The sequence below is a fragment of the Diospyros lotus genome, chromosome 7 (assembly GCF_014633365.1).
Source record: "Diospyros lotus cultivar Yz01 chromosome 7, ASM1463336v1, whole genome shotgun sequence".
Lineage (NCBI taxonomy): Eukaryota > Viridiplantae > Streptophyta > Magnoliopsida > Ericales > Ebenaceae > Diospyros > Diospyros lotus.
In genome coordinates this window covers 31188452-31260540 of record NC_068344.1, presented here as the reverse complement: position 1 = coordinate 31260540, position 72089 = coordinate 31188452, and the positions used below count along the sequence as shown (strand labels likewise).

The 72089-nt window shown below is 36.1% G+C and overlaps 5 protein-coding genes across 11 annotated transcripts in view; 3 read left to right on the top strand and 2 right to left on the bottom strand.

The window, feature by feature from the left end:
- LOC127805983 (receptor-like protein 9a) overlaps positions 1–3985 on the top strand; it is an 8073-nt gene extending 4088 nt beyond the window's left edge. For all 4 annotated transcript variants that reach the window (XM_052342893.1, XM_052342891.1, XM_052342892.1 and 1 more), the window contains 3 exons: positions 967–1122; positions 1487–1636; positions 1783–3985. In XM_052342893.1, coding sequence (XP_052198853.1) covers positions 967–1122; positions 1487–1636; positions 1783–3947 — 2471 coding nt within the window. In that variant the 3' untranslated portion in view covers positions 3948–3985. The remainder of the gene's footprint in view (positions 1–966; positions 1123–1486; positions 1637–1782) is intronic.
- A 20147-nt stretch (positions 3986–24132) lies between these two features.
- LOC127805729 (uncharacterized) lies at positions 24133–29871 on the top strand. 4 transcript variants are annotated; one of them, XM_052342480.1, is made up of 5 exons: positions 24133–24739; positions 26001–26037; positions 26239–26475; positions 26560–26607; positions 29177–29871. In XM_052342480.1, exons 1-5 carry the CDS (start codon positions 24441–24443, stop codon positions 29435–29437), a joined length of 882 nt encoding a protein of 293 aa, XP_052198440.1. In that variant the 5' UTR covers positions 24133–24440; the 3' UTR covers positions 29438–29871. The 4 variants fall into 4 exon arrangements, with proteins under 4 accessions (XP_052198440.1, XP_052198441.1, XP_052198442.1 ...); XM_052342481.1 differs by having other exon boundaries at positions 29113–29340; XM_052342482.1 differs by having other exon boundaries at positions 28414–29249.
- Positions 29872–41026: 11155 nt separating this feature from the next.
- Positions 41027–48346, top strand: LOC127805828 (two-component response regulator ARR12). Its single transcript, XM_052342612.1, has 6 exons — positions 41027–41545; positions 42450–42602; positions 42766–43158; positions 43248–43324; positions 44218–45510; positions 47313–48346. The coding sequence occupies exons 1-6, from the start codon at positions 41407–41409 to the stop codon at positions 47382–47384; spliced, it is 2127 nt and encodes a 708-aa protein (XP_052198572.1). The 5' UTR covers positions 41027–41406; the 3' UTR covers positions 47385–48346.
- On the bottom strand, positions 48233–54061 carry LOC127805829 (calmodulin-binding protein 60 E-like). Its single transcript, XM_052342614.1, has 7 exons — positions 53656–54061; positions 51799–51874; positions 51348–51406; positions 50681–51174; positions 49813–49973; positions 49483–49686; positions 48233–49153 (listed from the first exon to the last, which is right to left on the bottom strand). Exons 1-7 carry the CDS (start codon positions 53766–53768, stop codon positions 48440–48442), a joined length of 1821 nt encoding a protein of 606 aa, XP_052198574.1. The 5' UTR covers positions 53769–54061; the 3' UTR covers positions 48233–48439.
- Positions 54062–55583: 1522 nt separating this feature from the next.
- On the bottom strand, positions 55584–65017 carry LOC127805827 (uncharacterized). Its single transcript, XM_052342611.1, has 3 exons — positions 64639–65017; positions 63831–63854; positions 55584–56248 (listed from the first exon to the last, which is right to left on the bottom strand). Exons 1-3 carry the CDS (start codon positions 64829–64831, stop codon positions 55932–55934), a joined length of 534 nt encoding a protein of 177 aa, XP_052198571.1. The 5' UTR covers positions 64832–65017; the 3' UTR covers positions 55584–55931.
- Positions 65018–72089: the final 7072 nt, after the last annotated feature.

The window sequence follows — 72089 nt, the reverse complement described above, 5'->3', positions numbered from 1 at the left end:
AATTTTTTATAATATTAGAATTCCTTAAGAAAGAGAGTTATGAGCTTTAATTTAATTATTAAATAAAATACCAATTCCAGCGCCACTATTTAGGGAACCCATTGATTGTAACAATACCATAAAGACATCATTTTTACTAGAAACATCAAACATACCATTAACCTCTACAAGCACTCCACCAACTCCTGATAGATTCGTACTAATACCATATATATGACAATCCTTGACCTGCTGACTATGAGGAAAAATTTAAGATCTCTATAATACTTGTTGCAATTTAACAAGATATAAACAAAAGTAAACAAAAATCAGACTTATAAAAAAAATAATTAAAAAATATATAATATAATTAAAGATTTTATTGTGGACAACTACAAGTTATACCCTAATATGTTTAAATTTTTGAGAAAGATAATATGTTCATATGTGGCATTGAGTTTTGAGATAAGTATAATTTAATTTTGAAATAAATGTAAATGTTTGTAATACATATATAATAGGATAAATATTTTGAATTGTGAATATAAAATGTTGTGTAAATGTATATAAAACAACTATTTATTCAATTTTTTCCTTTTCTCTGTCCACTCCATTGGGCATATATATATATGTGTGTGTGTGTGTGTACTATGCAAACAGAGATATTTTTTTATATTTAATTAATATCTCACAAAAACATATATATATTTGTGAAATGAGGCTTTACAAATTATAATCTTTGTGCATAATAATTTTAAATTTATAAATTATGCCTCCACTGTACAAAATTTCTGAATTTGTCACTGTCCATGCCATCATTCAAAAATATAAAAGAATCCATGTATGCATGTATACATGCACGTAGGGAATATATATGTTTATTTGAAATTGGCATTCTTCAAAATTGTATTCTCATCTTTGTTCTTACTTGAAGATTTCAAGGTTATTTCTCAATTTTAATTTCAAATTTGACAATGAATTGAACAGATTTGAATCAGGAATCAAAATTGGCGAATCTAGAAGTTCTTAATTTAGCTGGTAATTCGATAACCAACATCATATGGTCTTCTTTAATGGGATTTCCTTCGTTAAAAATATTGGATTTGAGATGGAACTATATAAACGAAAGTATTTCTAACCAAGGTACGTAGCTCTTTCTATTAAAATATAATAGTAAAATCATTATCATTGTATATCACGTGGCTAAAATAATGAAAATGCAATTACATTCTCTAATGTTATGCTACAAACCATCCTTTAATGAGCTTGTAATAAAAATACTGTTCAATTCATCTCTTGAGTTAAACCATTCTTTAACAATTGCTTGGCGCAATTTAGGGATCAATACAAATGGTCATGCATTTGATATATTAATAAAAATAAAAATAAAATTTTAATTACTAGAAATTTTGAATAGTGTGGCTCTTTCGCCTAAAACATATATAATTCTAACTTATAAAATTTTAATCACACATTTGTTCAATGTTTTCCACATGTCATCTTACAGGCTTTGAAAACGTGACGCACTTGGAAGAATTGTACTTGGACAATGCTAACTTACCCATTGACTTTCTTTCAAACATTGGTGCCATGACATCACTTCAATGTTTGTCATTGAGTAGCTCAGGACTCAATGGGACCCTGCCCTCTCATCAAGGTAAAGAAGAAAAAAGATAATTTTTTTTACTTAGCAAATTAGTAATTTGACATAAATATATAGTCTTGTCTTTCCATTCAAAGATAGAAAGAGATGTTTATATATTGTTCTTGATAAATGTCTAACTCATTTTTCCTTTTTTCAAGGTTTGTGTGAATTGAAGACTCTTCAAGAGATTGACTTGAGTTATAATGGACTAAGGGGTCACTTGCCTTGGTGCTTGGCAAACTTGACATCTCTTAGGTTTTTGGATATCTTTGGCAACCAATTTTCTGGGAATATTGCATTGTCTCCTCTTCCTAATCTCATATCATTGGAATATCTTAGGCTTTCAAGTAACAATTTTCTAGTCCCAATATCATTCAAGTCATTTTATAACCTCTCTAAACTGACGATGCTGGAAAGTGTTGACAACAAATTTTTGGAAGAAGAGGACATTCTTGGTTCAGTCCCAAGTTTTCAATTGATTCAAATCCATCTTTCTAATTCTGAACATGGTAGAAACACTTTCATGCCTCTACCCAACTTTTTTTACTATCAAACTCAACTCAAAATGGTTGAGCTCTCTGGATTTGATTTTGGTAGAACATCCCCAGCGTGGTTGTTGGAGAACAATACTGGACTACAAGCATTTTTCCTGATAAAGAATTTGTTTTTTGAACCTTTCCAATTGCCCTCGTCTCCAATGACACAACTTCTTGCATTAGATATCTCCAACAATAATTTCTATGGTGTCATCCCATACAAGATTGGCAGTTCTTTCCCCAAGTTAAAATTGCTAAACATGTCTAGAAATAAATTTGAAGGCATGATTCCATCTTCATTAGGTAACATGACTTCTCTATATGTTCTGGACCTGTCAAATAACCAATTATCCGGTATAATTCCTACACAATTGGCAATGGGTTGTAGCTTCTTGGAAGTGCTGAAACTATCAAACAATTACTTGACAGGCCCTATAGTACCCCATGAAAATGCCTTGACAAACTTAAAGTGGTTGCATCTGGACAAAAATAAGTTCACAGAAATCCCACACAACTTATTCAATAGTACTGTCTTGCAATTGTTGAATCTTAGCCATAATCATCTTGAAGGTGAGTTTCCTGTTAAGTTTTGCCAATTTGATGGACTACAACTATTGGATCTTTCTGACAACAATTTTACTGGGACAATACCATCTTGCTTCAATGTCGAATACCTAGAGCAAATTCAATTATCCAATAATAGCCTAAATGGACCATTTCCAGAGGTGTTTCATCGATTAAAGAATCATATAAAAATGATAGATCTTTCAAATAACCATTTTAATGGCAGCATTCCAAATTGGATCGATAGCTTTTCCTCGCTAAGTATTCTTATATTGAAAAATAACCACTTTGAAAGTAATATCCCATATCAGATTTGCCACTTGTCTAACTTAACCTTAATCGATCTTTCTTCCAATAAGTTGTCAGGTAGCATTCCTCGTTGCTTCAATAACATCACATTTGATTCAGAAAACGAAATAGGAGAAAATTATTCTATTTCAACTAGCTACTGCATCGAAGGACCCGTGTTCCCTAACCTAAAAATTCTTAGTCATCCAAGTTTCAAAGGTTGTTTCAATAATGAAGATGCCATCATGTTCACGCAGAAAGGAGTTTCCTCATTACAAGTGGAGTTCACAAACAAAGGAATGCCCTTGTCTTACACAGGAGTGCCTCTGCTCCTTTTTTCGGCAATCGATCTCTCCAACAACAAATTAACTGGCCACATACCTCTTGAAATTGGCAACCTTACCAAAATCAAAGCACTGAACCTATCCCACAACAACTTGACTGGAGGAATCCCCCCAACTCTTTCCAAGTTAGAGAACATAGAGAGTTTGGATCTTTCTCACAACAACTTAAATGGGAATATCCCCTCTCAACTTACTAATCTATACTTACTGGGAACGTTCAATGTGTCTTACAACAACTTAAGTGGGAGGATACCTCAGGCAACAAATCAATTTGGAACTTTTGACTCAAGTAGTTATATTGAGAATCCATTTCTTTGTGGAGAGCCATTACCAAATAATTGCATAGATTCACCTCCATCAGTCAATAAAAATGCAAGTGTGGTATCCAACTTTATCGATCTGGACACTTTTTATATGAGCTTTGCAGGGTCTTACACAATTGCTTTACTAGCTATTGCAGGAATTTTGTATATAAATCCACATTGGAGACGGGCATGGTTCCATGTAATTGAGGTTTTCATCACCTTCAACTACAACTTTGTTGTGGATAATATGTGGAGAATCAAAATTAGTTTCCTTTGTAGATATTGATAATTACTCCAGTGAAATAATAATGTTGTTGTATGTATTTCCTGCTAAACTTCTTTCTTAAGTAGTTGTTTGCATTAAATAAAAATCTCTCTTGGCTTTCTTTAGGGGAATTTTCTTCTAAACAATTTGTTATTTAGAAATAAATTATTCTCTTATTTTATTCTTTTGACCATAAAAGGTTTATATATAACACCAAAAATCCCTAATCTATGGGATTTTCATGAAGTCAAATATATAATTAGGAAATAGAATATTAAGAACAATTAGGAAACTAAATATTTGATGAGAAAATTACTCAATTTATAAAATTGGAGTTTAGGAAACTAAATATGTGATATGCCAATAGTTTACTTTTTGGTCATTTTAGCTGTTTTGATAGTTTTAGCTGTTTTGATAGTTTATAAACTTTTGTTTTACCATGTAAATAAATAATTCACATGTTAAAACATATTTTATTCAAATACCTTAAAAGCTTATTACTAAATATATAAGTTTTTTTTTAATCTCTCTGGGTAGCTCGAGCGATTGCCCACACAGAATCTAAGTGTTGGTAGCCAAGTCGCGTGTTCGATTTTTGGGTAGTGCAACATTGTATTGTTGCGTTACACAAAGGGCCACAAGCACGGGTCTTTAACTCAAATTTATCCGGCTCGGCCTGACTGCCCGATTGGATTGAGTCCACTAGTTATAGGAGAATGGGTGATGGTTGCTGCTGAAGGCTTCAAATGTCGGTGTTTCCTCCTATTGGCTTAGATTAATATTATAGAAACTTTTAAACTAAACATAAGTTTAATTGAATTGATATAAACATAAGTTGTGGACTTTTCTAGTTTGATTGTCAAATTTGGTCCATTTTTTACAGTACTGATCAAAAGCGAATTGAGAATTTCCATTTTCCTTTGAAACCAAAATATGTTAAAAATTTGCTCCATTCATGTTCACTGCTAATAGGGAACTAATTGGGAGAAAAAAAATATTACAATAACGATCTAAGCAGGGGATATTTTGATAAATGATGGGAACACCAGGGTCCATATGGATGCCAATGAATCATCTCCAAAAACCGTAAACTTGGAAGGCAAAAGATATCACACAGCTCATCAATACTATAAACACGACTCTTCCATCTCTCTCACCCATTTCTCCCTCCCTCCCTCCCTCCAAAAACCAGAGGTAAGAGTGTCAAACCCATTGTTGCTTTTCTTTTTATTCCTCTGCCCAGCCTCGCTAATTTCCTTCTCTCATGGATCTTCTCTTGATCCCCCAACATTCCCCTCTTCCAGGCATCATCCCCACCTGTTTCTCTTTTCTCGGTTTCCATTTCAACCTTCTAAACCAATCAATGTTAGCTTCACTACGACATGAAGAGCCGCAAGCGTCTCACTTTATGGTGGCCAGGGCAAGTTTCTAACCAGCAGGACCAATTTAACCGATTATCTTCTGAAACAGACTGACATGGTGATCAAAAACCTCGGCAATGTGATTAATTATCCGTTTGATGCTAAGAACATTGCGGTGGGGAAGGTGGCATTGCCTCAAGATTTTCCGTCAATCTTATCATCAACAATTTCAAGAATGTGACTCAGAACACAGCGAATAACATGTCATTTCTAGGTTTGTAAGACTTTGGAGAGGAACATAGATGCCTGCATGTAAATATCTTTCCGACTCTCTGTCTTATGTATATATGTTGGGAATATCCTCTTTTCTAATTCAAGAGGTTCCACGGTTTATAAATAAAGAGTAAGAATATATAGAGACAAAACATGTGACCGTAACCCTAATATTTTTGACCCATTATACTAAAATGTTTGTTTAAGAGAGCTTGTTTTTATTGCTTTATCTTTATTAATATCAACGTTGCATAAATATGGACACAGTGACACTAACAGGACACGACCAAAAAAAAAAAACTAAGATAAGAGAATACAACAATATATACATAGGACACCATTAAATTTATTATATATATTAAGTATCATTAACACGATCTACATGCCCTAATTATTTTGTTGTTAAGGTAATATTATACAAACATAATCATTATACGGAATTATATTATTTATTAATATCAACCCCTATTGTGATTTATACTTATAATATTTGAAATAATACCCTAGGTCACCGTAAATAAAAATCATAATTTTAAGCCCTAGAGAATTATTAAAATTTTAGTGGGTATGTATAAATTTAGTAATTAACTTTATTTATGTTTTAATTAAATCATTTAAGGTATATAGTAAAAATATCATAATTTTGTATTACTGTATGTATATTTAGTCCCGTGTGTAAGTATGTATTTATATCATATATATATATATATGTATGTATAAGTATATCTATATAATAAGGGAGAATAGTTTTTGAATTATCTCAAATATATAGATATTTGATGGTTGAGATTAGTTTCAGATAGATTGATGGCTGGGATTAAAAAAAATTTCAACAGTAACCATTAAAAATCTCTCTCTCTCTCTGTCTTTCTCTCTCTCCCTCCCACCCATCCCCGTCTCCAGGCCCCCTCTCTCTTTCTCTCTCTCTTCCTCCACTCACCCATCCCTCTTTCATACACACAGGCAGACTCCCTCTGTCTATCTCTATATAAATACAGTACAGAGAGCAATGGAGCCTGAAGCATGCAGCGAGCTGGATGCGGCAGTCAGAGGCACAACCAATGGCGATCAGATGCGGCGAACAGCGATGGCGGTCTATACGTGCAAGCAGAGGCGCGGGAGATGCCCCGCGGCGGCGAACGGCTGGTGGCGGCAGTGGGGTGTTGGCCGCGGAGGCCAAGCCAGTGGGCGGTGGCCGTGTGTTGCAAGAAGAAAAAGTGGGAGGAAGAAGATGAAGGGAGAAGGAGAAAAAAATAAAAGGAAAGAAAAGAAATGCTTTGCTGAAAATACTTAATAGAACGAACTTAGTTGATTATAATTTCCAGTTAATGTGCTGAAAATTCTGTTGGAAGCTTCAGAATTTGGTCAATGTCTCATTGAAAAGAGAGAATGAAAGATCCTGAAATGAAAAGTTGGTTTGTGGTTTATGTATGTATTTGTTGTAAATTTGGGTTTGGGTCTAATTGAATGGTTGATCCATGGAGGCTTCAGTATTCATTCATCCTTTGGGTTTAGGTTGCATTTTGTTGTAGGGAAATGAGCCCGCTGCATATCAATGCATTCTGAAGTCATTCCTCTCAAAGATGGAATTGAAATTTTTTTGGGTTTTTGATTTTTAAAAGCAATGTTGGTATTGCAGCAAGCAAGCACACGTGATCACTCAATATGATAGTTAAAATTTATATAATTGATTATAATGGAAGAATTGAAGAGTTAAAATTTTTTATTTTAAAGACATAATTAAGTTATTAAGAGTAATTATATGTATTTTCATTTTTTTGCTCATTCATTATTTTTATATTTTAAATAAGTCTTCACTAAAGTATAAAAATGCATAAATTCATTTTATATAGAATTTGGGTGGTAGTAAATATTATATTGGATAAATGTATTATATATAAATTTTTTAGAATTTTATTTTCAAAATAAAGATAAATGATGTCTTTTCTTAGAATTATATTTTTATTAAATTCAAAATAAAGATAAATATAGTTATAATAACTTATTTTTATATATATATATATATATACTAGCGTATACCCTTACCTAAAGACATAGTGTAAATAATATTAACGGTGGGGGAGGCGGCCATCAACAGCGGGCGAGAGGGGAGGGGCGTTGGTGGCTACCCATGATGGCCGTTGGGTTCGGGGAATGTTGATGGGCGAGGGGGGGTTGGTGGTGGCCATCAACGACTGACAAGCGGGGGGAAGGGGCGTTGGCGACCGCCCATGGCGGACGCTGGGTTTGGGGAATCCTGAAAGTCATGTAGGACGATTGTAAACAACTAAAAATAGTCTTATTTTTTTATTTATGTAAGATGATTTCTTATTTTAAAATGTCACTATATTCTATGAAATTTTCTGTAATTATCTATCCTCATATACTTTAAAAACTTCAAGTCCAAAACCAAGCAAATCATTTACCTAGAATATGTTAGTGATAAAGCAAAGAAAATAAGTATGGCACTGAGTTCAGTTATGATTTGTTGTTTAATAAAAAATTAAATTTATCATATAGGACAATTGTAAATAACTAAAAACAGTCTTTTCATATAATAAAGATAAAATTAAATAAAAAAAACCCTTATAATTTATCTAGGACGATTTCTCTATTTTTTGATTTCTTATTCCAAAATTATTAAAATTATTATTATAATTATCATCAATATAATAAAGTAGGAGAATATTTAAAAATATGTAAAGTAGTGCAGAGACACATTTTAATAGTTGAAATGAATTTTAAATATATATTAATGGTTGAAATTGGCTGAGATGAATGATGTTTCCACCCATTCACTCCCTCACTCACTACCTCTCTCTCTCTCCCTTTGTCTTTTCCTCTCTCACAGATCCACCCATCCACCCCTCACTTACTGTCTCTCTTTATCCCTCTCTCTTTCTCTCTCTCACAAACCCATCCACCCATGCCATTAGCAGGTGCAACAACGGTGAGGGGAAGGGAGGGCCGACTGTGGGTGAGGGGCCGACGGGTATGACAACCACTCACTCCCTCACTCATTGCCTCTCTCTCTCCCTCTTTCTTTCTCTTTCTCATAGACCTACCTACCTATGCCATCGGCAGGTGCGACAGCAGTGGGGAAATGGAGGGTCGACAACAGGTGGGGGGCGAGCAGGTGCGATGGCAGTGAGAGGGGTGGGAGGGATGACGGCAAGTGGGAGGCCTACGGGTGCAACGACCACTCACTCACTGCTTCTCTCTCCCCTTCTATTGCATCATTTCTCCCCACTCCCTCACTCATTACCTCTATCTCTCTCTCTCACATACCCACTCACCCACGCCATCAATAGGTGCGATAGCGTAAGGGGGGAAAAAAGGGTCGACGACGGGTGAGAGGGCATGCGGATGGGGGCAAGGCGTTGCGAGGGTTGACAGGGGCGCGATGGCGGTCCGAGATGACTTGTAGGCCCCCAACAGACCGCTATCAGGGGCTCCGAAAGTCCCCGACGATCGACGATGGCTGGCATGTGTTGTTTAATATTTAATTTTTAATTTAATTTGTTCAGTAGAGCACTTACTGATGTGTTTTATTATATAGATTTAATAATTTTTTTATTATAAAATATTAATAATTATATAATAATTTTAATTTCTATTTTTTGTTCAATGTTTATAATTTTTTTTATAATATTAATAAATATTATTATATTTTAATCTTAATATTATTTACACCGTGCCTTTAGGCACTGGTATATTCTAATATATATATATATATTAAAAAAAATCAGAAGATCTGAAAATCGGAACAGGCGCGCGCCATGCTCTGACTGCATGGCGCCCGCCTGCAACAAGCAAATTAGGGAGATTGGGGCATTTAATGAAGAATGGCCATCGGGAATGGCTTCTAGGATGCCTGGCATTCGTGATAGGACAAGACAATATACCTAGCCGCATGGCTTCTAGCCGCGATCAAGCAGCCCCATTCATCCGAAATTTTTACTTCATAGATCAGTCGATTGGGGGAGTGTTTGAGAGATTTGAGAGTGGGGTTCTGATCCTTGCTTCGTGGGCAACATTTCTGGAGCGTTTGGTGGCCAATGGAGCAACAGAGAAGGAGATCCAAGCCTCACCAAAAAATCGCAGCTTTGCCAGAGCTGAGGCTTCATCGCACAAATTGAGGTATTTTTGCTACTTTTTTCTCGTTTTTAAGGCTGTTTTTTGGATCAGAAGGTCAAATATAGGGGCGAGGCAAGCTTCTTTTGAAGCTTTAGATTCGGGCAGCGTCACCGACGATGAGAAGGCCGCCGGAGAAGACGATTTAGTCAGGCGCGTGGGAAGAAGACGCATGCCTTCCACGCGCCCGCAAGAAAAAAATAAAGAAAAGAAAAGTAGAATAAAATAAAATAGGAAAAAGTTTTGAAAAAGTTGTTTATGACTTATTTTGTGAAAAAATTCTGGGAAATGCTAAATTAATTATTTATTTAAATAGTTTTGCTATTATGGAAATAAGGAAAAAATAGAAATTTAATTTAGAAAATTCCAAGAAAATTCCAGAATGCTAAAAATATTATTTAAGGAATATTAGTAAAGAGAAATTGGATTATATGAAAGTCTAGATAATTATTATGTAATTTTGAAGAAATGAGGCTTAGAAATAAAGAGAAATTGTAGAAATCATGAAAAAAATTAGTAAAGTAATGTTCTGAAAATAAATTTAATGTTTTAGGAGTCCTTGGGGGCAAGAGGATTGGGGAATAGCCGGCTAAACACGATTTTCGAGGCTGACACGCTTCTCGAGGCAACTTAGTAGTAAGTGTACCGTTTCAAACTTAGTACGATTATAAATATTTATCTTCAAGAATGCTTTCATTATATTGACATACTCTAATATGTACCCATCACATCAAAGGGTGCCCCTAGACACCCCGGCTTCGAAAGAAGTGGCCGTAAGAACGATAGGTAGCATGAGAGGGTACGGTTGACACCTACGATGAAGGACATTGCATACACACATGATATAGCATTATATACCCTTACTTAGATGGTTCATCATCTAACTTGGGTTTCGCCCCTAGAACATTCAAAGTTCTAATCGGGATTCACAGTGATGACACAGAGGTTAAAGATGTGTAGTGACGCGAGACGTCAAGAAACGAGTAAATGTGCCATGTTATGTTGAAATATGAATAGTTCAAGAATTATGTGCGTTTTAATTTATCTTCAGAATCTTATGTATCAACTTTGTAATAAATGTCATATTCAGTTATTTATGTATGTAATGCCATGAGAAGGTTCGATTCAACTTCCGCTTTATACGATTATACTTAACTCTAGTGTGCAAATATTTCGTCAAGCACTAGATAGGTCTTAGGAAATTTCGAGAATAATGTAAAAAAAAAAAAATAAGAGCCAAATTTCCTAAGGCATAACACGCCCTGAGTATGTGGGCTGTTACAGTTGATATCAGAGCTCAACTAAGTAGAGTACCTAGGAAGGAAAACTTAGACTAAACCTAGCACTTATCTAAGAAGGTTGGAAGCATCAACTCGAGGATAGTTAGGGGTACTAACGGAAGTTGTGATGTCAGGATGGTAGGAAACTTCTCAAAGTAGGTCTTAGTCGATCATTGGGCACATCGTCTGGAGAACCAGAACCCGGAACCAAATGAGGGTATCATGGAACATCTAGTCCAAATGGAAGAATTTATCGACGACGTACCCCTGAGTTACCGACTCTGGCTTGACCTGGTCCAGTTCCAGATAAATATGATGGTTAGCGTTTTGGAAGGCGGTCTGCAGGACTTCGCAGATTGGGTTCGATAAGGCGAGCAATTTCCCAAATTCCATTTTTATTGCGCACGAATTCGTGAGCTACTGGTGGAGCTATATGAGCCGGTGCTAGTAGAGGAGCTGGACAAAGAAATGATCGAGGAAGAAGATGAAGAAATATGAGACCTGATCGAGGCAGGAGAAGAAGAAGATATGAGAGATCCGATTGAAGCAGAAGAGAAAGACAATATACCTATATTCTGGGTCGAAGATAACCCTCTCGAGTTCGAGGACACCTATTCCGAGGACGAGGAAGAGATCGAAGAACTAATAGACGATCCCGAGGGACCACCGTACGAGTCCGAAGACGAGAAGAACGTCTGGATATGGAGGTCGTCCGGACCAAACTAGATCTAGCAAGAAATGTTCTAACTATCTACGTAGTGTGTTGCCTATGATTTACGTGACTTATGTAGTGTGTACCTATGACATTTTGCAGTCAGATGTATAATATTTGTAGAATTAACGATGCATTAACCTTATCGAATGGTAAGACCTTGTTATCTAATCCAGAATGCTACTTTCTTTTCAGATGGTGAACACTCAAAGGAGGTTAACAGTAGGACCTAGGACGCTTAATCAACAAGCTAACAATATAGAGGGGAACGCAAGTGGCCTCCCGAAAGGCGACTCTAGCCAGGAGACTAGGAGCAGTCGACTGGATCAAATGGAACGAATATTGGGGAGCATGGTGGGATTTATGCAAAGGACTCACTCCTAGGACGGCCATACAGTTAACATGTTCCACCTCTACTGTCGACAGAACCCTCCGTCTTTCAAGGGAAACTTAGCGCAGACCCCAGCGAAGGGGAATTCTAGATTGAACAAACAGAAAAGCTGCTAGACCACCTACATTGTGGAGAAGAAGAGAAAGTCAACTATGCTGCCTTCATGCTTCAAGATGAAGCAAACAGATGGTGGAAATGAGTCAAAAGGGCAATGACCCCTCGAGCTAGGGCACCCTACATTACTTGGGAGCGATTCAAGGAACTCTTCAATGAAAATTACTTTCCCCTAAATCTAAGAATGAAAAAGAAGAGAGAATTTATGGAGTTGAAGCAAATCAGGGACATGACCGTCACCTAGTACGAGGATGCTTTTAGCCGATTGATCAAGTGCATGCCCATCTGTGAAGGGGATGAAAGGATTAAAGCTCAGAAATTCTTGGGGGGGCTGAATCTGAGACTTCAGAGGGCCTTGAGCAGTATAAGTACTTAGTCTTATACAGAAGTGATGTTGCAAACCTTTACCACTGAGGCTAACTTAAGCCGGATCGAAGCTATCTAAGGGGAAAGTCAGCAAGTGAACGGTCATAAAGCAGGCAAGAAGCTGGATCTCAAGAGGCCAAAGTTCAAGCCTAGTACTTCATGCACCAAATGCCAGAAGCAACACCCTGGGAGGCTGTGTAGGCTTAGAACAAAAGGTTGCTACAACTGCGAAAAAGAGGGACATCTCAACCAGAACTGCCCTAAGAGAGGAATCACTTGTTTCAACTGCCAGTAGACAGGTCATTTTGCAAAGGACTGTCCCAAGTTGCGGTTGATGAGTCAACCTCAGGGGACATCAGGAAATGCCAGAGTGCAGCAGGGAAGAGTGTTTCACCTAACTCGGCAAAATGCGGCAGAAGACCCAGCAGTAATCGAAGGTACCATGTCTATATTCGGTATTCCTATGCATGTTTTGATACATTCAGGAGCAAGTCATTCATTCATTTCACATGCATGTGCTGAAGAACTAGGAGAAAAATCGAAAAACTTGAACTGTCATATGATTGTGGCAACCCTGTTAGAACAGTAGGTTCTATGGCACACACCAAGAGGGGGGTGAATTGGATATTTTAAAAAAAAAACTTGATAGAACTTTGAAATCCTTTTGATGAAAAATTCGATGCAAGTGAGGATTATTGAATTGCTTGAAATAATAAATGAAATAAAACTATAAGCACAAGAGAAGAACACAAAGGATTTATAGTGGTTCGGCTTAACTCAAGCCTAATCCACTACCTTAGCTCCTCACTAAGGATTTTTCAAACCATCCACTAAAACCCCCTACTTAAACCAAGTAGGTCCTCTAGTCCAAGATTAGGAAAATACAAAACCTCCCACTCAAATGGGCCCTCTAGCTACACAAGCTAGGAAGAATAAGAAATATAGAATATGAGAGAATCTAAGAGATGAATCTCTTAGTTACAATGTCTCTCAAGATTAAACAAGACTTAAATGAATGTATTAACAATAATAGAATGAAGCCTTGGAGAGAAAAGTATAACAATGAAGGCACAGAGCACTGTAAATACAAACGAAGATAAACTGTAAGCTCAAATCAATTCATTTCCATCCATTAGCCCTTTCTTGATCTTGTTTGAGTTGTATTTATAGGCTTCCATAAAGATTAAAGAAGAAACTAGCCGTTGGGATTTGAAAAAATAGCCGTTGGAAGTTTTCTGCGAAACACATAGTCGATAGAGAAAATAGGTTAGTCGACTATTTCTTCAAATAAAAACCAAACATAGTCGACAGACAGAAAGTGATAGTCGACTATTTCTAACACAAAAATCTCATAGTCGACAGATACAAAAGCATAGTCAACTATTGTAAAAATGTGAAGAAAATTTTGAATTTTATGAACAAAAATAGTCGACAGATGAAAAGCCATAGTCGACTATCCTTACATGATAGTTGACAGATCCAAAAATAGTCGACAGATGCCATAAATAGTCGACAGATCAAAAACAGCATAGTCGACTATCCTCATGCATAGTCGACTATCCTTAACATCATAGTCGACTATTCTTAGGCATAGTCAACAGAATGAAATACATAGTCGACTATCCATTTTGAAAAAATGAAAACTTAACAAATCCTCATTTCGATTCTTTTGAAAACAAGTTGAGATTATTAAAAACATATTTATTTTGAATCTAAACACACTCAACCACACTTCAACATTTCTCCTATATAAATTTTCATAACTTTGCTTCAAGGAGATTTAAAGATTGCTTTTTTACATTCATGTAAATTGATTAAAAATAAATTTATCCATAAAGATTTACTCATAAAGATTTAGAGAATGATTTTCATATAGTCATTATCAAAACCACTATTTTATTATCCAAGAGTAAAATATCAAACCCCAATGGGAAAGTCTCTAGAAACCTCTTCAGGATACAAAAATAGAAAAATTCAGATAGGAGAAGTTGAGTTCCTGGTGGATCCGATCCTTCTGGAATTTCAAGATTTTGACGTGATTCTAGGAATTGACTTCCTAACCAAATACAACGCTACATTGGATTGTAAAGCTAAGACAGTCTGTCTCAAGAACGGAAACTCGAATGTTAAGTTTCGAGGACAAAAGAGGGTAAGTGAACAGAAATGGATCTCGGCTCTAAAGGCTGAGAAACTATTACATCAAGGGGCACAGGGATACTTGGCTTGTGTCCAAGGGAAAAGCGAGGAACCGTTAAAAATCAAAGAAGTGCGAATCGTTAGAGAGTTCGGAGATGTGTTTCCCGAAGAATTGCCAGGATTGCCACCCCAGAGAGATATCGAGTTTTCGATAAAAATTGTGCTGGGGGCAGGTCCGATTTCTATACTCCCGTATAAAATGACCCCTGCAGAATTAAGAAAATTAAAGACTCAACTTCAAGAGTTGTTAGACAAAGGGTTCATCAGACCAAACATGTCGTCATGGGGTGCACCAGTACTCTTTGTTAAGAAAAATGATGGGAGTCTGAGGATATGTATAGACTATCGGCAACTGAACAAGATAACTGTCAAGAATAAGTACCCACTCCCCAGAATAGAGGAGTTGTTTGACCAGTTACAAGGAGCTAAGGTCTTCTCAAAAATCAACTTGAGATCAGGATATTACCAATTGAGGATTAAGGCAGAAGATGTGCCCAAGATAGCTTTTCGTTCTCGATATGGGCACTATGAATTTTTGGTGATGCCGTTCGGACTAACCAATGTCCCAGCAGCTTTTATGAATACTATGAATCAAGCCTTCAAGTAATTTTTGGAAAAGTTCGTGATCGTGTTTATAGACGACATACTGATATACTTTCCCTCGGAAGAAGAGCACGAGTCGCATTTGAGAGTGGTCTTACAAACGTTATAGAAACATAAGCTGTATGCCAAATTCTCAAAATGTGAATTTTGATTATACCAAGTGGCATTTTTAGGGCATGTTATATCGGCCAAAGGAATATCGGTCGACCCGGCCAAGAAAACAGCTATGAAGAATTGGAAGCAACCTTAGTTTGTTACCGAAATTAAGAGTTTCTTGGGATTAGCAGGGTATTATAGAACGTTCGTGGAAGGATTTTCCAGGATTGCCACACCTCTCACCAAGTAAACTCAAAATGGGGTAAAGTTTGATTGGAACGAACGGTGTAAAGAAAGTTTTCAGACACTTAAAGATAAGCTGACAACCGCTCCAATACTGGCTATACCAAATGAATCGGGAGGATTTGTGGTATACACTGAAGCCTCAAGAAATGGATTAGGGTGTGTGCTAATGCAGCATGGTAGAGTCATTGCCTATGGATCCCGACAGCTCAAGAACCACGAGCGAAATTACCCAACTCACGATTTGGAATTGGCTGCGGTGGTGTTTGCTTTAAAGATTTGGAGACATTATTTATATGGCGAGAAGTTCAAAATTTTTGCTGATCATAAGAGTCTACAATACGTGTTCTCGCAAAAAGAGTTAAACATGAGGCAACGAAGATGGATGGAGCTATTAAAAGATTACGACTGCACTATCCAATACCATTCGGGTAAAGCTAACGTTGTACCTGATGCTCTAAGTAGGAAATAAACCACTTATATAGCTAGAATTATAGTATCTGAGTGGAAACTAGTGGAGGCTTTTAGTTTGATGACGGTAGGAGTAGTTTCCCAAGGAAACTCTGCCTACGCAGCTAATCTCACGCTGCAACCAGAATTAATGAATCAGATACGACAGGCTTACTCAGAAGGCTCCCGAATTAAAATATGGATTGACGAGTATGGGCGAGCAAAGAGACCGGAATTTGAGGTAAGAGAAAACATCCTTCGGTTTCAAGGAAGAATATATGTACCTCGCGTAAGGGAATTGCGATAGGCAATTTTGGGAGAAGCTCACCGATCCAGGTACTTGATACACTCTAGTGCCACCAAGATGTACCAAGACTTGAAGGCTGTGTATTAGTGGTCCGGAATAAAGAAAAGCGTGGCAAGATACGTTAGTCAATGTGACATGTGTCAGAGAATCAAGATTGAAAGTCAAAAACCAGGTGGAAGTTTGCAGCCGTTAGAGATCCCGGAATGGAAATGGGAACATATCATGATGGATTTCGTGACGAGATTGCCAAGAAGTCCTAAAGGAAACGATGCTATTTGGCTGATAGTTGACAGATTGTTTAAGTCTACCCATTTTCTGACTATGAAAGTCAGCCAACCGATCAGCAAGTTAGCTCAGCAGTATTTGAACGAGATTGTCAAATTACATGGAGTGCCTGTAAGTGTTGTATCAGACCGCGACCCGAGGTTCACTTATAAGTTTTGGGGAAGTCTGCAAAAGAGTTTAGGTACTTAACTTAGGCTAAGTACAGCCTATCATCCCCAGACTAATGGCTAATCAGAAAGGACCATTTGTAGTGCCCCACTTTCTCAGGCGCGTTATAAATTGGGACAATTCCGGGACAATAAAATTTTTCTTTTCAAACTTAATTCTAAATCACATCATACCTCGAATCCGTCCCAAAATTCCCAATCATTTTTCTCAAGAGAGAATCATTATACACATCAAATGCGAAAGCAAAGATCGAAACCCGATATCTTAACATTAATCGTAAATAAATTCAACATTCCTCAAAACGTTCAGAATCTAAAGTAGCAGAACTTAAATACATGGACTGTACAACATACATTTCACTCTTCATACACTCTCTGTGCCAAGTGCCGTTTCATGCCTCATTTATCCTCGAATCTGCTACAATCTCCACCTGGAACGTTTGAATATTCCAGGGGCAAAACCCAAGTTAGATGATAAATCATCTAAGTAAAGGTACATAATGCTATATCATGTGTGTATGCAATGTCTTACCTCGTAAGTGTCAATTGCACCCTCATGCTACCTACCATTTTAGCGGCCACCTCTATTGAAGCCAGGGTATAGGTGCACCCTTGGTAAGGCAGCGGTGCTAGTTCATACTCCCTACGGCCTCATATGCGTGTGATCAACGACATCAACGTGTATTTATGCATTTCATAGTCATATCATGTATGCAGTCTAGATGATGGATACATATCAGGACATATCAATATGATGAAAACATTTTCGAGGAACATAAACCACTTACAAACCAAGCATTTTCCATAAACTAACTTTAATTGAGGAGTACCACGTACTTTCTCAATCTTATCGGGCTACCTCGATATCCGTGCATCACCTCGATTTGCGTGCCAACCTCAAAATTTGCACCAGTTACTTCAACTTAAACCTCAAGCATCCTAATCACCATAGGTATTTAAATAAATATTAAAACCTATCTTTCCATAATTTCTAGTATTTTCTATAATTTTCTCTCTATTTCTTCCTATTTTTCCTTAATAATTTCAAATCAAATATTTCTAAAAATATTTTCTCAAATATTTCATTACGAAAATTCATAAAATAATATTCTGGAATTTTTGAAATTTTCTAAGAAATTTTACTTACCTTGACTTAGCATTTCCAATTTCCTCGATATTCGTGCTCTATCCTTGAAACGCGTGCCCGGGCCATTTTTCTAGCCAAAATCTCCGGAATATTACCAAAATATAATTTCTTATTTTTCTAGAATTTTTCCCATCATTTTCCTATTTTCTTTTCTTTTCTTTCTCTTTTTTTCTTTTCTTTTCTTTTCTTTTTCTTTAATTTCTTCATCTTCTTCCTTGCTGCACCCCGCGTCTTCTTCCTCCATGGCTTGCGCGAACCAGCCGTCCCAACCGCCGCCTAGCCCAGCTTCGTCGCACGTCGCCACCCCGGCCAGCCACTGCTGTGGCCATCGACGTCGGGCGCCCCCGCCCATGCGACCACCCCCCGCGGCCGCTGCCTGTGAAAGCCTCCCCTGCTCGTGTCGACCTGCTGGTGCTCGCGGCCATGGTAGCCATGGCCGTGATCGCTTCGTCCGGCCGCTCCCCAAGCCTCCAATGACTCCGCTGACCGCCGCGCCACGACTAGCAAGCCGCCCCTCGCCGCGAACCACCGCGACCCACTCCCCTGCCTTACTCGAACTTGCAGCCATGGCCGCTTGAAGCTTGCGGCTATGGCCGCTTGTTGCTACCGATCGCCTCTCCCTCTTGCAATCTCATTCTCTCTCTCTTTCTCTCAGCTTTCTTCTTCATGTTTCTCCATCGGCCAACTCCCCATGCCTATTTATAGGCAGCGATTGCATGCTCTCCACGAACGTGCATATATAAATGTATATACATCACATTAATTGCTCAACTGGCTTAAATTTTGCTGCATATCCCCCTTAAATCCCGCTGCCATTCTTTTCCTCAATTCTTGCTGCCATAATCTCCCTATTTTGCAGCCGAAATCTCGGCTATTAAAGCTTCACAGAAGCTGGCCACTGCCCATTCGCGCCCACTGCCCACACGCACACACACATATGGCTATATATATAATTATATATTACACTAATATTTATAAGAAACTATTCCATTAAATTCCAATTTTCATCTTATATCACTTGGGCAACTTTCTTATTACAATCATGCCTCAAACATAGATTAAATTTGCATTTTAATACCGAAAATTCACAATTAATAATCTAAATCTTAGTTGAAAAGGACGATTTCACTCCAATGTCCTCACCGAAGTATTGTTTCATCCCGAAACCACTGAAGGGTTACTTATTACGTAAAATCGGAGCCTCCCTAGGGTTCTGTTAATTTTTCGGGAGTCTCCTACAACGATTCGGTTTTACAGCCTAAATAACAACTGTATTTTAGCTATACCGAAAATTGTTCCTGATCCGATTTCTTTTGATACCATAAATCCTATCTTGATACGCTCGTCGAGATCATATAATTTTCCTTAGATAATTTCACTCTGAGGCATTCCCTGCAGTTGATTCGGTACTTATAAGTGCTATCAATCCAATTTTTCTATATCCTAAACCCATCGAAATTACGTGGCAGCTCACACGAACATGGGGTATTACACCATTCAAACCCTAGAAGATATGTTGCGAGCCTGTGCTGTTGACTTTCCAGGTAGCTAGGAAGAGCACTTACCATTGGTAGAGTTCGCTTACAATAACAGCTACCATAGTAACATTGGAATGGCTTCCTATAAAGCCCTGTACGGACGAAAATGTAGATCCCCGATATGCTAGACTGAGGTAGGTGAACGTCAAATCTTGGGACCCGAGATAGTTCAGGAGACAACCGAAAAGATAAAGATCATTCAAGAAAGAATCAAGGAAGCTCAGCATCGTCAGAAATCCTGCGCGGATGCAAGAAGAAGGAATTTAGAGTTCCAATTTGGTGATAAAGTGTACCTAAAGATATCTCCACTAAGAATGGTGACTCGAAGCAACAAGAAAAATGGTAAGTTAAGCCCCAGGTATATAGGTCCGTATGATATAATGGAAAGAATTGGACCAGTCGTTTATCAACTTGCTCTACCCTTGGCTCTATCGAACCTCCATAATGTATTTCATGTATCGCAACTCCGTAAGCATGAGCTAGATCCCTCTCAAGTAATGCCAACTGAAGCTGTTGAGGTTCAAGAAAATATTTCGTACGTTTAGAAATCGATCAAAATTTTGGATCGTAGGGATCAAGTCCTAAGGAACAAGACAATTCCCCTTGTGCAAGTTCTGTGGAAAACCCGGTAAGTGAGAAGATAACTTGAGAGTGAGAAGAAGACATGAAGCTCAATTTTCCATACCTTTTTGAAGACCCTATGAGTGATGAATGATCAAATTTCGAGAACAAAATTTTTGTAAGGAGGGGAGAATGTAAAACCCTAAGTCACCATAAATAAAAATCATAATTTTAAGCCCTAGAGAATTATTAAAATTTTAGTGGGTATGTATAAATTTAGTAGTTAACTTTATTTATGTTTTAATTAAATAATTTAAGATATATAGTAAAAATATCATAATTTTGTATTACTGTATGTATATTTAGTCCCGTGTGTAAGTATGTATGTATAAGTGTATATATATATATATATATATTAAAAAAAATCACAAGATCTGAAAATCGGTGCAGGTGCGCACCATGTTCTGGCCGTGCCTGCAACAAGCAAACCAGGGAAGGGGGGCATTTAATGTAGAATGGCCGTCGGGAATGGCTTCTAGGACGCGTGGCTTTCATGATGGGACAAGACACGCCGAGTTTTAGCTATAAATAGCCGCAATCGAGCAACCCCATTCATCCGAAATTTTTACTTCATAAATCGGTCGATTGGGGGAGTGTTTGAGAGATTTGAGAGTGGGGTTTTGATCCTTGCTTTGTGGACAATATTTCTAGAGCATTTGGTGGCTAACGGAGTAGCGGAGAAGGAGATCCAAGCCTCGCCGGAAAATTGCAGCTTCACCGGAGCCGAGGCTTCATCACACAAATTGAGGTATTTTTGCTATTTTTTTCTCATTTTTAAGGCTGTTTTTGAGATCGAAAGGTCGAATATAGGGGGGAGGCAAGCTTCTTTTGAAGCTTTAGGGTTGGGCAGCGTCATCGGCGGCGAGAAGGCCGCCGAAGAAGACGATCCAGTCAGGCGCGTGGCTGCACGTGCCCGCGAGTGGGAAGAAGGCGCGTGCCTTCCACGTGCCTGCAAGAAAAAAATAAAGAAAAGAAAAAGAAATGAAAATAAAATAAAATAGGAAAAAGTTTTGAAAAAGTTGTTTATGACTTATTTTGTGAAAATTTTTCTGAGAAATGCTAAATTAATTATTTATTTAAATAGTTTTGTTATTATGGAAATAAGGAAAAAATAGGAATTTAATTTAGAAAATTCCAAGAAAATTACAGAATGCTAGAAATATTATTTAAGGAATATTAGTAAAGAGAAATTGTAGAAATTATGAAAAAAATAGTAAAGTAATATTCTGAAAATAAATTTAATGTTTTAGGAGTTCTTGGGGGCAAGAGGATTGGGGAATAACCCGCTCGACATGATTTTCGAGGCCAACACGCTTCTCGAGATAGCTTAGTAATAAGTGTACCGTTTCAAACTTAGTACGGTTATAAATGTTTATCTTCAAGAATGCTTTCATCATATTGACATACTCTGATATATACTCATCACATAAACTGCATACATGACATGATTATGAAATGCATAAATACACGTTGATATCATTGGTCACTCGCATTGAGGCTGTAGAGAGTACGAACTGGCACCGCTACCTTACCAAAAGGTGCCCCCAGACACCCCGGTTTCGAAAGAACTGGCCGTAAGAACGGTAGATAGCATGAGGGGTGCAGTTGACACCTACGATGAAGGACATTGCATACACACATAATATAGCATTATATACCTTTACTTAGATGGTTCATCATCTAACTTGGGCTTCGTCCCTGGAACATTCAACGTTCCAGTCGGGATTCGCAGTGATGACACAGAGGTTGAAGTTGTGTAGTGATGCGAGACATTAAAAAACGAGTAAATATGCCATGTTATATTGAAATATGAATAGTTCAAGAATTATGTGCGTTTTAATTTATCTTCAGAAACTTATGTATCAACTTTGTAATAAATGTCATATTCAGTTATTTATGTATGTAATGCCATGAGCAGGTTCGATTCAGCTTCCACTTTATACAATTGTATTTAACTCTAGTGTGCAAATATTTCGTCAAGCACTAGATAGGTCTTAGGAAATTTTGGGAATAATGTAAAAAATAAATAAATAAATAAGAGCCAAATTTCCTAAGGCATAACACGCCCTGAGTAGGTGGACTGTTACAATATTGCTACCATATCTTGCACGACTGTAACCCCTCATATTTATGTTTATAATAATGATAAATTATTCAAAATATCCATCAAATTTAGGGATTGAGTGATTGAAATTATTACTTAAAAGTAATATGGCGCCATTTCACCCTAACGAATCATAATTTTAATCACTTCACCATAATGAGACCTTTTTTCTAAATAAATTATCGATTACTTATATTTATTCTAATTCTCAAATAGAATAGGATAATTTATAATTTTTTCTAAGATGGTATTCCTGACATTAAAAGTGTTCAAATTTTAGTCTAAGGATTGCAGTCTAATTTTTAGTCTTGGGATGAGTGCCCTTACGTGATTCTTGTCGCTCGTGCTCTCGATTCTAGCAGAAAAGATAAATTGCAGGTATGAAATTTTATCTCACTGTGCAGAACGAAAATCAAACTCATGACATATCGGCATGAATTCGACCTGATCGCTCGACTTATACTCTGGGGGACTCAATCTTGAGATTAGGGAGGATCAGTGTTTGCTTCAATCTAGTCCAATACCAATCCAGAATCGAAAATTGGTCAAGGATTATTAAATATTAATAATAATTAAAATAAATACAACAAAAACATGCAATATATAAATATACATATATGTATGTATTTATAATTGCTTAGATCATATATATAAATATATATTAAAAATAAAAAATAAAGAGTTTGAACCAATTAGAATTAAACTAGTTCGATCCTAACTCTAATTAATTTAGTTTTTACTTTAAATTTTTTATAAAATCCAATCTGAACGTGATTTGATTGTATATAGAGTGAATGAGTGCCCTTAATTAGTTGATATTTTAAAACTTCCAATCCATCCTTCATTGTCATGTTAAATAATGAAAAAAAAAAAAGACTAGTAGCCAAGTTAGGGCACGAGGGGGGACCATGCAAGAAACTTTCAATCTTTTCGTTAAAATGCCAAACAAACGTATCCTTATCTTATCCCTTCTCAACAAGAATGGACATAACACATGAACAAATGCATGGGCTTGTTTCATGGCTACTTAATTCCATTTTGGGATGCGTGAGGCTTTCTTCGCTTGTTTCTATAATTTTCAACAGAGAAGATAAATCTAAATTTGATTCACAATAACTGTATATATAAAATGGATTCGAACTTGAAATTAGAACGCCCACCACTTCTTACTTACCATTAAAACAATCCTAAAGGACTACTTAATTTCATCTTGCATGTTTTGTATAAGATTTGTGGTTCTTGAATGTTTGCAATTTAACTCATGAATTATATTAAATTATATTCCATCATTAAATTTCATAGAATTACAATTTGATTAATTTATTTACTTCAAGGCTAATTAACAATTTTTCACTTGATTAATGATCAAGAGTCTCTCGTCGCACAACACTTGTCATTTTGACTTTTTTGTTTGACCAGATCTCAGGCGTTCATTAACCTTGCTTACATTTATTTATTTCTGCGGACAATTCTACTGTCTATTTGGTCAGCATAATTATTTTTTATTTATTTTTCTAAAACATATTATTTATTAAAGAGTTAAAAATGTAGATATTAAATTAAGTTATTTTTTTATAGTTTGAGTTATGAAATATTTTAAATATTTTTTAATAATAAATATATATTATTAAAAAGTATTTAAAACATTTTATAAAAGTATTTTTATTCTATTTATATATATAATATATTTTTTGATTTTTCAATTTTTATAGGCCTTTAACTTTGTTGGGGGTAAAGTAGACCTTTCACAAGGGTCTCCAAACAAACAAATAAAAAGTTGCTGATTTTTGCACATCGTCATCCTCGTCTTCGTTGTCATCCTTTTGTCACCTTCTTCCTTGTTCCTTCAAACTGTTCGGAGGTGGCTCTATTTCGAGCTGTCTCCACCTTGATCGGATCTTCTTATCATCTATCGCAGCCCCCTTCTGCCCCAGTCTGTACATCGCATTCTCAATCCTACAAAAAATTCAACAACGGAAAAAACGAACAAAAAAAATCCGACCTTTTTCTCGCTATATTTTCTCTCGGAAACCAGAAGAAAAACCCACGCAATCCGCAGCCCATTCATGGCCTGAAACCCGTTGATTTCGTCCATTGGTGGCTGTTCCTGGGTGGGTCGGCGTTAAATGGGCAATGTAACGTCGAACGTGGCGGCGCGATTCGCTTTCTTCCCGCCCGACCCGCCGACGTACGACGTGTACAGAGAAGGCGATGGGAGGATTATCTTCACGGGGCTGTCGGCGGACAAGAATGTCGACGTCCATTTGATCGACACCAAAGGCGGCAACAAGATTGTGGCCACCTTCTGGAAGCACCCTTATGGCCGGTTCACGATTCTCTATTCTCATGGCAACGCCGCCGATTTGGGTCAGATGCAGGACCTTTTCATTGAGCTCAGAGCCCACCTCCGTGTCAACATCATGAGGTGATGCTTATATATGTATCTACATATCTGTTGATTTCGGTTGTATGGATGCTTTGGTGGCTGTTGCTGGGTTTTGTTATATTGAAATGGGGGGTTTTTTCAGTTTGCATCTGAATTTGAATATGTGATTTCTATTATTCCGTGTTTTTGGAATCTGGGTTTTGCCTGATTTTAAATATGTGAATTTCTAATATTCTGTGTATTTTGAATCTGGGTTTTGTTTGTAGTTGATGGTATTTGTTTATCACAGAAATGAATTATGTTTGAGGGAATTGTGCATATTTCTGGTAAATTTTGAAATCTAAATATTTTGGTGGTTTTGTTTTTCATTCTTGTCAATTATGGCAAGGGTTGAATTTTTAATCCCCTTTTTGTGCTTGTTGATGTAGTTAATCTAAATATTTCGGATGTTTTATGTTATATCCGGGTTTTCTAATGGGTTGGTTTGCTTTCAATGGAATTCAACTGGTCATCTGTAGTTGTTCTTCTATGCATGCTGCTCACGTTTTAGACTTTGTTTTAGTTTTTGTACCATGTGCTTCATCCGAGCGCACACAAATGTTTCTTCTACTTCTGCTTTCATCCTAAATCTGTTGCATTTCTTATGCTCCCTTCGGTTTCCTTTTTTTTTTTCAATTACTATCAATGAGCCATACATACTCTTCAATATGCACTAAGTAAACTCACCGCGCACAAACAGTAGCTCGTGAATAACCACCGGCACGGCTGCACCAGGGAAGTATACAACAATCTATGTGTGGGCTGGCCTCAGGGAGATTTGAACCCTGTTCGTAGAGACCAGAATAGATTCGTGCCACTAGTCCAATTACTTTATTCTGCAAGGTCTGTGACTAACTTTTCTTCGGCCTGAAAAGTGTTCCAGGATGCTGAATCTATATTCTTTGAAGGTTTTATTGATTTTTTTGTGACAAGCGATTGACTGGAAGGTTTTACATGCCATAGGAAGTGGCAGGAAAATGTACCTTTTATATTTTTTTCTTTTTTTCATGGACGTACTGTTCTGAACTCTTTGCTTTTCACATGTCAACCGTATGACATCTAGATTAATTTGTTTCAAAATGCTTGGGCTTCTTTGATTATTGCACTATATATTATTAGTGGTTAGAATTATTTGGTTTTTACCCGTATGGTGTTTAGCTTGCTGTTGATATGGCCATCTATAGGGTGTCCATTTGGTGCATTTTAACACCTCTAGAATGTAGTATTTGGTGTTGACAAATTCGTTTTGCTACTTTTGCAGTTATGATTATTCAGGGTATGGAGCATCCTCTGGTAAGGTAAGAGAAACATGAACGATATCTTGGCATGGAGTTGATCTTTGAATTCAAATCTAAATGGCTCTATTCAAACTCCTAATTGAGCCATTTAACTTCCATATTCAGAAGATTCAGGAAAACAAATGGAAGAAAATCATGCTAATTGTCTTCATCATCATTACTATTCTTATTGATAACTAAGCGATCACTGCTTTCTGTCAGCCATCTGAGTTCAACACATACCACGACATAGAAGCTGTCTACAATTGTTTGAAGAGTGAATATGAGATTAAGCAGGAGGATTTGATTCTGTATGGCCAATCCGTTGGGAGTGGCCCTACACTACACTTAGCTGCTCGTTTACAAAGGTTGAGAGCTGTTGTTCTTCACAGTGCCATCCTTTCAGGAATCCGAGTTCTATATCCCGTCAAAATGACACTCTGGTTTGACATTTTCAAAGTAGGTTCCTTTTCTTCTGATCTCTTGTGTTTTAGGCTTTGATTACTCAGTTTTATGTTAAGAAGCCTCTGTTTATATCTTCAGAACGTAGACAAAATACGGAATGTCAGCTGTCCAGTTCTTGTTATACATGTAAGCTCTACTTCATTCATTATCTCTTCTTTCCTTACCAGAAAAATTCCTTGATATTTTTCGCCCATTAGTATTCATGCATTCAATCATACCAAAGCTTTGATTTTTTAGAATGAAAATTTTTTCTTTTCCAATTCGGATCTATATGTCTCTCTGTTTCCAATTACTTTCTGTACTTCACTTCTTGATTGATTTATTAAATATCTTATAATCTGTACATTCTTTAAGCTTTCCTGTAACCGTTGCTCCTGCATCCTTTGCTATAACAAACTACAAGGCCAGGAAATTTGGAACTTTGTGTTAACAGATTGCAATTCCCCTTTACTACTTGTAAGACAGAGTTTCAACTAACCTGTGCAAGGACATTTTTGTCTTTGGGATTGTGTTATGTTCATAATCCAGTGGTTTGAACACATACAATGTAAGTCTTTCTCGCTGCCCTAGTTTGGATTAATTAACTGAATGTATCCATATAGGAGTGAGTGGCTTGGTATATGCTATTTGCAGATGGCATTGTCTTGGCAGATGAGACAAGAATGTGTGAATTCTAGGCTCAAAATATAGAGGATATTTTAGAATCCAAAGGTTTTAAGTTAAGCATATTGAAAACTCTGTGTGTGTGTGTGTGTTTGTGTGCGCGCGCTTTAGGTTTAGTGTCCAATTCAAATATCTTGGATCAATTATCCAAAAGAAGGCATGAATATACTAAGCTCAAGATATGTAGGAATACTTTAGAATCTAGGTTTTACATTGAGTAGCTTGGAAACTGAATTTATAGAATGTAAGTTCTGTAAAAATACAAATGTGGATGATGTTAAGGTGAGATTTGAAAATCAAGTCATCCCAAAAAAAGATTAGTTCAAATATTTTTTATCAATCATCCAAAAAGATAGAGAGATTAATGAGAATGTTACCCTAAAATTAAGGTGGAATGGTTCAAATAGAAGAGTTTATGGATGTTACAACACATGTAGTCATACAAGAAAATATAGTATTAAAAATGAAGTTATTTGTAATGAGGTTGTAGTGACTCTTCTTGAAGATAATATATATGAGACATAATGCAAAATGGTTTGATCATATGAGAAGAAGACCAACAAAGACTACAATAGATTAAATGGAATAAATCTTTAGCAAAAGAGTTAGAGAAAGAAAGAAAAAGTTGGAGTCTTAGGTATAATATGAGGTATAAGGGTCTTACAAAAAATATGACCATATATAAAAATGATTGGCGAGCTAAAATTCATGTAGCTTACGCCACCTAGTTGGATTAAGGTTTGATATGTTGTATAATCCAATGATTTCATAGGAAGAAATCATAGGATCTGTCACTATCCTTGCTGACCTCAACACTCTTCTTATGAAATCATTGGATTTGTCACTATCCTTACTGACCTCAACACTCTGCTTCTTTTGCTACTGTAGTTCATTTTCAATCTTATGGCCACTTCAGTTAGTGAAAAAAAAAATGCTACACTAGCTTTATTTTCGGCAATGTATTTTGCACAGAGAAGTGTTTGCTGTTATTTTTTCGGAAAAGAGTGTTTTCCATGTCTGCAGTCTTGATGGCCATGGCACTGGAACTGAATATATAGTTTTTCTTTATCACTATTCGGAATCTACCAAGTTTCGTTATTGGCATCTGTAGAATTTGCTTAAGTAAATGGGCATTCCTGTTTCCTAATGCATGAAGCTCCCAATTTGTGAGGTCGGAGGAGGGGGGGCTCGTATTTGTATGTAGCCTTCTGCATTGCTTATACTTACCTTAACCTAGGATTTTAAACTCTATGCATGGAGAACTTCAAGGATGCAGTTCTAGAAAGCAAATGGAGCAGCATGGCAGCCAAGCAATGATCTTGTTGACCATTATCCGGAGGGCAAAACAATGAAACTTGACTGAACCGTCTCCGTTCTGAACAATCTAAAGAATGGCTCTGTTACAAGCCGAAATTACAATGTAATATTAATATTCCTACCAGGACCGTAAGCAGAGAGGGGAAAATATTTGGGTGCTTGACATCGGGATGTTGTAGTATGGAAATGTTGGAGAAGAGAAGGTAAAAGGACGGATCTCACCACGTATTGTGGCCTAATAACACTTCTTTACGAGTACGTCCCTGGTGCATGAGACTCCCCTTTTTACAACGGTCAAGGAAGGGTCATATTTGTATACAGCATTCTCCTTGCAATTCACTTCGTTCGTCCCTTCCTTTTGTTATTATTCTTTTTTCTTTTTATGCAAGTGAACACGCCTTATCACTGCTGATTCAGGTTACCAAAAATTCTGATGAGATGGTAGAGCACCACTAGGTCAAAACCTGGTGAATGGGGTAATAATATGAAGATGCAATCTAAACCATAGCTTATAGTCCACTAGAACTGAGCTGTGGACTGATCGGATTACTTGATTCTGCTTATATCTTTCTGAACTTTGGATAACTTTTTTCTCTTCTTTGAAGAGGGAAAAGGGAGTTTACATGGTATCTTGCATGGAATTGCTTTCAGGGATGGAACTGTTTCCCATGTGGCTCATGTTATTTTCCCCTTTCTGTGGCCGAATCGTTTCCAGGGAACGAACGATGAGATTGTCGACTGGTCGCATGGGAGGCGACTGTGGGAGCTGTCAAAAGAGAAGTATGATCCGCTGTGGGTAAAGGGTGGGGGTCACTGCAACCTCGAGACCTTTCCCGACTACATCAAGCACTTGCGCAAGTTTGTCCACGCAATGGAAAAGCGCTCGCTGGCCAAAGAAAAGAAGGCCAACCTCACCCCGACATCCAGCCTCACTGAATCCATGTGCAGCAAGTGCTTAAGATTTGGAAGAAGATGACTGACTCTGTCACCGGCTTGGTTTTTCCCCTTCTGTATAGTGTGATTGATCCATTGAACTCAGTGTTGGCTTGCATGCTCTAGTTTGCTGGAGTTTGGCCAGTCATCAACTTCTTTCGGCTCGGCCGGGCTTGCCCTGTGAGTTGATGTGAATAACATGCTTCGGTTCCACGCCCTAGCGCATGATGCCCACCTCTCCGCTTTCAATATTTCAACTGGATCCGACCCGACCTCTTGTTGAAAAGCTTAGCTTAGCTTGACCCGAGTTTCAATTGAGGTTCTTGTGCAAATCGTCAATGATTTCTTGGCCCTATTTTTTTATTTTAATAGTAGAAAGAAAATATGATCGAGATAGAAAAATAATTGACGAGTTAGAATTTACATGTAGTAGTTTACATCTCCATTAAGTATATAAAACTTTAAGTCTTTGTCTCATCTAACTATGTAATGAGTTGTTTAATTAATACTATGAATCATGTTATTGGTATTTTTTGGGTTACACTTTGAATTACATAATGCATCACCAATAACAAAAATATTCCTTGCATCGCCTCATTATCTTGAGTAAAGGGTATTTTAATTATGCGTCTCACGGCGTCTTATCGCCTCACCTTATCACTTTAAGTAAAGGGTATTTTAAATATTTTGGCTAAATTATATAATTCAAGGTGTAAGTTATGATGTACCAATAACATTTTCCTAATAGTATTACGTTCTTATATTCTTAAAATTTTATTATATTTTATTTTGTACTCGCATATTTTAAAAATTACTTTGGCCTCTTTTCTCTTAAATGATCAATCTTTGTATTTATACTAAATTTTAGAGATGCACTGTATAATTTATTTGGGATTATCGATCTTGCACGGTTTCCCGTCGTTCATATTCTCGATTTCGACATATACAATAAATCGCAAATTGAGACTTTATTTCATTGTGCAAGACAAATAATTAAACTCATAAATTATTGATGCAAATTCTAACTTATTGTGGTCTAACTATTTGAGCTACGCAAGGTATAATTACTTGAATTTATTTAACACTGCTCTAATTAAGTTAAATCCTTTTTGAGTGGGCTGGGTCACCTAATCCAATCTATTGACCCGGGTCCAGTTACCTCTGCTCTCGGGCTGCATATATGTGATGGGCCGTACCGAGCCTTGCCTTGCCAGTATCAATCAGTCAAAAAAATAAATGAATAAAAAAAAAAAAGAGTTATGCTGCAGATTAAAGGGGATTTGTCACCTGTCTCCTCTGCACATAGGAGATCATGGAGGTCCCACCTGTGATATGCCCCACACCTGAAATTTGTTCCATCAGATCATCATCATGACGATGATGCCATCAGATCATATATATATATATATAATTTAAATAAAAAAAAATCCCTACCATATGTTTGGGTTTGCTGCTATATGAGGAGGAATACGCCACAAAAGAGACAATAATATGAGGTAGACTACAACTCATGAAACCTAAAGTATAAGCCTATATACTATGAGTATGAGAGTGACAATAATAATATGGTTTGTATTATTAAACAATAAGACTTTTTATACGATTTCATTTTATTTTTTGCTGATAGAGATTGTGTTTGTGATTGTGTTGGTGTTGTGCCCACAATAAATATCATATTATTATATTATCAATTTCTTCTTCTTTTTTTTAAAGCTATAACCAAATGAGTCTTGAAAAGTGATACTTGAGCGGGGACAAGGAACCCTTTGATGGGACACCAAAATGCCAATTGCCATATGCCACCAAACATTGTCTTAAAGAGTAGAGTAGAGGAGGCAATTGTGAATTGTGAATTGTGGCCCTCTGACCTGATGTGCATCATCGGGCGGATTATTATAAAATTTATAATACTTGGCTGGTTTGTTGTTGTCTGATTGTGACCTTTTAATAAATTTAATTCAATTCGATAATCATTATAGTTTTTTTATCAATTGGGTCATTTTAAATTGTGAGTTCAGTCAAACACTATAGTTTTATTCATTCAAAAATTTTATTTTAGTGATCCAATGAGTTATATAACATAAATCTATTCGACCAATTTTGACCTTAATCAATTTAAAATTCTTAAGAATCGCAATTGTAGACTGTGTCTAGATTGAAGGAACACCCATAATTGTACTTATGAACTTATAATTATTATTTTTTTAATGAAAGGAGTGTCTCTAAATAAAAATAAAGAACATTGATCTTAAATGTTAAAAGTAAATTACAAATTTTTTTCCAAAATAACTCAAATCATAGAGGAGTGTAATTCTCTGATTACCCACTAGTCCTTTCATTGGACAATTAAAATATGAATGGCATTGACTTCTCCACACATCCAAAGCCATTTTAAGTGAAGATTTTTTAGAGATACATATATATATAAGTATAATTAAATTTTAATTTCACTTATATTATATATGAATATAATTATAAAATTACAACATATATAAATTTTACTAAGAATAATAATAAGTTAGAAGAAAAATTTATGATCTACATATAACAGTAGTTGAACTTAAAATTCTAAACGTTAAACAAGAAATCTCTAAATTTTCATGGCTGTAGGGGATATGTGTATATAAAAGACGTTAATTTTTTTTTTTAAGGGATATATAATGAGTTTTTGTTTGAATTATGAAAATGACTAAAAGATATCAATTTTTTTTTTATGTTTTTTAAGTGATGTTATGAAAAAATGGTGGTGATTGTATCAAATTAGGGTGATTACTTCTAAGATGCGTATTTCATGATTACTATTTAACGGCGTTTTAAAATGTTGGAAATTAAAAAAATAAAAATTATAGGAAATTTGTAAAATTTATAAATGTTGAAAAAAAGAGCTGAAACGTGAGAAAATGGCATCATTTTCCAAAATGCGAAGAACTATAAAAATAAAATGTCAAAAATTTAGGGTGTTCATAAATGCTGAAAAAAGTGCTAAAAAGTCGAAAAGCAAAATCAAATTATTGTTTAAAAGTGGGGGATTTGAGGGAAAAAATGCCCAAAATTAACAGCATTATATATATTAGAAAAAAATGCTAAAAATGTCATAATCCAACATGACTAAAACACCATTGTTTTTAAAATGTGGGGACCTAAGAAAATAAATGTCAAAAAATTTCGGCCCTCATGAATGCTAAAAGTCACTAAAAACACCATAAATCAATATGAATAAAACGGCATCATTTTTTAAAATGTAGTGGAATTGAGAAAATAAAATGTCAAAAATTTATGGCATATATGAATGTAAAAAAAAAATGCTTAAAATGTTGAAAATAAAGACAAGAAAAACAACACCATTTTTAAAAAAATAAGGGGAACTGAAAAAATAAAATCTCAAAAACCTACAATGTTATAAACACTAAAAACATCATAAATCAACATAAGCAAAACATCATCATTTTGGTATGTCGATTCCATAATCTTGCAATACCTCATATCTTTTTCCTCCTCTCCCGCACCTCTCAGTTATCAAAACCTAAGATGGATCTCTTTCTCTCTATATGTGTGTATTAACTATCTCTTTTAGTCTCACAATGGTGAAGTTATTGTCACTGTACATAATGTTATTGTTGATCATCCTTTTAGATTTTACACGTATCCTAGCTAGTTCATTCATATTTCTCTCTAGTAGAATGTAAATGATTATTGCCTACAATGTAATATATTGTTGGTATATATTGTCTAGGGTTTTGGTTGATGATTTGGTCACTCAATAGTTTATTTGGTGATTAGGGCTTAATTTATTAGGGTTTTTGTGATGATTGCCTTTGTTTTACTTGCTCAATTGTAAACCATTAATATCATCTGAAGAATGTATGTTGGATCTTATGATTGATCCAACCTACAAAAATATGTCATTCATTCACCAATTATCTGTGATAGGGATAGGGTTGTTTGTCTTGAGCTTGTAGTGCATGGAATTTGCTTTCAGTGTGAAATTTTTCTTGAGGGTGACATATGTGCATGTGTATCAAGGTTATCTCTATCTTTGTCTGTCCATAATGAATTTTAGTCTCAATGATATGGATGCACCTTGCAAAGTGGATTCACTTAAAATAGCTACAACTTAAATGACACCTTTTTATCTCTCCCTTGTATTTTGAGGAGCATTTAACACCAAGAATAACCCTTTTGGACAATTTTTTTTTAAGGGTACATAGCAAAAACAACTCAATTTTTTTTTTAAATTTACAATTTTATCTAATTGTTTAAATTTTAACAAATTATATCCTAATTAGATCAATTTAGTGTAATTTTATCCAATACCTAAAATCGATTTATGAGACATGTATCATTGCTGACGTGACATAGTACGTATCACAAAGATAAAAATATGAGTGAGACCCACATGTACTCATAAGAAAAAAATAAAAAAATAATGCTCAAGTTAGCCATTTCATTTTTTTTATTATTTTTTATGTTTCCCTTATGAGTATATGTGGGTTCCACTTATATTTTTTTATAACACATGGTGTGTCACTTCAGCATTGACACACATTGTAAATTAATTTTAGGTATTGGATAAAATTACACTCAATTGAATTAATTATGATATAATTGTCAAAATTAAAATGATTGAATAAAGTTTCAAATTCATGAAAAGTTTTGAGTTTTTTTTTTTTGTGTGTGACTATTTTCCCTTTTTTAAAACATTTGTGAATTATAAGTTGAATTATTTTCACGAGGCATGAATTTTACGAATAGATTGTAATCGAGACCAAATTAGTCGCTATACCAATTATGTGAGGTTTTTCAAATTATGATCTTGAGATTGTGTGTGGTTGTTTTAATTGAAATAGAATTGGCATTGTTAACAAAATTAAAACATTGTTAGATAAAATTAAAAAAAAAACATCTACCACTATAGTTAATATTGCCCAGATATGAAAGTCCACTAGTTTATTTGGTTTGTCTTAATTCAAAGTGACCAAATTGGCCTTAGGGCCAAAGTCTAATAACTTTATTTAGCACTCTATCATAATGTTTATGTTGTACAAAACATGATTAGAATAAACCAAACTATAATTTTAAGGTTTGGTTTGACTATTAAAAATGATTCAACATCTACCTTAAATTTTATGATTTTGCTTTTAAAAAATTCTTTCAGATTAGAAAAATTATTAGTAGTTTAGGTAAAGTATTTTCTATTATTTTTGTTAAATTTACCTATCGATTCTTAAAAAATAAGTCACGTGACTTTTTATCTGATATTTTCTAAATATATTTATCTTTTTCCCTTTCTAGATAAGCATGTCTTAGATCTTACAAATGAAAAAAAATAATGCAAATGTCTTCTAGTACATTTCAAAAAATTTAATAAATAGTTTGATAAAAAATTTAAAATATTTTTCAGCCTTATTTTGATTATTTCATATCTTAATCTAAAAAGTATTTCAACTTTATTTTATTCATTTTAACAAATGCTACTTAAAAAATTATCAAATGATTTCTCAAGGAAGAAAAATTATATGAATCATTGTGGTTAAAGCCTAAAATAATTATCATATTCTACATAGATTCTCCATAAATTTAACCACTTTCTATCTAATTTCACCATTCTATCCCTATACATTTCTTGCGCCAAATTATCTTATTTCCACGAGCAAGTCAAGGGCTATCAACTAAATCATCTTCCATATACATGTACACAAAATGTGTCACACATAGGACTATATAATATAGTACTAGAAAAAAGTGTTTTGTGCTCTGATCTCAATTTTTTTTTATCATTGTTCTTCAAAGATGACCATGGAGGAAATTAAGGTAAGTTTCGAAGCTGAAAATGATAATTTTTCAATGAGTATTTCAATAAATCTTTAATTTTTCTCTCACTATGCCTCTTAAAGTGGTATAATTTATCGAGTTTTAAGAGTATTTTTTTAGTTACATGACTTTTTGAGTAGTCACTAATTTAACTATCTTGAGTAGTTAATTAAATAAATTGATGTCTATGTTGCAACTTTTTAAAATGGTTTGATTTTGAATATTCACTTTGACTTTTTTTTATATTAAAAGAGTCAACTTTTCTAAACAATTTTTCACCAATTTTGAAGATGCTTAACCCTAAGACTAGTCACATTTCTTTATAGAATGTGTAGGTAGACCTAGTAAAAGATCAAATCATATTAAATTGTCAAATAAAATTCTACTCAAAGCTATTTGTGATTAACTTTTAATGTAAGGCCTTTACGCTTTTAGTTATATGCTATTATTGCAAGTTTCCAACTAATTTTCTTAAGTAGGAAAGGTGTCTTTGATAAAAATAAATATATTGGCCTTACATAACAAATATAAATTATAAAGGGCCTCCTTGAGAATCCTCAAATATAAGGGGGTTAACTGTAATTTAAACTAATTATTGTAATTGTGTCCTTAATAGTTAAAGTTCAATAGTCATGCATGCGCACAAGCAATGATTAGATTATTTGGTCGGTAAGCATATTTTATAAGAGATAATAAGTTATAAGCAAAAATTCTATGCATAATTTTCATATAAAATAATATAATTTATCATAAAAATAAATTTTTATTTTTATTTTTTAATATATGAGATTTTACCAACTCTAATTGAGTAAAAAATTATTTGTTACATTATTTTTATAATATTTTATTTACAAAAATTTTAAATAAATATATATATATTTATTTACAGAACATGCGAAGCAGCATTAACAAAAGGTAAAGATTTGCATGCTCGCAATCCTTTGATTGGACTACAAAATATGGATTACATTATCCCAGCTTGTGCCATGTGGGACCCACACATCCACTTCCAAACATACCAAGTAAAGTTAATTTACTTTTAAGAGAGGCACAGTGGGGCCCTTGAAGTTGTAGCATCCAATTGGGTATTTTTCAAATTATATAAAAACTTAAGTTCTTATCTGCATTCATTATTCAAAAAAAAAAAAGAGTATATTTTTTGCATAATTATATGAAATTTTTGGCATTCGTTTTCACTATTTAGAAAATAGAGGACCCATTTAGTTATAATTTCTTAGTCTTCTAATTAGTTTGTACTTATCCTTTGTTTGGCAGAGTAGAATGATTGCGACAATATTAAGAAGGCTTTGGAACAATACAATTTATTGGCTTCCAAACCAACAAGCACATAATAAGGCTTTAGATGGTTCTGATTGTGGTGCAACTGAAAGAGGAAAAGAACATTTAGCCGAAAAAAAAAACAAAAATCCAATTATAAAAGTGATACCCTCATGATGGGAATTTAATGTTAATTTAAGAGAGTGTTTTTGGCTGTTTAGGTAGCGCTAAACTGGAAGGGGTTTTTATGGCTATGGGGTCCAAAAATGATTGTTTTAGGGGCTAAATGGCTAATGCTGGCCTATCAATCATAAAGAATATCTGCTAATGAGGATAAGAGATTTGCTTCAATTCTTTCTATTAAATCTTTAAAATATAATAAGATGGAGTGACGCTCAAATGGCTAAAGTTTTGAATCAGCCATAGCCTAACAATCACTATTGTTATCAGTAGATTGAGATAAAGTGACTGTCTTTCATCAATGGCTAAATTACACCATTAAGTTTTAATTTTAATTATTATTGTCATTATTATTATTAGATTTATTTATTTTTTTATTTTTTTCACCCTCCATTCATTATTTGATACTTATGGGAGCGGGAATTAAGGTAAAGAAAATATTACAAAACTGAATAATAATTATTTTAAATAATTATGTTTCATATATATCCTCTCTCTCTCGCGTGTCCGTGTGCGTGTGCGTGTTTTATTTATTATCTTCCTCCTGCATGTGAAGTTGTCGTTTCTTGCGGCTTATTAAAAGGAAAATCCCATGTCTAGGTGTCGCCATCAGAGATGGCAGCCTTTTCTCTTCGTGTGGGTCCACTGGAATATCAAATGGGCCATCGGGCGGCCGAAAATGCTGATATCAGCATATCTACAGGTACAAATGTACAATGCAAGGGTGTCCAGCAACAGCAGCATTTTGTCAACTTCTACATCCATCCATCGAACATGATATATTTTTACACGTAATCTTCAAATTTCTTTCTCCCTAATAAGCTATTAAGTGTGCCCTTAATAGCTTTGTTGACGTGAGATCTAAAATAAAAGATTATTGTGGTAACGAGGTGCGACTCTCTAGCCATGAATCAAAATTATGACTTTTTTTAAGTTGAATTACTATCTTTGGTGGTGTTGATTATCTTCTCTTGATTTATTTGTTTTAATTTTTTTTTTTTGAATAGTTTGGTTTATAAATTTTGAAAGATATGATAATCTAAACCAAAAATATTGTATCCAAAAATTATATCTTGCAGCAAAACGTGTTAATTGATAAAGTTTTTAGGTACGGAATTTATGTGTAATTTTTATATAAAAATGAAAGTATTTGGACTATACTGACATAATTAGGCTGTTCAAAACCTTATACTGACATAATTAGGCTATTCAAAACCTTTATCGACCTTTTGGTTTGATCTCGGCCCTATGTCTGTTAACAGTGATGATCATCACGTTTGTATTTGTAGCACTGCGCCCATTACAAGTTCCATCGATATTTAATATAATATTTAATGAGAATTTTGTGGCACCATACCTCTGTCAGAAAGCTTTATTAGCACTGGATACCGTCTCATCCTACTACAACATTCAATGGCCTACCTGCATGTTAGGGAACCCCTTATTTCCTCTATATAAGCCAACTTGCGCTCACAACCCAAGGTGTATTCTTTTTAACCTATCGACCCCCTACCAACTTAATCCTTTACCCATTTTACCATCAAAGTGTTTTGCAAATGTTGTCATCTCTTATTTCGATCACCAGAACCAGTTCTGACATCTTAGAATCACTTATTTGATAACCTTTTGGGTCGGAAAGAACAATATTTATTTTAGAGTGTGTTTAATAACATGAAAAATGTCTCATCTAAGAAATTGAATTTCATCTTTGATGTTTGACACACTATATTTTTCATAGAATTTAATTTCATGGTACAATTATTAAAGTATGTTTTTAGTTCTTTTCCATGGAAAAATCCATCTAAGGAAGTGATTTTTATTTTCCATATAAGTTGAAAAATATTTTTCTTTCTGTCTAAATACTATCAAACACATCTTTAGTTGATATAAACCTTAGATTAGATGGAATTGGAATTGAGTTTTTTAAATTGGATCAAAGACCAAGCTAGACCAGTGTCGTTTAGTTTGGTCAAATTGAGTTCAATTTGAACATATATATATTTTCTATTTTTATATATATTTCTTAAAATACTAAAGTAAGAGCTATATAAGTACAGAGGAGTGAAGATGGTATGATTATTGAGCTGGCGGTGGAGATGTTTTGAGTGGATGGTGATGAGTGCTTTTGAGTTTTTTTTTTTTTTTTTTTACGATTTCAAGTTATTCAAGCAATTTTCGAGCTTGAGCTTATCTTGATTTTTTTTTTTTGGGTAAGAAATGAGTGTGGGGTTTAGTCTCTTAATGGATCATTTGAGTTTTATTATGCTTGAAAATAAAAAAATAGTCATGCCATAAATATTGGTATATTACGTGTTTTATTTTGTAGATAGATTGAAGAGTCAACATAAATTATGATAAAATCACATGAATAGTCAAACTTGATTTTCTCACTAAGCTAAAAGAGATAATTGGGGGTATGGACTTGGGCTTTGGCTTGGGGCTGAGCCTACCTTAGTACTTGTTTGAGTTGTATTGAGTCATATTTTTAAGTAAATCTAACCATTCATATCGTTATATTAGATCTCAATTTAAGATTTGAACTAATTTAAGGTTTTTTTGAGAACTTAAAAGTTCATCCGAGTGGAATCACATAGTAGTTTCTTAAAGTTGTTATAATACTCCAACTTATTGATTTGCAAACACATTTTACATTTTAGTAAAATACATATTAAACTAGTAATTAATATAATAAAAAATATTATGTAGACAAATTAAATAGTAAATAATTTTATTATTTTTATAATTTATTTAATTTTCGATTCAAAATTAGAACTAAACTGAAGATCAAATTCTTAAATGTCCAAATCAGAACCTATTTAGTCTTAGATTAAATTGAATTTTTTGGTTCAATCTTCCAATCAGGATTAGAATTTAAACAACCCCTAATAAAATTACACAAATAAATATGTGATATAACAAATTTTATACAAAAAAAAGTCAAATAAAGTTGTTATTATAATTTTTCATACAAATTTATATAACATCTCATGGAAGGAACTAAAAAAGAAAAATCCTTGTGCATAGTTGCTTGAGTTGTGTTTTGCAAGGCAAACTTTATGAGTGCATTGTAATTAGTTAAAAAGGGAAGTACCTTCATTTGCAGGGTAACCCACTTTTCATCATCAATATACAGTTTGGTTTTAGAAATTGTAGTATAAATAAATATATATATATGCTAAAACTTAAAATTTGGATTTAAAATTGCTTGAAACCCAAATTAATCCAAATGGGTACAGCCCTACATGTATTATGTATTAGACAATCTATTATATTAAAGGGTGGTCATTCATTCATCTATGTTGAGAAAGTTTTCATACGCTTTATTGGGTAAAATAGAAAAGGTAATTCCATTACCATTAGCTTGATAATAGCAAGTCATAGGGGCCCGGGGGGGTGCCAATTGCCAATTCCTAAATTTGTACTTCCCTTAACATGGGGGCCAGGCCAACCCATCAAGTTATATTGAGATTTAAAGGTAATTTTATGATTAAACATTGTGTTGTATTCTTAATTATATATTTTTCCAATCATATCCAAAACAAAAAATAAAATACATTTATATCAAATAAAAAATTTAAAATATAATGTTAAAAGATCCTCTATCCATCCCTATTCCCTATCTTCTTAATTTTGGATAGAATATACCTATTTTTCTTAATTTAAACTCATTTCATCATGTAGTGGTGGTGGTGGGTGGGTCCTCATGCCGTTATAAGTAAAAGGATAATCACTCCCTCCGTCCAACCATTAAGAATCAAGAAATCATCTTTGGCCATAAATTATTTCTAAGAAAGAAAAATTCTCTGAATCATTGCGCCATTACAGCCCCCACATAATTAACAAGATTCTACACAGATTCTGAATGGATTTAACCCACCCTCTTCTTTCACCATTCTACCCCTACGGATTTACCCTACCAAACCCATCTTCTTCCTCCCCCCCAATTCAAGGGCAAATCATGGAACCCCAAAAGGGCATCATTTGGAATGAACCTTAACATTTTCAAACACACCATTGAGCCACATGTGACCAAAAGTTGGTGTGGGCCACCACACAGTATCTTTGTGGTCAGGCACAGATCATGGCCGTTGATCAGAGCCTCAGGATCAATGATGATCTCTGATCAGGCCCTAGCAAGACAAAAAGGATAAGGGTCCATCTGTGTCTTGGTAGACCCTAGAAGCATGGTATCATCTCCCCAATTCTTCCACTTCCAAATATGCACTCCTCCTCTGGTTAGTGGCTTCTGAGAAAGAAAGTAAAAGTTGCTCCATTATTCATGGCAATATTAATATGTATGCATAAATACACACATTTTGTGTCGCACATCGGACTATATATAATATAACATTGGAAAGAGGGTTTTTCTATTCTACGAGAAAGAGAAGAAAAAGCAGGGGGGGAGACAGACAGAGAGAGAGAGAGAGAGAGAGATATATGTGATTACTAAAGTACCAATATGATTTGATTTATTGTATTGTTGGGTTGAAGCCATTCACTCTGTTCTGGCAATCACCATCATTGTCAACATGTACAGCTTTGCTTGTTAAAACCAGTCTCAATCTGTCTTTATTCACTCACTCTCTTGTTGATCCCTTCCAAGGCCACCCATCATTGGATTCTTCTGCCTTCTGGGTTTGTTAGCAAGTTCTAAAAGATCAGAGTTTTCAGTGTTCAAAACCCAAAGTTTTTTGCGCCCTGATCTCTGTTTTCATCTGGGTTTCTCAACATTGTTCTTCGAAGATGACCGTGGAGGAAAGTAGGGCAAGTTTAGGGACTGAAAATGATAATTTTCCGGTGGGTTTGCGCGTTCTTGCGGTTGATGATAACCCGTCTTGTTTGAAGATTTTGGATCGTATGCTTAGGAGCTGCCAGTACCAGGGTTTGATTTTCTCCTCTTCAAAACTTGTTTTTTGGTTCCCGTTCTAAATTTTCTCTCTAATTATCGGAAATCGTATGTCTCTGCCATTGTTGTTCCTTGTATTTCTGACCCAATTTGCGTTGTCATTGAAGTTAATGCAATCTCCCTTGGATGTTCTTTAGGTTTTAGCTTCCTGTTTTATTAATCCTTGCGTGTTTTGTTGATTTCATTTACATGGTGATGGTGGCAATTCCTCTGTTGACTTTTGGTGTTTCAATTTTTGCCCTTTTTCTGAAATTATTGTGGTTCTGAGAAGTGGATGCTTGATCCTGCGTCTTAATTCAGAATCTTTTACTGAATTTCTGGGAGGTCATGGTTCAAATATCTCTTGATCAAGTGTGTTTTTCATTCTTGTAGTCCCATTTTTAGTTTCATGAACAGTGACACGTTCATGGTTCAAATATCTCTTGTGGTTCTTTTTCTTTTTATTTTTTTTCTCAGTGACAGTTTCTAAGTTGTTATTGATTTTGTTTTATTTCTGCACACCCCAAATTGAGATTTAGAGTTCCAGTTAACTCAGTGAGAGGTTGAACTTTTCTTCTGCCATTACATCTTGGGTTCAGTTTTAAACATTAGTGTTCATCATCTTTCTGAATTTCATTATTTTCTTTAATTATGTTTTTGGTTGGATTCATTAGTTACGCACCTGTTTCTACTGTTCCTGTCTCAAATACCTTTCTTTGTATTGTACTTCTGGTGTTATGTTCAAAACTAGAAGATTTCGAAGGAAAAGGAAAGCAGAAATAATTTTCTTGTGTGTGTGTAAGAATGCATTTACGCAACATTCTGCAAAAAATCCTAGCGCCAAACATCGCACATACTCTTTATTGTAGGTTAAGCTCTCAAATATTTATGCTATTTGCAGTTACAACAACCGGCCAGGCAAAAATGGCATTGAAAATGTTAAGAGAAAACAAAAACAGATTTGATCTGGTTATCAGTGATGTGGAAATGCCAGACATGGATGGTTTCAAGCTTCTGGAGCTTGTGGGTCTTGAAATGGACCTTCCCGTCATCAGTAAGCAAGATTAATCTCTCCCCTGAATTCCTGATCTTTCATGGAGCATGATCTTTTATGTTTTATTTTTTATTGCAAATTGTCCAATTTGCCACAAAATATCTCGTTGTGCCCATGCAGAAATTGTGCATTTACTGATCTTTGACTTTGTTTAATGTCCCAGTGTTGTCAGGACACAGTGATCCAAAGTTTGTGATGAAGGGGATTACTCATGGTGCTTGCGACTACTTGGTAAAACCTGTTCGAATTGAGGAGTTGAAAAACATTTGGCAGCATGTCATTAGGAGAAAAAAATTTGACTCCCAGCACCAAAACAGGTCCACGAATCAAGACAAGGCCCACCAAGGAGATCGAGAAGGTGGGCAAGGATCTGCATCTGCAGGTAATGCAGATCCAAATGGGAAGCTCAGCAGAAAAAGAAAAGATGAGGAAGAAGAATGCAAAGAGAATGGGCATGAGAGTGAGGACCCAACTACCCAGAAGAAACCTCGAGTTGTTTGGTCAATAGAGCTTCACAGGAAGTTTGTTGCAGCTGTTAACCAATTAGGCATTGAGAGTGAGTCCTTAAATGACATTGATAATCTTTGGATTTCATATATAACTGTTGTGATGATTGACATCTGTGTCTTCCCCTTTCTAATGCAGAAGCTGTTCCTAAAAGAATTCTCGACCTTATGAATGTTGAAGGGATTACAAGGGAAAATGTTGCAAGCCATCTTCAGGTACAAACCTTACGTCTTGCTTCTTGTTAGTTTAGCAGATTTTCTTTGCTGTGAAGCTTTGACAGATGAATTATTTGGTAACAAGTGTGTTCCCAATGCACAAGACTCCTCGCTTTGCAATGGTTGGGGGAGAGTTGTATTCGCACACAGACTTTCCTTTACCTTTTGCAAATAAGTTGTTGCAACTCAGACCAGTGACTGTCAGGTCATATTTAGCTTGACAAATATTTTGGAATATGGAAATGGATCAGGTGAAATTGTTGATGTTAGAGTTCACTAGTATGCATAGATTTTGGCAGCGTTTTCATGAATAATTCCTAAAATTTCGTTACTTCTAAAAGTGGAAATGAAATGCACATTGGATATTTCAAAATTGTTATTTCTGAATTATTTGAATGCGAAAAAATGGAAATATCCTTCTCAAGAAGGCAGAAGCTCAACATTTAGGTTCCTTGCACTATATTAATTCATCAAACACTTAATCAAGGATCAATGAGCATCAACTCCATACCAACATGGAAGCCAAAGCTTAGAATATGTGGACTCAGCTTGAAATGCATGAAAAGGTTGTGAAACCATTCAAAAATAGGCACCTTGAGCAATGATTGACCTTCAATGAGAGGCAATACACCTAACCAACCAGGTGAAGCATGACTTAGTCAAGCTGAGTGGTGCACCTCCTGTTGAATAAGTTGCAAACTACTTCAGTTTTATTGACATTTCGAATGTATAATATAATGGTCCTTTAGTAGATATGTCCACGGATAAGGATGGCTTGAGATCTAGACTTTATGTAGCCAACCCTAGCTTGGGATTGTTGTTGTAGTTTTTGACATTTCGGGAATAATTTTTTATGGCTGAAAACATGCTTATTTTTGTGTATCATCCTGCAGAAATACAGGCTTTACCTCAAAAGGATAAGTTCTGTGGCAACCCAGCAAGCAAATATGGTTGCTGCATTAGGCGGTAGTGATTCCTCTTATATGCGCATGAGTGCGCTAGATGGGCTTGGTGATTTCCGAACATTGTCCGGACCAGGGCGGTTTTCCAGTTCTGCTTTGTCATCATATCAAACTGGTGGGATGCTTGGTAGATTGAATAGCCCTGCTGGTGTTAGCCTCCGCAGCCTGTCTTCTTCTGCACTGATCCAACCAAATCATACCCAAAACATAAGCAACTCTATTTCTACCCTTGGGAAGTACCAGTCAGTTGTTTTACCTACCAACCAAAATGCCGGTTTATTTCAGGGGATTTCAACATCATCTGAGCTTGTCCAGAATAAGTGCACTCCCCACATTACAGAGTTTAATTCTCCTAATGATCCCGCAATTTTTACATCCGGCAGCACCTTAGACACTGGAGTAGCAGTTGATAGTGGAAGTAGCTTCGGAGATAATAGGGTTCTGGTTGGTAGGCCAAGAAGCTCTCTACCTAATTCCTCGACCAATCCTTTGATTGTAATGGGAAATCCACAACAAACACAAGGTGGGGGAGTGTTCAGTAACCAGTCCTCTTTCAAAGTGGGTGCTTTCATTCCGGAGCAAGTTAATACCGGCATTAGTGGCTCTAGTATTCTGGAGAACGGAAGATGCAATGACAACTGGCAGAGTACCATCCTGCCATCTTTTTCGTCAAATCCTTTATCGTCAAGGGAAACTTTTAACCATGATCGGCTGCCTCATTATGGCATGAGAAATAATGATTGTTCAACTAGCCAGCAAATTCATAATGGGCCACTTGAATTTTCTTCCACCAATACAAGTTCTGTGACCATGGAAGATTTAAGAGGAGAAATTCCATGCCAAACAGGTTTGGTCAGTGATGTTCAAAATATGAACCATGTGACAGAACAGAGGTGGGGAGAACATAGACAGGATTATACCCAACACTTCAATCAAAATTTCTGCACTTTGAACTCTATTATTCCTGCAAATGGAGGCCCATTGAGCCAGAATGGTTATCAAAATAATGGAGTCTTTCATAGAAAGATGGATACAACCTTGATTGGCCAAGCAATTAACAGCGATGTGTCAACTCTCATGCCAGACAATGGGAATGAGAAATCTGCTATGGACTTAAAATTGAGGTCCAGCAAAGACTATCTTCTGGAGCAGACAAAGTTGCAAGGTGGCTTTCAAAATGGCTATGACTCCTTGGATGATCTAATGAATGCAATGATCAAACGGGTACAATCATATTTTTAGTTTTGTTATTGCAGCTTTAATAGAAAGATAGAAACTATTTTCTCTAAATTTCTTTCAATATAAATTTTTTGATCTGGCTTACCCTAGTGAAATTAAGGCTTGATATGCTGTTTTTTTGTTATGATCTTCCAGTATGGATTCAAGATACTTGAATTTGTGTGTGTGTGTGTTGGGGGTGGGGTGGGCAGGAGTTGTGTGTCTATCCTATACGAATAAAAGTTAAATAGAAAAGGTAGTAAATAAAATGATCTACAGGCACATAAAACATAAAACTCATTCAAAAGCTGAAGAAAGCCAAAAGGGAAGATATAATATCTCTCAACCAAGGAAGAAGAAAATTGAGGGAGGTTCCTACCATATAATAGGAATGGAGGCATAAAAAATTTCAATAGCCTTTGACCCTCCACTTCCATGAGACTATATAAAATTAATTGTAGTCTGTCTCTAGGTTCAGAGAACTCTGGCCCAAAGAAGATAAGATACGAAGTCACACAATGGTCAAAAGTAGCCCTGAGAAGAATTAACTAGACAAAAACTGCCATCCAAAGAGTTGCTTTCTATCTTCTAATGACCTTCAAGTGAAGGTGATTAACCCCCCATTTGCAAATAATAATATAGAGAAAGTTATAAAATGATCTTCTTATCTATGCATATCAAATTCATATGTGATCCCCCACAATGCGGGCAACCACTAACGCTTCATTTGGAACTAGAACTTTGTGACAGAAAGGAAAATAAATAACTTAAATGTACATATATTTTGATATGCTCATAAGAACAATGAATTTCCTTTTCTTTCCTTCCATAAATGCTAGTTCCAAAACATAGTGCAAGGGAACCAATCTCCCTGTCCTTCCATTTATGTCTAATTCTATTGGCACCGCATCAATCCTTGCACAAGAAATAACTACAGCAACTAGCAAAGTAGAACATCTAGCACCATTACTGGCTCGAAATTGTACAAACTTATCAACCCAGTCTACACCCTTCCACAGCACAAACCCATGCATGGTATTAACCTCACACCTCCTCATATGCTAGCATACTTGCTGGCTACAACCTTTCTCCGCAAAAGTTATCCTCCAATAGAAACCTCCACCACCACTTTCTGATAATGTAAACCCTAGATTTTGATACCTAACTCATCCCTACATTTGGGGTGCAAATCTTATCCCAACTATTCTAACTCATTTCCAAGCACCCCTAAACCATGCGGCCCCCACCCCCAAAAAAAAAAAAGAAGAAGAAAAGAAAAATGCAACCTGCCCGAGGGATAGTAACAAGAGAAAAGTGGTAAATAAGTGGAAAGGGTAGAAATAGCACCATTCCTGATGTCTTGTATTCTTTGTATTTTTTATTTCTTTTGTAAGGATTGTGTTCAGTATTTCTGCGTATATTTATTAGCCTAAAATAAAAATAGAAGTAGAAAGATCAATCTTTGAATGGTGATGACAATTCTGGTTGCATAATGCAGTGGGTGCAGTTGCAAGTACTCGGGTATCACCATTAATTTTCCATTATAATAATCTAAAACGAGAGTTTTGAAGAACAATAACATTTTCAATAGGCACTAACTTATAGATTCTTGTAAGAATTTAAATATATATATATGTATATATATTAGTCAAATTGTTGCAGCTTTCTTTAGGAGCGTCTGAAAGATTTTTGGAAGCGTTCGACCTTTTTCTGGTTCTTGGCCTTAGTCCGTCCTCAGAGAATTTGTTCCTTTTTTTTTTTTTTTTTCTTTCTTCCTATTTATATTGGACTTTGTGTGTATAATACAGGAACAAGAAGGAACCATGTTACCGGATGGCGACTTTGGATTCGATGCTTATCCTTTTGGATCATGTTTATGAGACTCCCATGGCTGTTGATTCCTGGAGACTAGGGAGATCGACAACAGCTGCGAATTCACTCCATCAGGAGTTTGTAGCAATATGTGTTTTCTTCAGCATTCTCCTCTTTACTTTTCCCCTTCTCTTTATGTGCACTCCTCAATTTATTCCTTGGTACCAAGTTTTCATTTCATGGTTGCAATTACTAGTGCCGTGTATTTTTCATCCAGTTCCTTCAGTATCTCAGAGAAGTCCCTTTGTTCCTGTTGATGCAAAAATGACTTGAGGATTTCTTAAGCCATGGAAGAATTTTCTTTTAGTTTAAGTAGAGTTCCTATCGTTACAACAACCTATAAGCAATTTCAATCTTCATCCATTTCTATATATAAAGGTGACTGTAAAAATGCCATACATTTCAGGGGCGAAGTACAATTGAGTGTAAAACACAAGGGTATGAAATGTAATTAACCCTTCTGGTTTTTGAAACTTCCAGTTATAACATGAATTAGATTCCCATTTCCTGCCAATGGCTATATGCTGGTAAACTAAAGTGTCACTTTTCATATTTCATATAGTTCCTGCTTGCAAAAGGTGTCTGCCACTAATCTCTTCCCACCCAGAAAAGAACCCATTCTTGCAATGATATCTCTCTTCCAATCAAAATTATTATTCATGTCTTGATGTTGCTTAAGATCCTCTAATAATGGTAAAATATGTCTTGAGTTTGCAGTGAATGCAGAGATCACTTCCAAGGATTCACTCGGTTCATCAGCTTGAGAGTGGAACCAGGACGGGAAAAAAAAAAACAGAAACTTTACTTCACTCAGAAAAATTAAAATGAAAGGAAAATGCAATTTACCCTTCTGATAGAAAGGAAAACAAAGCCCTCAGGCCCTTTGGATTTGGATACAAGTAGCCCTTTGATTGTCAAGAAACAGGCATAGGAAAAGAAGATGAAGATTAAAGATCTCTTGTGTAAAAAATGGGCATTCCCCAGTTTTGGCTTTTCCATATTTCTATAAAAACACCATGAACACATCATTCAGAAATATACCACAAAGATCAAAGTGACTGATTTAGTCGAAGTCGAGTTCAACAAGCCGAGCTCTTCTTTCTGCAGCTCTCTTCCTGATGAATATACCCCATCTCAGAGCGGCTTTCAGCTTGAGCCATCCCACAACAGCCCTTCCTGAACTTCTTCCAACCTGCCCGTATGATCCATCCAGCTGATGCTCGAGCGGGGCATTGTAAGAGTAGGAAGCTTCACTAGAGTCGCCAAATGCAGGTCCCATTCCAACACCAACCCCCCTGTTGTACGTCTTCAACAGTCTTTGCATGTCATCACTCTCCAACATCTCTGAACTTCTCAACCGGATTTCCTCAGAGAAGTCTTCAAATCCCGGTCCATCCCTCGGCCTCGACCATTCTGCTGGAACATAAGAGCCACCTGATGCTGGCATTGCAGCTGATCCATAGCCCATTGTGCCAAGTAATGCAGCTTGTGGGGGATTCAACATCAGGTCTCCCATTGAATCAGACCTTATAAATGGGAACTCAATCAACTGAGAGTTTAAAAGGTGGTTATTTGTTTGGGGTTCTGAACTTGGCTCCGAGGAGATATACTGCTGCTTGTTCTTCACAACTGTGGCATTGCCACGATCAGAGATGGCCTCAGCTGGGTCCCTTGTTCCACTCTTTTCCATAGATAGGGAGGTTAAGAAATTGCCATCATATTCCAAAACTTGATGCCAATTATCATATGCCCTCTTCACCAAAGAATCCACTGAAATCTGTAAACCACATAAAAATAATGTCAGTTTTAGTAAGCTGAAATAGTTGTCCGGTCATGTGCAGACAGAACTTGACAACATGTTTATGTTGAAAGCTAGCAGTTGGTTCATATCTGCCCAAGGCATCAAAGGAAGATTGTTCACTAGGCACAGGATGTAACCAAACATTATATTTATCTTTCTATGGAAAAAATTGACTCCTATTGAGACAACTTTTTCCATTTCTTTTCCAATTTTCCCATGTGGTCAGACAAACCACAAGGTTAGGTTTCAAAAAATAATCAAGAAGTGTTATGGTGTTTGAATATTTGAGAAGATGAAACTCAAACCTTTTGGTTGTGTGTAAGGGATTCCAATGGGAAGAACTGCCCATCGGCAATAAGGCCTCTAAGCTCACAGATGTCGTTGAAGACAGCACCCATGCTATTACTTGCATCTGCGAAGTAAATGTACAATTTGCTGCCCAAAACACACGTCTTGGCATGCTCTACTGTGTTCTCCCACATCCTATTTGACATGCCACTTCCAAGAATCTACATCACGAACAAACATTGCATAGGTAAAGAGTAGAAACAATCGGCTTAAGTGAAAAAGAATGTTCTTCAATACCAAAGGTAAGTAAAGAGAAATTTGAATAGGACGATGATGCAATCACTTACATTTCTCAATCTCTGTTGATCCCGAACAAGAACCCTGAGGAAATCTTCAACGGTTATGACTCCAGACTTTACCAACTTTTTATGCAGTGCCCCATCTTTGGCTATTCTATCCAATCTCCAAACTTCATCATGCAAAGCAGGTGGATAATGTTTCTTGTATACTGCAATTTCACAAAGATTTTTATTAACTTCTAAGTTAGTGTATCTGCAGAGCACAACAAGGTGATTTTAGCTAATTGTTTCAGTCATGCAATAAATACAATTTTGAATGTGTTAACACAACCACTCGAGTCTTCAATGCCGACCTAAATGAGAGTGACCAAGAAATAATCAGTATCTAAATAAAAATCTGTGTTGATAGAAAGGCCAAAACTCATGAATTTGAGAAATAACCAAGTTAAATTTACTTAATTCATCACATATCAAAGGGATATACTGTACATTTTTATAGACATAATCTGTACATACACTGTTTATGTGGGCTTGGGTCGTGACAACAAAGACTTCAAAGCGAAACATCCAGGCCAGACTCTCCTCCTAGGATTTAATGCGTGTGATTTTTGGGTATCACAAGATTCCCTAAGGATTAGTATCAACTTAGTTGGATTAGGTACACTGTATCTCTTTTTTCTCTTTACAGGAAAAAACTCAAAAAACCCAACCATTAATTTAAACTGTTCTCCTCATTTGATGATTGACACACCTCAAAATGGGGAAATTCAGGGGTGCTACAGATCGTCCTTCTACTCATGACAATAGGAGTGTTACATGCCATGATGATCTTTACCTTAAAACAGATTATGACAGAGTGTTATGCTTTTGTGTTTTTCAACATACAAAAGAGAGTAGAAAGTGCTTGAAAACTCACATTCGCCCCTATGATCTTTAACTGCAAAAGACTCTGTTTTAGCCTCACGAACACGAACTCCATCACAGTATCCAGGAGCAACCTTGACACCAAGCCTAAACTTTCTGCTCCTTATCCAGCTTGAGTTGTCAGTGAAAGTAACTTCTCCTAAAGTTCCCACTCCTTCCTTAAGACTTAACTGCAGATCCCCCGTCAGAAGTGGCCCTTTCCCCTCACGCTCCCTTACTTCATGGCTTTCAAAATGCTCTTTGCTCCAATCATCATCAGCTTCCTCATTAAAGTCACCATCAAGAACCACGACATTCAGTTTGGCCGATGATTCTGGTCCCATTTGCACTAAATTGCCAGTACTTGCATCTAGCAGGATGACATGAATGGCTGCTCCTTGTTCTCCCTCTACCTTTCCACCCGTGAACAGATGAGGTGGCATCCTTGTTTTGAGATGAAGTTGCAATCTTTTTCCTTCTGGACCTTGTATTCTTGGTGGTGAAGACCTGTCAGAGAAAAGATAATGAAATTATTTTCATCCTTCAAATGACGTTGAGAGTCGGTCAATATCAAAAACTAAACAGGTAAATAGACTTTTATGCTAAAAACTTGTCAACACTTGATGCCTACCATAATGTGCAAAACATGCAAACAGATCAGAGAAGTTCTACAAACTCACCTGCTAGCCAGCTTTGCATGGCCTGATTTCGTTAAAGCACGTTCCACTTCTTCACTTACCTGTTTTGCCAGTAAAACAAGTTCAGGGTGAACTAAAGCATTTGTCTTCTAAGTTGGAACAAAATAGCTACAATAGTTTAAGAGTTGCAACAACAAAAAAGACACAGATGTCTTAAAGGAGCACTCATCACAAGATACAAGCAAGACTTTCGACTTTATTTCATTTAACTATGAAAAAAGAAATGTCTTATGTGTGACACACATGTGACCCAAAAAGCAAGTTAAAAATAAAGTAGAGGGAGGACACTGTTGTAACATCTAAACCAATTTTCAATCTTACTAGAAAGCAGACAAAAAAATAAAATAAAATGATAAATGCATCTAGGAAAGGGTTAATTGTAAACAACACAGACAAGTAGACAACTGCTGACAAATAAATTACAATAACTTACAATTTTCCGGAAAAGAGGTTCGATAGACGAGCAAAGTCTTTGCAGGCTGTCCACCTTCAAAGCTTCCACAATTACACTGTGGGAACATCGAAATGTAAAAAATTGATGTCAAACATTTGAACGAGCATATTAGACAGATTGAATGCATTTAAATATATTGAATAATAGAAACCAAATTTTGTCAGTTCAACATTAAAACAACCCTCAAACATACGGAAACTATTTGAGAAAGTTAAAGTAGAAATAGTTCATGGCAGTTCAACATCAGCAACATTGGCTTCAGAATGAAGGTGTCTTGTGCATCATGTTATTTGAAAGGGCAGCTTGCATGGACTTGTTATTACAAAACCTTAAGATAAGTTTCTAGAAATCCCTAATCCATGTGTCAAGTAGTACATGTCAGCAGTCTTTGATGATGGTATTTGCTTGGCACATTAGTGAAAGGATGACCTCTACATGTCAGCCTGCAGAACAGACACATTTTTTGTCACATAGATTTGGCTAGTATATAAGCACTGGGCATTTGGCCAATGCTACAAGTCCATACCTTCAGATTTTGGTGTTCGACAAATTTGATTAGCTTCTTAAACACCTATGCACATCAGTAACTTTCAACAGAATTTTTTAGGAATTCACCACTATTTTCTGATCCTCACTTTAGAAATAAGGAGAATCCATTTACAGTTTGCTTGCTGTGCATTGTTCCTAGCACTATAACTTAACAACAATTCAATTAATCACCGGTTAGTAGAGAGAAGTCAGACTCATGTTAAGGTGGGATTTGAGGGGGCTAACAAAACCAATGTATAAGTAACATTCAAAACTGCCAGCGATTCATTTCAAACTAAATTCGTCCCACATCAAGAAGTGCTAAAAAATTGAAACCAATGTATAAAACCAAACCAAGAATCAATTTTATTTCCAAAAGGCCATGTTGTGACTGTGCAAGTATGCCCAACCATCTTGAGAAATATTTTCTTGTCCCTTTTCATCTGCAAGACATGAATACATAAAGCAACCAATTTTGTCTCCAAATACAAAAGTTTCATTAATGATTTTTCAGGGCCCCATATCTGGTCATTTCCATCGCGTTATTCAGAAATATGCTCCACAAATTTATCAGGGCATTATATAACTTGTGCAACTGAGTAATGAGGCATATGGAAAAGTGTGCATCAGTGTCAGGTAATTAAAACTACTATAGATGCACTAAAATTTCATCCCTTACTGCTTAAAAATCTCTCCCTTAGCACCTTGAACCATATTAGACACAAATCATACAATGTTCTCCAACTCCATAATATTATTTACTAATTCCCCTTTTTTCTTTTTGATTTTATTTTCTTCCCGTGCCTTCTATATTCAAGGTGGAACGGCTAAAAACTACTCATTTTCTGTTTGTTTTCCCCCTCTAAATGGGCTAATTTATCCTGTACTTTTGGTAGCAAATTCATGCAGCAATGTGCACCATGAGCGTACCGAACCCAACTCCAATAATGACCTTCCCCCAATCCTAAAACTATACAAATAAGGTAGATCATAAATCCACGATGTGGTTTGCTAAACCTATCAAGTAATCAGAACAATAATTCATCTTACACACTCTTAAAATAGCTCACTTTCGGTCAGATAATTGGTCCTCCCAGTGCTTCCAAAATAGTAAAGATTATTATATTGTAACATGTACATACAAATGTTCCATCCCGTGTGTATATTTGCAGCAAATATCAAAGTATCAATACCATAAACATCAGTCTGAACAGAAAATAAAACAATCAAAGTAAACTCATGAACAGAGACTTGGAAATGAGGAAGAGAAAGCATCTATAAATATGCTCAGAAATTGCAGAAACAAACCTAGTCAAACTCGGCAGTCTTGGCCTCTTCAACTGAGGCATCCCGCCATCTTGATCCTCCACACTTTCTTCGAACACTCTCTTCTCCACTCTCATGCCTCTTGAACTTTCCATGAAAAAGCTGATCCACTTCCCCAAATTCACACAAACTTCCCAGATTCAGTAGAGAACCAAATAATCGCATTAAATTCCACAAACCCACAAAAGAAACATCCAAATAACGAAGCAAATCAGTCGCAGTAGGGATATTAAGATCGAAGGGTAAAAAAGGAGGATCTTTGGGTGAACTTGGGGATATATAGATCTGAAAACAACAACATAATGGCTTGTGCAATGGGGCGACAGCTGGGTTGAGTGTGCATTTTACAATTTTCAATTCATGAACGTTGAAACCGCGTTGTAGTCATCATGGTCTTTGTCTTTCTTACGGCATGCGGTATTTGACTATGCTCTCCGAGAAAGAAAAAGAAAGTCAATTTTGCAGCCAGCTAAGCTTGATGGACAGAATTAGATAGGAGTAACCTTATATTTATACAATTGTGAAATTTCACCAAATTATAAGTACATATTTTATGTGAGTATATAAGAAGTGATTTGATATAGTTCTTAAATAATAAGAGTCTTTAGAGTAATTTTTTAAATATAAATAATATTTTCAGCATTTATATCAAAATTTAGGGGTACCAATAATATATTTACCATTATTACGCAGCCATGGGCCATGTGGCTCCCCTCCTGGATGCCAAGTGCATGCACTAATCCTGTGTTGGGATACTGAAAGTATTATGAATTTCCAATGCCCATATTAAAGTAATGATGGAGACCCCTTCCAATTCCAAATTTTGGGCATATTTTATATTGTTTCGGTTCTCATCCATTGTCTGCTAAATTCAGAGCCTCACATGGCGCGTTAAATTGTTAATTGTTACTACTTAAATAACATGTGCTTTGGATTATTATAATATCGTGGTTCGGTAGGAAGATATCAGCATTTGATTTTGTTGATGTTATCCTTTAAAAGATACGCTTTTTTGGTAGGAAAAGATTATCTGAACAAGGCGGCTCTAGTCTCTTGCTCATGAATTCTGAGAGGAATTTTTTTTTTTTTTTTTACTTTCTTGGCAAACAAACAATAATAAAAGTACTTAGATGTTTGGGGGGGAAAAAAATGGAAGATGGCAAAAAGAAATGTTTTAGTTAAAATTTTAAATAAATTATCTATATTTTTTATTAAAAAATAAAATAATAATTTAATATAAATTAAACTTAATAATAGTTAGAAGTCTCAAATTTAAAGTTAGTATCATGTGTAAATGGATAGATTGTAAAAAGAATAGCGACCTACGCCTTATACCTTTTAATATTCTTATGTGTAGTATAAATTCTCATTTTATATATAAAATTAGTTATAATTTTTGTAAGACGACCCTCTCATATTTGATAAAAAAAAAAAAAGTAAGTAATATAATTTTATAAAAAAAGCTAAAATGGATAATCCCCGATTCCTTTTTATTTATACGCTTAACTTTTTGGTTCTCGAAAATAAATGTCACCCCCCCCCCCCCCCTACTTGCATGGCATTTGGGTGACCACTCTACCTAGACAATCCTCTCATAACATGAGCAATGAAGTATCAAATTAGCCCACAAAATTTAGTATTGTTTGACCCCTTAGAGTGAGAGGTTAACATATCCATAAAGCTTGCATGCTGATCTTTGACAAACTGGTAAAGGAGAAGGCTTATGTGCTCTTAATCCAATCCACATAGTAATACCTCAAATCAGCTTTCACAGCACTTTATCATAGTTGCTTCCTGCTTATGTAAAGATCAGCACACGACCCACCAGAATAATCCCAGTTGAAGATCGTTCATGGTGGACATAATTGAGGCCTTATCATCCAGGCTCCCCAGCCCAATGCTCTAGCACATCACTGTGAAACTGTTTTGATGACTATTTTTTTCTTACCTTTGTTCAAAACCATAGACAAAATACTTGTTTACAACCATGAAATCACAAAATAAGCGCCCAACTAAGCTCTCAAATAATGATCAGATCAAGGATAATATTCAACTGATAGTGATGGATCCAAACCCGACTCAGCTGACAATATGTGGGCATTATGCTATAAATGGAAATAATTGATTTTTAAGTCATTGAGAACTCAAAACTGAAGGCAACAAAAAGAGAAGAGTGAGCGAGCATTGTCTCTTCATCCAGGTGACAAACTTGCTTGCCTGGTAATTTTCTTGCACAGGGATAAACAGATGCACTGATTTTAAGCTTCGGCTTTTATTCCCCCTTCCCAGCCCAGTTCCCGGGCTCTTCGCTCCCACAAGGAAGTTACTTTCCTTTCCTTGATCAACAATGCCTCCGCAAGCTCCCTGGCGTGCTCACAAGTCTCTATGGAAGCATTGCATTTTTCGGCCTCCTTCTGGTACTGCGAAGAGACCCTTCTGGCTTCTACCAAGGTAATGTTCTTATGGTGGGCTCGCTCTTCGCTCACAACCTCGTGCAGCTTCATCTCCTCTGTCAACAGATCGACAAACTGCTTTGACATCTCCTCCTTGAGATCAGTATCATCTCCCCCACAGTCTGTTCCATTAAAACCATCATTTACATGTAGGTGATCAAAGAATGAAAAAGCATTAAAGTGGCCATGGAAGGCACAAAATACGAAACAAAAGTTCCAGATGCAAAGGCAATCAACAAGCAATTGTCTAAAGTGATCCTTCATGCCAAAATTTCCACCAACCGGCAGATAAGATTTTTCAAATGTCTAACTCACTCTTTAACCAGCAAAAGCTTAAATATCAGCTACTCTCTAAAATGATTCCCTATATACATTTCTGGCCAAAGGCAAAGACGATTTTCCAAATGTCTATCATAGCTCTCATCTCAGACTCAGTGTACTTCCACACAGAAAAACTAATCATCATTTACTTGTATTACATCTGACTTGCTGCTTTACAAGCTTCTTTTTGTAAGCCAATCAATATGCCTTTCAGGTTTCTTCAAATAGACCTTTTCCCATCACTTTATTCTATTTTCTGAACAAAAAAGTGTTAAAGACATGTATAGATTCTTCAAACCACCTACTCTTAGCTTGTGTGTTGATAGTGAAGCCCCAACTCAAGGCTGCTGGACGGAAGGCTAGTGGGCTTGACCCACTTAGCAACCTCCAGCAACCTCTTAAAGGATGGATGGCAATTGGGCTTGGCCCATTCAGCAACCTCCTGCGATCCGTTAACTCGATGGCCCATCCAATGCCCTCCCATATATAAAGCTCGGTCTTCGTTTGTTACAACAGCATTCGCCCTTAGCCCTAAATCTGCCGATTTTCTCTCAAAACCGATCTTCTCTCTTGGCTATTTAAAACCCTAGCTGCGACTCATGGAGATACGCTGGCGCTCTCAGATCTCTTCCATCTACTGCTGTCAACCTTACCTTTGGTGCTGTTTGAGTCCTACAGATCTTGTGTGTTGGCTCGTTTATGGTTGTAAGCTATTTCTGTCACTGATTTACATATTTATCTTGCTGTACTTTGTATTGAGTGTTGAGGAGTTGAGGGTGTATATCTATCATCATTATTATAGTGCAGTGAGCTCCCTTAAACCGGAACTCAACGTGGATGTAGCCCTATTTTAGGGTGAACCACGGTAAAACCTTGTGCCTCTTCTTTTACTGTTTTTATGCTTGTGTTGCTTCGATTTATCTTGTGGGAACAAACTGTCATTTTTCTTCCTGTGTTAGAGGTGGTTGGGATATTTTGTATGTGTGTATGTGTACGCCCCAGCCCAACAGTGGTATCAGAGCCCTAAATCGATTACCTTGTTTATCTTGCTGTTTGTTTTCTGTTCGTGTTTGGGTAACTGCCCTCTAGGGTTTTTTATGAGAGATTCAGTCAGTGAGGGTTTACTGAGAAAATCTCTAGTAGTGACCAGGGGTTAGGGTATCCGATTGCAAGATGACTACCACTAGGTTTGATATTGGGGTTTTCGATGGTAAAGGGGATTTTGGGAGTTGGAAGAAAAAGATGAGGGTTCTGCTCTCACATCATAAACTGGCAATTGCCCTAGAACCAGATGATAGGAAATGGACTAGGGAACAATTAGCTCAGACAGCTGAGATTAGGGAAGAGGCTTATAACCTTATTTTTCTGCATCTAGGTGACACTGTCATTCGAAAAGTAGATGGAATAACCTCACCTCTTGACCTTTGGAATAAACTAGAATCTTTATATGCTGTTATGGCTGCCCCTAATTTAGTTTATCTCAAAGGTCTGTTATTTAATTTCAAAATGGACACGTCTAAGTCTATGGATGAAAACATAGATGAGTTTACTAGGTTGTCTCTTCTTCTAAGGGGAACTGATCAAGCATTAGGAGACACTAGTGAAGCAATGATCTTACTAAATTCTTTGCCTGATGATTATAATGTGGTAAAACATGCTCTCCAATACACTGGTATAGTCCCAACACTTGAATTAGTTATTTCAGGGCTAAAGGCTAGAGAACTAGAATTAAATGCCTCTAAGAAACATGGTAATGCTCTATTCACAAAAGGGAAATTTCATAAGAAGCAATTTAATTCTGAACCATCTAATGGATTTAACTCTAAGGGCAAGAAAAAGGATAACAAAGGAAAACAAAAACCTAAATGGAAATGTTATCATTGCGGTAAGGAAGGCCATATTAAAAAATACTGCTATGACTTAAAGAGACAAAATCAAAAGGCAAACCCAACTGATCCTGTAGGAACCTCAAATTGTTTAGCAGAAGTCTTAACTGTTTCTGTAACTTCCTCTAGTGAATGGATTATGGATTCAGGATGTTCTTTTCATATGAGTCCTAACCTAGAATGGTTTCATAACTTTGATGATAATGAAAAGGGAACAGTTTATATGGGAAACAATCATTCATGCAAAGTAGAAGGCATAGGGGACATATCACTTAAACTTCATGACAACAACTTAATAATTCTCACAGGGGTAAGATATGTGCCAAATTTAAAAAGAAACCTAATATCACTTGGTACTTTAGATGAACAAGGATTATCTTATAAAGCTGAAAGAGGTTCATTGTTTGTATTTAAGAATGATAAGTTAGTTCTTTCTGGTACCAAGAAAAATGGTTTATATGTTTTGAATGGTTGTTGTTCTTCATACCTGCCTGCTGCATGCACTGTTAAATCTGAGGGAACAGATCTATGGCACTTGAGGCTTGGTCATATGAGCTTGAAAGGTATGCAGGCTTTATCGAGCCAAGGCTACCTAGGTTCTCTAACACCTGACTCTATAAATTTCTGTGAGTCATGTATCCTTGGCAAGCAACGCAGGTTGAGCTTCCCTAAAGGAACTCACCTTGCGAAGGCATGCCTAGAATACTTACATGCAGATCTTTGGGGTCCATCTCAAACACCTACTCAAGGTGGAAACAAGTATTTTCTCTCTATTATTGATGATTATACTAGGAAGGTCTGGGTTTTCTTACTTAAATCTAAAGATCAGACATTAGACAAATTTAAGTCATGGAAAACTCTAGTAGAAAATCAATCAGAAAGAAAAATTAAAATTTTAAGAACAGATAATGGGTTAGAGTTTTGCAGCAAAGAATTTAACGAATATTGTAATTCCCAAGGCATACTTAGGCATAGAACAGTAAGATATACACCCCAACAAAATGGGGTAGCTGAGAGGATGAATAGAACTTTATTAGAAAAAGTCAGATGTTTATTACTTACTGCTAACTTGCCTAAATCTTTATGGGGGGAAGCACTAAACACAGCTGCATATATAGTAAATAGGAGTCCTTCAACCGCATTAAAACTTGTTTGCCCAGAAGAAAAATGGACCAAGAGAAAGCTAAACTACAATCACCTTAAAGTTTTTGGGTGTGAGGCCTTTGCTCACCAGTCTGAGGGTAAGTTGGACCCTAGATCTAAGAAGTGTATATTCTTAGGATACCAAGAAGGGACTAAGGGATACCGGCTATGGGATAGGACTTCAGGTGGAGTAAAAATTATAATAAGTAGGGATGTTGTATTCAATGAAGATAACTTCCCTTGCAAATCCTCAAATAAAATAGAAGAAACTTCAGAACATCATGAACATAGAGGTGGAAATTATATTGAGGTGGAGCACCGAACTGGAACCCATGACCAGCTGACAGTACCTGATCCTCAGGAGTCTGATCCAGTATCAGACAGTAACTTAGGAGGAAATTTTGAGCACTTAGAAGAAAATCCTGAGTCTAACCATAGTGAAATTGAAGTTGAAGAGGTGGCTGAAGACACCCCTCAATCAGATCTCAGCAACTATCAGCTTGCTAGAGATAGAAGTCGTAGAGAAGTAAGACCACCTGCTAGGTTTGGCTATGCTGATTTAATCTACTGTGCTCTTATAGCAGGAGCTGAAATGAAATCTACTGAACCTTCTTGTTATGAAGAGGCCATTAAATCACATGAACACCAAAAATGGAAACAAGCCATGGATGAGGAAATGGCATCTTTAAAATTAAATGGAACATGGAAGCTGGTTGCAAAGCCTAAAAACCATAAGTTGGTAAAGTGTAAGTGGCTATATAAACTGAAAGAGGGAATGAACAAATCTGATCCTATTAGGTATAAGGCTCGCCTAGTTGCTAAGGGGTTTACCCAAAGGGAAGGGATAGATTATACTGAAATTTTTTCACCAGTTGTAAGGTTTAAAACAATTCGATTGATGCTAGCTATTGTTGCTCATTTTGACCTAGAACTAGAGCAATTAGATGTTAAAACAGCTTTCTTACATGGGGACCTAGAAGAACTTATATATATGGATCAACCTGTTGGATATGTAGATCCTTCTCATCCAGAACATGCTTGCTTACTTAAAAAATCTCTATATGGATTAAAACAATCCCCACGACAATGGTATAAAAAGTTTGATGATTTTGCATTGAAAGCTGGTTTCATTAGGAGCAACTATGATGCCTGTTTTTACTTTATAATATCTGATGAACCTGTTTACTTGCTTCTTTATGTTGATGACATTCTATTGATTAGCAAATCTAAGGTTAAAATTAAAAACCTAAAGTCTCAATTAAATGACAATTTTGATATGAAAGACTTAGGTCCTGCAAATAAAATTCTTGGTATGAAAATTGAAAGGAATAGAAGCAAATATTTTATGAAAATTCATCAGCATGATTATTTGGAAAAAACAATAATTAAGTTTGGTATGGCTGGCTGTAAACCTGTAAACACCCCCCTAGCTGGACATTTTATTTTATCAAAATCTCAATGCCCTAAAACTGATGCTGAACATATTAAAATGGAAGATATTCCTTATGCTAATGTAATAGGGACTATCATGTATTCAATGATAAGCACTAGACCTGACCTTGCATATTCTATTTCACTACTTAGCCGTTTTATGTCTAATCCGGGAAAATCACATTGGGATGCACTGAAATATGTTCTGAGATATATTAAAGGTACTACCGGAGTAGGGTTAAGTTATATGAAGAGAGGTGAAAATCTAGATCTTGTTGGATATGTAGACTCTGATTTTGCAGGTGATCGTGACACTAGAAAATCCACAACAGCCTATATGTTTTCTCTTGGAGGTAATTGCATCAGCTGGAAAGCACAGCTGCAGCCATTGGTTGCACTGTCTTCCACTGAGGCTGAATACGTGGCTTTGACTGATGCATTCAAAGAAGCCATCTGGCTTCAAGGTATACTATCTGAAATCCACTTACTGGTAAGAAATGCTGACATATTTTGTGACAATCAGAGTGCTATACACTTGTGTAAAAATCCGGTGTACCATGAACGATCAAAACATATAGACATAAAATACCATTATGTCAGAGATCAGGTTGCAACAAGAAAGGTAAGCATTCAGAAAATTCCTACTGAAAAAAATCCAGCCGACATGGGGACTAAGGTGGTGTCAACAGCAAAATTCAAACACTGTTTGGATTTGCTGCATATTGATGTTGGTTGACCCAAAACCAACTAGAGTGATGAAGGTAAGAGGTTGAAGCATGCTGCACTATTAGACAGGTTTGTGTTGAGTCTTCAAGGTGGAGAATGTTGATAGTGAAGCCCCAACTCAAGGCTGCTGGACGGAAGGCTAGTGGGCTTGACCCACTTAGCAACCTCCAGCAACCTCTTAAAGGATGGATGGCAATTGGGCTTGGCCCATTCAGCAACCTCCTGCGATCCGTTAACTCGATGGCCCATCCAATGCCCTCCCATATATAAAGCTCGGTCTTCGTTTGTTACAACAGCATTCGCCCTTAGCCCTAAATCTGCCGATTTTCTCTCAAAACCGATCTTCTCTCTTGGCTATTTAAAACCCTAGCTGCGACTCATGGAGATACGCTGGCGCTCTCAGATCTCTTCCATCTACTGCTGTCAACCTTACCTTTGGTGCTGTTTGAGTCCTACAGATCTTGTGTGTTGGCTCGTTTATGGTTGTAAGCTATTTCTGTCACTGATTTACATATTTATCTTGCTGTACTTTGTATTGAGTGTTGAGGAGTTGAGGGTGTATATCTATCATCATTATTATAGTGCAGTGAGCTCCCTTAAACCGGAACTCAACGTGGATGTAGCCCTATTTTAGGGTGAACCACGGTAAAACCTTGTGCCTCTTCTTTTACTGTTTTTATGCTTGTGTTGCTTCGATTTATCTTGTGGGAACAAACTGTCATTTTTCTTCCTGTGTTAGAGGTGGTTGGGATATTTTGTATGTGTGTATGTGTACGCCCCAGCCCAACATTGTGCAATGCATGTTCTCACACGTAAGGCAAGGAGCAGGTGTTCATTTGAGGAATTTTGGGAGTGTGGGGAAAGCACTCTAACCTTATCTGTTTTAGGGTGGGAGATGGTATGAGGGTGAGAATAGGAGAAGACAAGTGGTGTAAGGAGAGTCTTTCACTAACTTGTTTTGCTACCCTTCCATTATCATCTACCTGTAAATGGAGTCTTTAAGACTCAAAACTTGACTCCATCACAACTTTTTACAGTTTATTCCATGATCATCTATTGACTAGTCAAGGGTAGTTGGGCACGGTGCTCATTATAAGGGTAACTTTAGTGTTTGGACAGCAGCACTGATGCTATCCTTACTTTTGACAATCTAAGGAAATGAAAGCAGGTAGTCATTGATTAGTGCTTCATCTGCAATAAAAGTGGTGACTCTATGAACCATCTTTTCCTGCATTGTTCAGCCACCAGGGAAGTTCAGAGCATTGTTTTTTCTCTGTTCTGTATAGGGTTCACTCCCTTAATGCAACACATTCATATAAGGTTATATTGCTTCTTGATCAAATTACTAACTTGCTAATTTATGAGATAGTATATACCAGTTATATGGTGACCTAACTACCATTAATCTAGGAGGATACCTTCACTTTCTATACAGCACAGATTAGCAATGATTCAACATGATAACTACTGACTACAGCTCAACCTCTCTCATTTGAGGCTTGGAGAACAAATTTTAAGCAATGCAAATCTGAAATCAAGCTTTTCATATGCATAGAAATCCCCTTCATCCTTTTTTTCCATCTGAGTCAATATATCTAGCAACATTAATCTAGAGTAATTGGACCAAAAGGAGAAAAGCACACTAGTTCCAATAAATGAATGAACATTCTAAACACCATTCCTGGTTCAACTTACACTGCTGGCAAATTGAAGATCCCTATCCTATTGATGTAATAACTTAAGTCTGAAAAGGAATAAATTATTTCAATCGATGCTTACATAAGAGCATTAGATGAATTGATGCTGGTTGATCCAGAGATAAGAAAGTTAGTATCCACTCACCAGAATATGGTGGGAAAACACAGTTTAACTGACCTTAATGTCCGATCAATGAAATTATATTTCTCAGCACTAGAAAGAAGATGATGATGTTATAGTTTTTAGTTTAAATGCTTAGAAGATCACTATAAAAAAATTTAGCAGCTCATATACTCTAAACAAGATAATTGCTAGCCATTTTTTCAAACCTGAAAAATATCCAATCGTGCCTCTTCATAAGGAAGAACAAGAACCAAAATTTTGCTCATTCAATTCCCTAGGATAAACTTAATCAAAGAAACTTGAGAAAGAAATATGGTTCATGGAAGCGAGTAAAGCAAGAAAGGTCATAATATTGAGTATGGAGGATAACTCTTGCCTGTAACAGAAAGATTGGCCAAACCTGCACAGGAATAAACCAGAAACTATGTTAGTAGAATGTAGCACAATGGTGATCTCTGTAGTTTAGCGAAAAAATTGGCATTCAGTTCAATTTCACTTTGTCACAGGCAATAAACTAGATAGCATGTGGAAGATAATTAACTAAGGAAGCTCTAAATCTCCAGATAATTTCAACAGACAATCTAGGTTTCAGAAATTGATGTGGTATAATGGCATACTACTGTGACAGAAGTGACTGGTGTTGCAATAAAGAACAGAACTAGCAACTCAGCAGAAATAAAGTTAACATGGTATGAAAATGGGAAAACGATCAAATATATGGAAACAAGCCAAACAATGAATCAAAAGCCTTGAACCCTGAAAGCAACCTGGGACAGGTAATCCTTCAATTTCACTCCACACAATATTAACATCAGAAAGAAATAAAATTTAAAAGGACCCAGAAGAGAGACAACATAAAGCATCTATAATACGGAAAGATTCAAAAAACCTTGAAACTTGAAAACAATTAGAGATGGTGGGCTTTACTTTGCCTCCAGACAACATAACATTAAACAGAAACCAAAATTAACAATAAAGAAGAATAAGACAACAAAAAAGCATCTATGCATATGTACTGAATCAAAAACCCTTGAAACATAAAAGCAATCTGAGAAGGTACCCATCAATTCGAATCCATAGAACACAACATCAAACAGAAATGAAAATCAAACAACCCAGAAGAAAAGGACAACATGATAGCAACTATACATATTTCATTGCGAAAAAAAGAACAGGGCAAGTACCAGGAGCAATCTTGAGAAGGGAAAGAGGTGGAGGGCAATCACAAATGCAAGGGCTGCATTCAGACGAATAGCCTCCCGACTTCAACCCCTTCTTCAACTTCCAATACAGAGCAGGGCCAGATACACAGAGAGCTGATACCACAGCAAAAACCACCAAACAACACCTCAAACAAGTCCCAGATCTCCTTGGCATCTCTCTCTGTCTCTCTCGCTCTCTCTGTCTCTCTACTCCCAAGAATGAGATCTAGTGCTTCGATAGTTTGGAATCCCAATAGGCTTCGGACAGCTTGACGGAAGAAAGTCGGTGCCTTTGACGTTCATGAGTTGTACCCAAAATGATTTTTTACCAAACGAAACTTTCAGGCAAGTCGAAGCAAGTAATACACGGTTTCTTACTAGTTACTACATGTTCGTAAGTGTGATGGTCAACTGATTTATTGTCTAGTCAGCTTCAAAGATCTGTAATGGTGAGGGATCCAACCAAATTGCAGTTTTTAATACCTTCGTAGCAAATATTTATCAATATTCCTTAATCCTTACTTCCTATAGATACATGTTAATTCTATACTGCAATATTTTGGGTTTTTTTGTTGGCTATTAATACTTAAAAGGTCACAATCTCTGGAAGAAAAAGGCAAAAATGAAGAAGAATTCTCTGGAATCGGAGAGTAGCAAAAAAAAAAAAAGAATGAGAAGAAGCTGTAACCATTAGGGAAAACAAAGGTGTAAACTAAAATTCTATTAAATTGACGTAAAGATATTAAAATTTTAATCACATATAAGACCAGACTAACCTTCTATTATCAAACCAATATTTTTCGATCCCAAATAGATTACGCCATACATGAACAATTCAGCATAAAACAATGTCCAACCATGCCTAACAAATCAAAACAAGTCTCTCCATTTGAGTTGGTCAACTTATGGCTTGACACAATCCAAATGTATCATGTTGGTTCAGATTTCTTAAGAGTTCAATTCATACCATGTGAATTATGATATAAATAAAGTTTACCAAGTCCATTTAACATCTCTAAATAGTTTCCTGATAAGTATTTTGATAATATTGGACCGATCACCAAAATCTGCCTCGAAACAAGTACCTGCAAGGGCAGGACTTTAATCCTTCGGAAGGACTCCGACGCTCAAGTCAGTAAAAGAAGATATCCGAAGTGGAAAGTCACTCAGTAGTCAGATACCCATACATGTAAAAGTTGACCTCTATTTAAATATGGCGTAGAGTTTACTCTGAAAAGATAGAATAACATTTAAAAAAGACGTTGGAGAGAATCTCAGTTGACCGAGTCACTCTAATTCAAAATCAAATATGGGATGAAGATCTGGAGGACACGTGGCTTTTCCAAAGACAAGCACTTGGTGGCATCAGATTGATAGTCTTCAAGGGTAGTATAATAAATTTGTCCTTAGTAAAATATCTCCTCAAAATATTTTTTTTAATTTGAGTGTGATGTGATATGACCCATCTCATGTAGGCATGCATAGATACAGATCTTTAATATTTGTTCGATATAGACCTGATTATTAGGAGTTAGTTGATTTTTAATAAAAATCATAAAAGTGTTGGTTGCTAAAATCTTGGCACTTCTGCTAATTTTCAATATTTTTCCATTCATAATTTTATTAGCAGTAACCACTCCTTTTTGTTCTTTGTTTCCAGATCACATTGTAACATAAGCTCGTTAAAGCTTCTTGTAATTGTTAATTATAGATTATGAGATTTTACACCCAAATACTTGTCTCTCTCAGCTTCTTCCTTTCCTCTTACTTCACAAACAAATTCCTATCAATTTGGTATCAAAGCAGGTTCGCAATAGAGACTCGCACTAAGACCAACGCGGAATTTCGAAACGAAGTCGTTGAGATTCTTGCTTGACATGAATTGAGCTTCGACCTCCTCAACATAATTTCAACCAGATCAATGCTGCATCGCAATTAGTCTTAATGGAGCTCCAAGCTCTACATGTTCATAGTAATTTTGCCACAAATGGAGGAGTTAAACCCTTTACTCCAACAGAATCAGCTCACGTTCAAATTGCTACACCCAGTGAGCCTCTCTCTACAAACACAACCCTCATTCCTTCCCAACCAGTTCTAGATCATGCCCATACACAGCTCAAACTATTGTTTCCCAAATTCGCAGGAAACGATCCCATTGGTTGGATCTTCAAAGTTGAACAATATTGTGAATTCACGGGGGTTGCACCGGAACACCAAGTGCAGTTGGCTTCATTCCATTTGGAGGGAAAAACATTACAATGGTATCGTTGGTGGCGAAATTTCGAGGGCCTCTCACGTAGAACGAATTCACGGAAGCAATGCTGCGAAGGTTTAGCCCCATTGAATATGATGATCCGTCTGAAGCTTTGACTCGACTTAAACAAGTTTCCTCAATGGTTGCGTACCAAGAAGCTTTCAAGAAGTTGTCGCAGAGAGAGATGGACTACCCTGAGGGATATCTTGTTGGTTGCTTCATAACTGGCCTTCGAGACAAGATTCACCTGGATGTGAAAGTAAAGAAGCCACGCACGCTGTCTGAAACTATTGGCGTTGCACACTTGATCGAGGAACTCAATCAACTCCAACGAAAAACAGGCCCTTATTCACGATTTCCTGTTGCCTTGCCGCCACCTAGGATCAGGCTAAATCCCTCATCAGGCCTTATTGGTCCACCACCAACACAAAAATATGGGTTTCCTGCTCCTCCAACTACTATTCAACAAATTACAGGATAAGAAGCAAGGGAATGTAGAGAGAAAGGGCTCTGTTTCTACTGTGATGAACGCTATAATCAAGCCATAGGTGTCAAAGGACACAGTTTTTTATGATTGAGGACTGCATAGTGGAAGATGAGGATGAACCACTTACAGTTCAAAAGTGTTGATGTAATATACCTCAGTATCTGCATAAACTGAGGATGCTGATGTAGCTGCAAAGTGCCTGCGGTGGGCCGCAAGGCATGAGGTGGAATATTCAGAATGAAAGATGAGCTGGAATGGATGTTAGGCATGCCACATTTTCTGGTTTTGACCTGGTTTTTAGGTTTCTGTTATTGAATCTTAGTTGTTATTTTTAGCTAATGTAATCTCAGTTCATGGGATCATGGGTAGTTTATTTTTTATCTAATGTAATCTCAGTTCATGGGATCATGGGTAGTTTTTTTTTTATCTAATGCAATCTCAGTTCATGGGATCATGGGTAGTTTTTTTTGGCTATGGTGGTTACATTTTGGTTGTATTTAAATCTTCTTTGGATTCAATAGAATGTGTGCGTTGTTCATTAAAAAACCTTTCTCTATTTTTCTGTTGTCATATTTTTCAGTTTGCAGGCCTTTTTGTCTTCTTGGTTTTCTTTGCCTACAAATTGGTATCAGAGCCCTATTCTTACGGGATTGTGAGAATTTGAGTGTTCACCTTGCTCAAAATCAAATCAAAAAACCATTACAACCTCATCCTTTACCAAACATGAATGCTGAAGCATCTTTCACAGTTACTGCTCCTCTAGTGTTTGAGGATGAAAATTACCAGGTGTGGGTAATCAGAATGAAAGCTTATCTTGATGCAAGTGATCTTTGGGAAGCTGTGAAGGAGGACTATGAGATTCCTCCTTTGCCTGATAATCCAACAATTGCATAAATCAGGAATCACAAGGAAAATAGGCAAAGGAAGTTAAAGGCAAAAGCATGCGTATTTGCTGCTGTCTCTCCATCAATCTTTTCCAGAATTATGACCCTGAAATCAGCAAAGGAGATATGGGATTTTCTCAAGCAAGAATATGAGGGCAATGAGAGAATAAAAAAGATGCAAGTGCTGAATTTAATTAGGGAGTTTGAGATGCAAAGAATGAAGGAGTCAAAGACAATCAAGGAGTACTCTAATAGACTTTTGAGCATTGTCAACAAGGTAAGATTGCTTGGAACAGAATTTCCTGATTCTAGAGTAGTTGAAAAGATTCTTGTTACTGTCCCTGAAAGGTTTGAAGTCACAATTTCTTCTTTGAAAAATTCTAAAGATCTATCAAGCATTTCTTTGGCAGAATTGTTAAATGCTCTATAGGCTCAAGAACAAAGAAGGTTCATGAGGCAAGAAGGCTCAGTTCAAGGAGCATTGCAAGCTAAACAAGAAGTCAATCAAGGCAGCAAAGGAAAAAAAAGAAAGGAAAAAAAAACAATGCAGAGCTGGCTGAAGCTGCAAACAGCATCAATGGAGGTGAAAGCAAGCCATCCTATCCTTCGTGTCAACATTATGGGAGGAAAAGTCATCCTCATTTCAAGTGTTGAAGGAGGCCTGATGTAAGATGCAACAAGTGCAATCAATTAGGCCATATTGCGAAAATTTGCAAGAACAAAAGATAACAACAACAACAAGCTGAGGCTCAAATTGTCAATCAGTAGAAGGAGGAGCATTTACTTGTGGCAACCTGTTTTGCTACCAACAACTCAATTAAAAGCTGGCTCATTGACAGTGGTTGCACCAATCATATGACTTATCAGTAGAAGGAGGAGCATTTACTAGTGGCAACCTGTTTTGCTACCAACAACTCAATTAAAAGCTGGCTCATTGACAGTGGTTGCACCAATCATATGACTTATCAGCAACTTTTCAAGGAGCTCGACAAGTCTAAAGTGTCAAAAGTCAGAATTGACAATGGGGAACACTTGGCTGTCAAAGGAAAAAATGACGGTAGCAATTGGAAGTTGCCTGGGTACAAAACTCTTAACTGATATTCTTTTTGTACTTGAAATTGATCAAAATTTGATAAGTGTGGACAACTACTGGAGAAAGAATTCAAAGTTATCCCTTAGGTATAGGTGTCAAAAGGGCCGGCCCGGCCCGGCCCGGTCCGGCCCGAGTCAGCCCACGAGCTTTTTAAACGGGTCGGCCCGGCCCTTTTACTAAAAGGGCCGGGCCGGGCCCAGGCTCTTTTGTCATTGATAGGGCCCGGCCCGGCCCACGGCCCCCCTACAAAGGGGCCGGGCCAGCCCGTGGGTAGAGGGCCGGGTCGGGCCCTTAGCCCACAGGGCCTAGCGAGCCGTGCCCGATGGGCCCGGCCTTTTTTTTCTTTTTTTAAATAATTTTTTTAAAAATAATACATATAATATATACATATATAAATATCAAAATAATACATATATAAAAATTAATTTGTTTCTTTTTAAAATATTTTCTATCTTAATTCTTAAGTTTTAAATATTATTTCATTATTTTATATTTCAAAATTCTATATGCCTTATAATTTTTCTTGTGAATTGATATGAAAAATAATGTACATATAAAAAGGAGAATGTTTATTTATAATTTAAATATATAAAAAATTTAACTTAAAATTTTAAATAAATTAATTGATGGTTATTATTTATATATATTGCGAAATTAAATTTTTTAGTATCCAATATCAATAATTACTAAAAAAAATAACAAAATTAAAAAAAAAAAATGAGTAAGGGCCTTACTGGCCCATAAGGGCCTCATGGGCCCAGCCCATAAGGGCCCAACGGGCCACGGGCCGGGCCGGGCCATGGGCCCAATTTCTTTGACCCAGCCCGGCCCCCCAATGGGGGCCGGGCTCGGCCCGGCCCGTATGAACAGTAACGGGCCGGGCCAAAGCCCTGCCCATCACGGGCTAGGCCGCCCGGCCCTTTTGACACCTCTACCCTTAGGGTATCGCCACTCAAGAGGGGGTGAATTGAGTGATTAAATTTTTTTTTAATTTTAATAAATATTCTCAATTAATAATTTTATTAAAAAATATATATTTGATCAATATAATAAATTATATTTGAGATTAATAATAAATGTAAGTCACAAGATATAACAAAAATAAATACAATAAGATACAACATAATTTATAGTAGTTTGGTGTCTTCACACACACCTAGTCTACTCTCCCAATGTCTAACCACCCTTAGGGTTTCACTAAAATAATTTCACTAAGGTTTCCACACTATCTCACTTTAGAAACTAAATACAAACCTAGATTACAATGAGTTCTAGGCAACTACTACACCAAATTTTTCTTCCTAGCTTATCTTGGAAACTAGATTCACCTAGATTTTAGTGATTCTAGGAAACCTATACAATCCATAATAGTAATTTAAATGTTACAAATAATTTGTCCACACTTAGACACAAATAAACAATTAAGAACAAATTATACAAAATAATAATATTTAAATAAATAAATAAATTTGTAATCTCAAATGGAGAAGTTCGAATTTGTCGTAGAAGACTTGAAGAACTTTTCTCCTCTTGCCTTGTGGCTCTTCGGTGGATATGTAATAATATTTCGAGAGCCTCGAATTGCTTGGATGCTTTGCTTGAGAGTATTTGAGAGCTTTCAAGTGCTTTGGATATGCAATAGAAGTATTTGGATACTCAAAAAATGAGTTTGGAGAGGTATTTATAAACATTTTAGCCACTAAAAAAAGGATTAATATGAAGTTTGAAATTCAAAAAATATTTAGACTTTCTCAAATAATAAGAAAACATGTTTCACCTTTAATTCAAAATAAATTTACTTTTTGCATGAAAAATCAAGATTTGAAAATTCAAATATAAACTTTTGAGACATAAATGATTAAAATAATAAAACATATCTAAAAGCAATCTCCTTTAATTCAAAATAAATTTATTTTTTGTATGAGTAAGAGAAAATATGTCTAAAATTAATTCTCATTTAATTCAAAATTTGAAAATTCAAATATAAGCTTTTGAGATATAAATGATTAAAATAAGAAAACATGTCTAAAAAAATTCTCTTTTAATTCAAAATAAATTTACCTTTTGCATGAGTAAAAGAAAACATTTATATCATAAAAATATTTTTGTTAATCATCAAAAATTAATTAATATGAACAAGTTGACTTAACAATTATCTTTGAAAACTAGGAGTGCCTGATCAAAAACTCAAAAGATCAAGATATGTTCATAATCAAAATAAGAGGAAAAAACTTCTCATTAGACCTTATAAAGGAAAAACAGGTTGCATTTCCAATCTCAATCAACTTAGCTAAGCTTTGGCATAAGAAACTTGGGTATTTCAATCATGCAGCCTTACTTTTGATTAGGAAAATGGAAATGGTGAAAGGCCTACCTCCATTGGAAGAACATCTATCAAGCTGCAATGCTTGTCAATATAGCAAGCAAGCTAGGCTACTGTAACGCCACGTTTCTCCAGAACGTGCATTACCTCGAGATTTCAAAAATATATATATATATATATTTATATCATACAACATAAGTCTCTTGACATACATACCCTCATTATAGTCATTTCTCGACCATCCCGATTATACCTTCTCAGCATATCAAAATTTAATCAGCGGAAGCAAGATCGAAACCTCAATTATATATATAAGTGACAATTCTTTTTACAATAACCAAATCGATGTTTCACATGAAAATATCAAAATATTACATCATCTCTGAACATCG

Bases quoted from the DNA above. Each gene is read 5' to 3' on its own strand.
- LOC127805829 (XM_052342614.1), bottom strand. From the start codon at position 53,768: ATGGAAAGTTCAAGAGGCATGAGAGTGGAGAAGAGAGTGTTCGAAGAA. The intron at 49,974-50,680 runs GTGAGTTTTCAA...GTGAAATTGCAG, and splicing joins TAAAGATCATAGGGGCGAAT to TATACAAGAAACATTATCCA. The intron at 49,154-49,482 runs GTTTGAGTTTCA...TGTGGTTTACAG, and splicing joins CCCTTACACACAACCAAAAG to ATTTCAGTGGATTCTTTGGT.
- LOC127805828 (XM_052342612.1), top strand. From the start codon at position 41,407: ATGACCGTGGAGGAAAGTAGGGCAAGTTTAGGGACTGAAAATGATAAT. The intron at 43,159-43,247 runs GTGAGTCCTTAA...TTTCTAATGCAG, and splicing joins TAACCAATTAGGCATTGAGA to AAGCTGTTCCTAAAAGAATT. The intron at 43,325-44,217 runs GTACAAACCTTA...ATCATCCTGCAG, and splicing joins ATGTTGCAAGCCATCTTCAG to AAATACAGGCTTTACCTCAA.
- LOC127805729 (XM_052342480.1), top strand. From the start codon at position 24,441: ATGGGCAATGTAACGTCGAACGTGGCGGCGCGATTCGCTTTCTTCCCG. The intron at 26,476-26,559 runs GTAGGTTCCTTT...TTATATCTTCAG, and splicing joins TCTGGTTTGACATTTTCAAA to AACGTAGACAAAATACGGAA. The intron at 26,608-29,176 runs GTAAGCTCTACT...AATCGTTTCCAG, and splicing joins GTCCAGTTCTTGTTATACAT to GGAACGAACGATGAGATTGT.
- LOC127805827 (XM_052342611.1), bottom strand. From the start codon at position 64,831: ATGCCAAGGAGATCTGGGACTTGTTTGAGGTGTTGTTTGGTGGTTTTT. The intron at 63,855-64,638 runs GTACTTGCCCTG...ATTCCTGTGCAG, and splicing joins CCTTCTCAAGATTGCTCCTG to GTTTGGCCAATCTTTCTGTT. The intron at 56,249-63,830 runs GCAAGAGTTATC...TTAATGGAACAG, and splicing joins GGCCAATCTTTCTGTTACAG to ACTGTGGGGGAGATGATACT.